General features: G+C 41.9%; 1 protein-coding gene and 1 gene segment (V, D, J or C); one reads left to right on the forward strand and one right to left on the reverse strand.

Annotated features, from left to right (window-relative positions):
• Positions 1 to 284: 284 nt before the first annotated feature.
• On the reverse strand, positions 285 to 42,005 carry LOC118233067 (microtubule-associated protein 4-like). Of its 12 annotated transcripts, none has more exons than XM_035428397.1 (17): positions 41,893 to 42,005; positions 29,770 to 29,954; positions 24,627 to 24,734; positions 23,810 to 23,902; positions 22,810 to 23,022; positions 20,453 to 21,667; positions 13,953 to 14,587; positions 13,027 to 13,254; positions 11,922 to 12,081; positions 10,973 to 11,035; positions 10,262 to 10,494; positions 9,167 to 9,238; positions 7,787 to 7,879; positions 5,639 to 5,720; positions 5,269 to 5,375; positions 4,326 to 4,464; positions 285 to 3,883 (listed from the first exon to the last, which is right to left on the reverse strand). In XM_035428397.1, the coding sequence occupies exons 2-17, from the start codon at positions 29,948 to 29,950 to the stop codon at positions 3,879 to 3,881; spliced, it is 3,627 nt and encodes a 1,208-aa protein (XP_035284288.1). In that variant the 5' UTR covers positions 29,951 to 29,954; positions 41,893 to 42,005; the 3' UTR covers positions 285 to 3,878. The 12 variants fall into 12 exon arrangements, with proteins under 12 accessions (XP_035284288.1, XP_035284289.1, XP_035284286.1 ...); XM_035428398.1 differs by lacking the exon at positions 41,893 to 42,005 and adding an exon at positions 41,416 to 41,854; XM_035428395.1 differs by lacking the exon at positions 41,893 to 42,005 and adding an exon at positions 36,240 to 36,454 and having other exon boundaries at positions 20,453 to 21,664.
• Positions 42,006 to 62,034: 20,029 nt separating this feature from the next.
• The window catches only part of LOC118234387, a 15,157-nt gene continuing 5,102 nt past the window's right edge, over positions 62,035 to 72,089 (forward strand). Inside the window, 2 exon segments of the C gene segment in view lie at positions 62,035 to 62,138; positions 62,271 to 62,584. Of these exon segments, the coding sequence occupies positions 62,090 to 62,138; positions 62,271 to 62,584 (363 nt within the window).

The following is a 72,089-nucleotide window of genomic DNA, read 5'->3' on the forward strand; positions in this document are numbered from 1 at the left end:
ATTTGTCACCTTGTCAGGATAGAGAGTAAATCACACCCTTACAGAAACGGAATAAACTGAAATAGAATATACTGTTAATATGAGAACATGCATTTAAAAAATATTACAATATCTGAGGGCAGCAATAACTTCTATATTTGTCTATATTGTGAAGTGTTCCAATATCTTGATAATTTTATTTAAATATAACTAACTGTATAGGTATCTTATTGTGCTATATTTGTTTATTTGACTCAAAATAAGCTTAACAGAACTTACGGTTAATGTAAAGAACTACACAAACACACTTTTCCCCTTTTATTACATGAGTAATAGCACATCACTAGTTAACAATTAACTATAACGAACATCTCTTTCAAGCCAGACAATAAAGGTTCCACATCAAAAGAAAAAGAACCTGCATGACAGAATATACCTTACAAATCCATTGTCTTCTACATGCTCTTCTTATTTGTTCTATAAGTGTGTGTACGCACTGTCGTGCTGTAGTACCAACAGTATGAAAGGGATTCTCCTTACTGCTTTTTCAGGAACACATTGTATAACAGGAGATCCTCTATATAAACACTGGCAAACTGACAGAGGTTGTGAAAGGGCGTTCGTCTCAGACACATGAGAGCTACTGTGCATGTGTGTGTGTGTGCGTGGGGGAGGGGGGGTAAAATAACAAATACATCAAATCTAACCCCTGACCCATCTGGCCACATAATGTCCAAGGGGTCCTCAACTCTCACATGGCACACTGATATTATGAACTAATATCTATGTAAATTTAATTTAAAATGGGGTGTGAGGGGAACAGACTGTGGTGTGTTGCCAAAGCAGAGAGACAGAACACTCTGTCTGTTAGCCTCTACAATGAAACCTCACTCACATGTCCACCCTGTAGTGGCTGGGGAAAAAAATACATTACACATATATACTGTAGTGTATATCTACCTTGTTTCTCTAATACATTTTATTTTAAAAACATTCTTTTACTTCAGCCCTTTTTCAAAAAGGCAAACACTGATTTTCACTACACTCTCAAGAGTACAGAAGTAGTTAAAAATGAATGTTACAGCTGTACTTAACATACATATGGCCCAAAAAAGGTTTCTTTTTCCATTGTGATATAGTGTATAAATAAGACATACATTTATATACAACTGTGTGAAGTCAGTAAGAAGTGTGTAAGTCATTAGTAAAAATCAGGGAAGATAAATGAGAATGAAAATGGCCTGGGACAAGCATAAAGACAGACTTAGCACCAGGAGAACAAAGCTAAGTAACTGCTGCAGTGAGCACACCCACCACAAGGGAGAGCTACACCATACATTCAGCAACTACTCATGTTGTACTTGACATACTGCAGATATCTAAAAGCCTTCCCTGTCAAAGTATATATGAAAACATATAGTTTAAATAGGTTTTTAAATGTCCCTAATGTACTTTGTGCAGGCATGAATGAATACTTTACTACTCTGAAACAGTTTGGATTCTATTTTGTCGGTCACAAATGATCACCTTTACTGTATGTTGCTTTACAGACAAAAATGCATAACATTAAAACCTAAACAAAATTGAGATTTGTGTTGCAACAATTTTTCAGCATGTCCACCAGCTTTTGTTTCACTGACATGGTGACAAGGGGCCCACTACTATTATACCACTCTGTGTAAACAGGGATACACATTCTCCCAACAAAAGGAAAGCTCTTCATCATAACATACTATATGTCATATATTAGGTGCTTCTTTGTGATGATTTCAGGCACTAGCTCTGCATTATAAGCACTACTCTGTATAATGGTGATAATGGGGTCAACTGCTGATCTGGAGTGATTAAGGTGGGTTAAGTATGCAAACAATAGAGTATGCTGAAGTGTATTTTAAGGTTACTCTTTTACACTTTACTACACTTAAATATTACAAATTAAAGTGTATATAGCGATATACTTAGAGCATGCTGGCATATACTGTCATTTACTTTAGTATACTTAAATATGATTAAAGTGCACATCGTTATACTTAGAGCAAGCTAAAGTATGCCATATGGTCTCAGCAGCTACAGTAGCAGTCAGAATCAGTGGGAACAGGAGAGAGCAGGAGTCACGCATGCTCACGTGTACATGCACAGGCACGCACACACACACACACACACACACACCCGCATGTTTAATCAGACAGTCCTGGGCTCCACCCCTTCCTCAGCCACTCCACCTTGTTTCAGCTTCACAGCCGGATATACTCTCTGTTGCTAGGTAGGCCAGTTTCTTTCTTGCTCTCGCTCTACTGTTCCTCAGTCTCTCTCAGTAGTTTTCCACAGCCTCTTTCCCCCTCTCCTCCTGTCTGTATTCCCCTGCCTGCTCATTTTTACTTCCCCCAGTTAGGCCCACATCCTCCCTCCCTCTCTCTGCCCCCAGCCAACCAAAGCACCCTCCCTCTCTCTCTCTCTCTCTCTCTCTCTCCCCCTCCCTCTCTTTCTCTCTCTCTCTCCCCCCCTCGAGGCAGCCAAGGTGGTGTATGCAAAAAAATGTTTTTTTAATATTAATACATGTGAATTTCAGATGAGAAAGTTCTTGCATACAGTCCATAATTAGTGTTCATTTACACACTGTGGCACATTTAGGTTATACAAAGGTGTCCCACCCTACTCCTTCCACAGTTGCAGGGTTACATCAATGACTAGAGGTTTCACCACTTTGCTACAGATATTCAAAGAGTACATAGGTCTGACTACTGGAACAAGACATGTGCAGGATACTGTAGATGAGGCAGCCCCCTTCAGCGTTATGGAAGTTATGTACCCATTGCTGCTCCCCACACACATACATCATTTTGCCTATTTTTCCCATAAGTTGATTCATTCAAAGAAAGGCTGAGCCCTAAAGCTTGGGCAAGAGAACCAATGCAATAGGTTAATACAGTTAATTCATTTAAATATTAAGCCTCAAAGGGTTATGAGTCTGCTAGGCCACTAAACGATAATATTGGCCTTCTGTCTGTTTGTCTTTTTAAGGACAGTCCCTTTATCTGTACAAGGAGGCCACACAGATCCCTTCATTTCTGCATTGGCATGGGACCAGTTCACTTTTTTCATTCAGTTACAAATATACATCACAAGCAGAATTAATCACTTTCTCAGAATTCTCATTCCCCCCCCCCCACCCCCCCCATTCACATCCCTCTCCATCCTGCTTCGAAGCTCGCAGTGGAGGTAAGTCAGTCTGTGTAACTACACCACGGTGTCTGAGGCAGTGATGGGGAAAAGGCCATCCCTCCCGCTTTCTACTTACAATAAGGTCTTGGGAAAAGTCGGAGACATTTGACCGATGAGCTTACGCCAGGTCAGGTGGCCGTTTTCCCAGCATTCCTTCATGACACCGCAGTGTGTGTATGACTTTGTGTGCCCTCACGGCAAGGACTGATTTCCTTCATTAAAAAATAGAAGCAAAGTGCAAAAAAAAAGAGGTAAAGATATTAGAACACGGTTCATCTGTTACATTAATTATGCGAACATGGTCACCAAGCACACCAGATTTATGTGAGTCATACAGTCTACTGCTCAGATAATATAAACCTTTATATTATACGTCTGTGTATGCGCGTGTTCGTATGTATGCGTGTGTCAGTGTGTGTATGTGCATGTTTGTGTGTTGTCTGCATTTAGGTATGTGTATATCTTTGTGTGTGTGTGTGTGTGGGAGCCTGGGAAGACTGAGATTGATTCCTTGCTAGTGTGTTGTTGCACACCCCTGGCAGGTGCAGAGAAGGAGGCGATATGGGAATGGGATGGGGGGGTGAGGTGGGGTGGGGGTGGAGAAGCCGGTGGACCCAAGAGAATCATTGCAGGCGGGCGGGGCCAGGTTGTCTGAGCTAAAGCACAGCTTCTGTGCCTCAATCTACAGAGAGAAGACAGGGGCAGAAAACAGAGAGGGAAGAAAAGGAAAAAGAAGAAGAACACAGAGAAAAAAGGGGGAGAGAGACATGAATGGTAAGACTGATAACATGCAGATGCCTTTATCGTCTGAAAATGAAAAGCCAAAGCTTATCACTTAAGGAATTTGCAGTGGAACATTTGTAAAACCCATAGGAAATATTTTCAAGAGTATATAATTTACTCATTCAGGCTACAACCCTCTGCCACTCTTCTAATGATCAAACTTAGAGAAATTGTGGAAAGGAAAATACCAACGGCTCTCTCCCTACTCTATAAAAGTGTAATAGGTGTCCCTTATTGTTTACGCCCAGTGAAGACAGAGCTCTGAGGGTTGGTCCTTGCTTTCCAAAGGGGGCGGATTAAAATTGGGGAAGGAATCGGGGGGTGGGGCAAGGTTCACGTACTTGTCTCAGGAATGCGTGTGTCCAGGGCCTGGGGGTCCCAAAACCCATCACCCAGGTTGGCTGTCAGCTTCAGGCCGTTGTCCTGGGCTGTGCTTTCTGGTTCAGTGTCCAGGGCACCACTAGAGGGAGCTACATCTCCCTGTTAGTAAACAGAAGAACCGCAGAGTGTTTTACTGCTTTCACACACAAAACCCGGGCTTGACGCAAGATACTGAACAGGGGTTCAACCCGCGTTTCACCCATTCATACCACACTATGGTCTCAGGTAAGTACCGGGTCCTCACCGTTAACACAATACCCAGGTCGGCAAGTTTAGTCTTCTACACACGTTCGGTTTTTTTCCTGGCTGGAATTACACCGGACACGGAGAGGTCGCTTAGCGCAAGCGGTGCAGAGCTTGCTTCCTTTCGCCACCCACGCTAGTGGGTTACAGCTGTCACACAAGCCGTGGTCAAGCTCAGAGTGGGCGCTATATGTAGCATATCTGACAAACATGCTTGGCTTCCACCACACAAACTCTCTGCGTCTAGAGTAATTCTGGCCTATACAGCTTGGTAGCCTGCTGGCTAGCGGATACACCGTAATTTTACATTACTCTGGCTTAACCCAGTATATTAACTCCTGAAACAATAGCCCAATTATGTGCTCTGAAATAATGCTTTGCAAAAACAGTCACATGCTTGAATCACAACAGTACTCCTCAACTGTACAGCGCTACCTAAACAGTGGACTCTGTGTACATTGCGGTCCAGCTGTACAACTGTCTAACTGGACAGTGTAGCCCAACTAAACAGTGCTGTGAAGTGCACCCGACAGATGCATCCACAAGGAATGTTACACATCTCTGTTCCCTCTTTACTGGCCACTGCCCAATCTTGATGCTTTTATGCATCCAAGAACATGAACAGTATGTAACCCTGAGGACCTAACCCCATGACCTCACCTTCGCAAGGTTGTCCTTTGACTCATGGTTCATGTTATCCATTGACCCCACTTTGGATGAAACTTTGGAGTTGACCTTGTGGGACTGGATTTTCACATCACCACCTCCTACAGGAGACATTCGGTCATTACAACAGCAATAAAGCATCATACAGAAACACTAAAGGGCCTTTAATATATGTCTTTAAAACCTAACCACAGATTAATGTCATTCATATACAGTAAGAAGCCAGATCACCGATAGCCAGTAGCTTATTTTGTTGTTAGAAAAAACTGTGTGCAAGCCAATGTCATACTGTTCAGTGCAGTTACAACCCTTCACAGTTAGTCCTGAATGTCATGAGCTGCAAGTCAGTTCAAGAGAATTTCACCTGGTTTATGTTTGATATTGTCCTTGGAGCCACACTTGGAGGAAACTTTGCTCAGGTCAGCTTTCTTGTTGAGAATTTGGATCTGTGACACAAAAAAATTAATGAAATACTGCTGTGCTATAAAAGGTGCAGCGTATGTGAATAAATTAGCAAATAGAGAGTATCTGACAAATTGTTATGGTTGGTGTTAGATATGCATTCTGTGCATACTGATGAATAATGACCAAGAAGGCCGTTTCCGGCACCCTAATTTTAAACAGAATAGGAAGAAAACTTCTCTAAAATTTGAAAATGTGACGATTATCACAATTATATTATATAAAACTAATTTACGGCTGAGCTCCATAATGTTTGGGACAAAGACATACAACTTTTTTATTTGTAAAAAAAAAAAACAAGTTTGTGAGTTAATTCTGCAGTTCGCTGTACAGTTTATGAAGAAAAAGTCTCACCATAATGAAGAAAAACCCCCAAACAGCTGTCCAATAGATCAGAAACACTTCAGGAGGCAGGTGTAGATGTGTCAGTGATTACTGTCCACAGAAGACTTCACAAACAGAATTACAGAGGCTACACTACAAAGTGCAAACCACTAGTCTGCCACAAAAACAGGATGGCCAGGTTACAGTTTGCCACGAAGCACCTAAAAGAACCTGCAGATTACTGGAAAAAGGTCTTGTTGAGACAAATATTCACTTGTATCAGAGTGATGGCAAGAGCTAAGTGTGGAGGCCAATAGGAACTGCCCAAGATCCCAAACACCCCCAGCATCTGTGAAATGTGGTGGTGCGGGTGTTATGGTATGGACATGTACAGTATGGCTGCCACAGACTCTGGCACACATCTTCATTGATGATGTAACTACTGCTAGCAGCAGCAGAATGAGTTCTGAATTGTACAGAAGCATCATATCTGCTCAAACAAATTCTCTCAAGTTCAACCAAATGCATTGTATTCACTGTTGAGGTCTTGGCTCACTAGAACTGGCTTTCCTCTTAATGGTGTTCCAAACAGTTGATTTTGGTTGGCCTAAGGTTTGGCCTATGTTTTTTCTCAGCCTCATAATGGCTTCCTTGACTTTCACTGGTACTGTACAACTCAGGCCCTCATAGCGACAAACACCAATAACAGACTTCAAATGGCAATCAAAAGGCTAAAATCTAAAATAGATACCGGAAGCTGCACTAAGGAAGCAATTGAACACACCTGACAAATCACAAACACCTGTGATACCATTTGCCCCAAACATTATGATGCCCTGAAATGGGGGGACTATTTATAAAGTTGTAATTTCTACATGGTGAAACCAAAATGTATAAAAATTCTGTTAAATAAAAGCCGAGAATGAGCATTTTAACCACATGTGAATGGTTTGATTACAAAACTAAAATTGCACCAAATCAAGAAAAAATATGTCCCAAGTGTTACAGAGCTCAAATTTCAAATTTCCCTCCCTGACAGGTAAACAAAAGCTGTAAGTCATTTCAGGGGAAGGACCAACATGAAACGAGAAGACTAACTGTAAGTCATATAACAGTACTAGTTATATAATTATATTTTTGTATCATGCTTGTTTGCTTTTATATATTCTTGTTATTACAGCTTAATTGATCAGTTAATTGTCACTTAATTCTGTTAATAACTGTTATGCTTTGGCAATATAAACAATGTATATACATGCCAATAAACTGAACAATAACATTTACTAGCCAATAACTAACTGCGATTAAACTGCAATTATTTGTGCTGTTGTTATTGTTGCTGCTGTTGCGTTTTCATATTTTTATTATGACTGATTGCTGTTATCATGTTTTGGCAAAACGTATTTTGAAACATGTCATCCAAATAAAGCATTTCAGTTGAAAATTGAGAAAGGGAGAGGCTAAGAGAGAGGGAGAGAGCAGGGGAAAGGGAGAGAGACTGAGTGAGAGAAAGAAAGAAAGAGGGAGAGAGACCGAGGGAGAGGGCAAAATGAAAGCATTGGACAGAGGGACAAAAGTCTGATCTCTGCTGCATTGCAGATTACAGTACACTGTAATTTCTCTATGGGATTGATCTCTGTTGTGTTACAGATTACCGTATAATGGGATTTAGTATATGTGTTTAGTATATCAGTGAGAGGAGTACCACAGTCTGCCATGTACTTACATTCCCCCCCCCAGGAACATGCTTGATATTGTCCTTGGAGCCACAGCGTGAGGTGATATGGCTGAAGTCCACCTTTTTGTTGACTATCTGAACCTATAACACAGCATAGCAGGGGAGAGGGCAGGATCACCAGGGGACCCCGGGTTAGAGGGGAGGGGTGGATGGGTGCTGGGACAGGTTAGCAGAAGCTTCTATGACATGCACCGTTATACATGCACTCGCAAAATCCCAATCACACACTCCTCCCTGTGAGCTGAGATCAATCCCAATCACACACCCCTCCCTGTGAGCTGAGATCAATCCCAATCACACACTCCTCCCTGTGAGCTGAGATCAATCCCAATCACACACTCTTCCCTGTGAGCTGAGATCAATCCCAATCACACACCCCTCCCTGTGAGCTGAGATCAATCCCAATCACACACTCCTCCCTGTGAGCTGAGATCAATCCCAATCACACACTCCTCCCTGTGAGCTGAGATCAATCCCAATCACACACTCCTCCCTGTGAGCTGAGATCAATCCCAATCACACACTCCTCCCTGTGAGCTGAGATCAATGCCAATCACACACTCCTCCCTGTGAGCTGAGATCAATCCCAATCACACACTCCTCCCTGTGAGCTGAGATCAATCCCAATCACACACTCCTCCCTGTGACCTGAGATCAATCCCAATCACATACTCCTCACTGTGATCCCAGATCAAACCCAAACACACACTTCTCCCTGTGACCCCAGATGAATCCCACTCACACACTCTTCACTGGGACCTGACAGCAATCCCTATTTACAGTTGGCTCCTGACTTAAAGTCACACGTACAGCCATCAACATGTGAGTTAACCCAATAAATATACTGATAACATCAACATATGAGATAACTTAATACACTCACAGCATCAACATACAAGATAACTCAATAAATGCACTCACAACATCACCATATAAAATAAATCAATAAGATCAACATACAAGATAAATCAATAAATCCACTCCTAAAAAATATAATAATAATGATAAAGGCTATTTCAGTCAGGATGACTACTGAACTGAGGTTAAACACACTTCAGTCAGGAATTCCCACCATAACACAGGATTATGCGATTTGAGATTTCATGTTTGGTCACAGAACTGATTTCTGCTATTTATTTCTTGGAGGTGCTTGTAAAATACAGGGCAGATGTTTTGTAGCAGATGTCTGTTGGCAGAGAGGGAGCAGAGAAAGACGGACAGGCTGTGGAAGCAGAGGAGAGGAAGGGTGGAAAGTGAGAGGGAGGCAAAGAGCGAGGACGGACTGATAGGAGTCTACAGAAGGAGAGAAAACAACTGAATAAAATAAAGAGAGGGAGGGAGATAGAACGAGAGATGGAATGGACTCACTTTGCCCTGGCTGGTCTCTTTGGAGAGGGAGGATTGTGCCAGGGCGTCAGTCCTGCCCTGTGCTGATGAACCCTGGGGAGACAACCACCCCCAGTCAATACCACACAGGAGAGGGGAGCGCTTTGGGGGCCGAGAGAGGGGGGGAGGCAGGGGTGAAGGGGGAGGCAAGAAGGAGCAGGCGGGGGAACGCAGATAGGAAGAGTAGAGAGAGAAAGAGACCGAAGAAGAGGAGAGAGAGAGGCACTGAGGAAAAGTGGAGAAAGAGAGAGACAATAAGGAAGAGTAGAAAAAGAGACTGAGGAGTGAAGTGGGTGAAGTGAAGCGTTGTTAATGCTTAATGTGGTGGAGAAATCCATCAAAATACACACACTTAACACTTCAGTTCTGTAACATTCCTATTGTATTCAAAGACAATATTGTATTTCGAACATGGAGAACCCAGTGTAACAGCTGCAGAAAGCATTGGCCTTTACATAGAGGAGTCTGGCTGACAGTTTAGACATTGGACATTAAGACAACAAGATGAGCCAAAGCCACTGCCAGTCTAAAGAGAAGTAGAGACAGAGAAAGCAGAGAGGGAGCTAGCGAATGAGTAACAGCAAGAAGTAAAGGCCTGATGAATGTGAGTAAGACAGGGTCCAGCTGAAGAGTACGGGTAAACCATGTGGTGTTCAGGTGGGCAAGACCTGGGTCAGGGGAGAGTGAGTTACTCAGGTCATCCGTTATCACAGCTACAGCTACAGCAAAGAAGAGGAAAATATAGAAGGCATGGCTATAATATGGAGCCAACATGGTGACAGCATGCAGCCAACATGGCTACAGCATGAAGCCAAAATGGCTACAGCACAGAGCCAAAACAGGATGAAGCCAAAATGGTTACAGTATGGATCCAACATGGCTACAGCATGGAGCCAACATGGCCACAGTACAGACATAAATAAGTAATGTGCCAGCACTGCTCCTTCCCAATAGTGCTCATATTTCACACACGCATACACACACATGCACATGCACAAACACACACACACGCACACGCAGACGCACCCACACACACACCCACACACACACTCTCTGCCCTCATCCACCTTTCCCCACCTTGCCCCCACCAGGTTGGTGCTTCATATTGTCCGTGGAGCCGACCTTGGAGCGGATGTTCTTGATGTCGGGCGACGGGGCGGTGCTGGGGCGGGCTGAGGACCGCGGGGCCCGCGGGACGAGGGGCTTCCGATCGGGCGCGGCGGAGGTGGGCGTGGGGGGTTTAGTGGGGCGGGTGCGTGCCGTGCTGCTGACCCCAGTGCCAGGGCTGGTCCTGGGACGATTACTGTCTGCTGTGGGGAGGAGACCAGAGAGGGGGAGGGAGAGAGAGAGCGAGAGAGGGCGGGAGACATTGATATTAGTTAAGGGGTAGCACACAGTAACCAGTCAATCTGCAATACAACTGTCACACAGCAAAAGTTTAAAAGTGAAATCTACACTATGATACACAGTATTTGTAAATTTTAAGCACTCTTCATCCCCTTTGCACATTTTTACACTCATACTGTTAATGATATGTATGCTATGCATCAATACTTTATGATTATTTCTTCAGTAGATTGATTTCTTCAATCTTCAGTAGATTTAACAGCAGGATCACAGAGAAGTTAGCAGAAGAGGAAACCAGCATCAGGCAAGAGGAATCAGAGTAGAGGCAGACAGACAGACAGATAGATAGATAGGCAGACAGAAAAACAGAGGAAGGGATAGAGAGACAGACAGGCAGACAGACAGACAGACAGAGAGCTGAGGAAGGGATAAGGGCTCTACCTGTTGTGCTCTTTAGAGTGCTGAGCTTCTTGGTCTCACTTGCTTTGTTCTCTGTCTTGGGGACTATGAAGCAGAGCACATTTGAGGGGGGGGGGGGGTGCATAATATGTCATTTCAATGACCCCACTGAGAATAATAATAATATTAGTAATAATAATTATAATAATCCTTATTTCACTGTACAAAAAGCAGCCCAAAGTGCTTTACACAAACATTGAAACATCAAACCTCTCCCATCTCCAACTCATCTCTTCAGAATATACCTGGACGAACTACCACCACTCCGTATATTTCACTTTAACCCCCCCCCCCCCCCCCCCCCCCCCTTTCATGACACTTGTTACATGTACCCCCGTTCCAGTACTTCTTGGTAATTTGTATTTTTCCTAATATTGTAGCTTGTTCTTCTGCCTAGTTGGCTTGGCAGAGGTTAGGTCAGAATATTGTTCACTGTGTGAACTAAACTGTGTTCTTGGCTAGAAATAGCTGTACAAAATAAGTATTATATCTTATTGAACATGTGTTTAGTAGTTGTCTATGACCATGAAATTCACTTTTGTACGTCACTTTGGATAAAAGCGTCTTCCAAAGAAATGTAATGTAATGAAAAGAACAAGTAAAAACTTACAATTTTAAATAAAACCTTTTAGAAATAAAATATAAGTAGTGGTCAGCAGCATGAAATGCCACTGTTCCCACATCTAATGAGAGCACTGATCACTAAATAGACTAAACTGTGCTGGTCACCCTGAGCCCAAACCCTGGGCCAGTGCGTTGAGTTGTTCTTGCCACGTTCACCTCTCGTGAGGTTTGCGTTTGTGAGGGCTCTAGGCTGGGGTATACCGTGAATGTGCTTCATAAACGCATGTTGATCCGATGACTTTCTCACACACAATCCGGCGAGTACACCGTGGGCAGCACAGGGGGCCGGAGGGGGCAGGAGACTCACGGGTGGAGCGCCGCAGAGAGGGGGCGCTGCCGGACGTGCGATTGGACAGGGGCACGCGGGGGGCGCCAGGTGCTTTGGAGGCGGTGGTGCTGGAGGACCCGTTCTTAGGGGCTGAGGATTTCGCCGTGTTGGCCTTCGGCGCAGGGGGGAGTCTTTCAGTCTGTAAAAAAAAAAAAGCAAAGTCAGAAAGAGGTGGAGGAAGGAATGCAGAGGGAAAGATGAGAGGTCATTGGGAAATGAGACAGTTAACGAGAGACAAAGAAGATGATGACTCAGCCTTTCACACTAGGGCTTGCCTACCCTGTCTGAAGCCATGTGCAGCAATGCCAACGAACATGAAAACTACCTGTTGTTACAAACGTTCACCACCAGAGAGAGCCACAGCTTTATCTATCCAGTACCACTGATTCCATGCAATGTGCCTGAACATGAACAGATCAATGAGGTGGATTGCAGCACTTACTACAACATTAATACAAGTGAAACACAATTTAAGCTCATCATGTTTTCCTAGCATGCATCTAGGAGGTCGTCGTTCTCTCTGCAGAACTAACCACGCCATGTTTTTTGCATCTTGAACTGTTCAAATATTCAGTAACCGGAACATGTTAGCACTGACACAAATCTAGGGGGGGGACCTATTTTTAAAGGTCTGCATTCACAGCAGGGTTTCATGAGAAATGTCACACGTCACCCCCCTGAGAGAATCTCCTCTGCGCCTCCCGCACGTGCACAAGCCCCACCTCCACCCTACACCTCCCCACATGCAGCCTCCATGTCTTCAGCTCCTCTCAGCAGCAACGGTTCCTTTCCTATGGTTGCCCGTGGTTACAGTTATAACACCATCATGTGCGTTAGTTTTTATTGTCAGAAAGGCCCCTTAAAGGTGAGATCCCTGGGTGCGCAGGACTGGCTCAGAAGGTCTTAATGGGGTGTTAAGCAGGGATTAATCGGGGGGGGTGTCAGAAACAGGACAGGGGCCACGACAAAAGAAAGGGCCCAAGGACCACAGCAGGGGGGCAGGGTGCTATCAGAGTGAGGAAGTGAAAACAGAGAGTGAACTCCTGCACCCCAGCACTGACTGTGGGGGTGTGGCAGGACTCACCTTGGGCTTGGCTTCACGGGCGGAGGCAGTTGGGTGGCTGGCAACAGGCAAGGGCCGCTTGGTAACAGCGGTGGGGGTGGTGGCCTTGGTGGGGGCGGGGATTTTTTTGCTGGGGGCTGAGAGGGAGTTGGTGGAGGTAGGGGGTGGGCGTTTGGACGCGGGGGCCCCGGAGGGCAGCGAGGCTGGCCGCGTTTTGGCGGAGCTCGCCTTGGCCGGCGCAACAGAGGGCTGAGGCACGGACACCGTCGCCAAAAACAACAAACAATCAAACAAACAAACGGAGAAACAAAACAGAGTAAAAATGGAAAACAAAATGCAAACACAGGTGATAATGGCAGCAACACAAGGCAGTAAAGCGGCTTGAGTCACAATCAGAGCACTGAGCAGCCAAATAAGAAAGCGCAATCACAGATTCACTTCAAAGCAGCACTTACACGCACATACACTCTCAAAGCTTCTGTGCTAGCAGAAGGAAATCCAGTTGCAATTTTTCAAAACAGATAACAGTATCCTTTTTCAATTTATTTTTAAAATTAATTTGGCATGTCCAATTCCCTCCCTAATTTGAAATGTCCAATTAACTATTTACAGTTGCATCCATGCTGCAATACCCCAGGCTGGGGGTGGGCAATCTGTGACTGTGGGGCTAATCCATGTACAGGTGCCTTAACTGGATGAGCACCACAGCAGACCCTCAGTGTCTTTTTAAAAAACATGTAGCACTGACGTTGGATTGCTTATATTTTTCAGGATCAAAGAGGTCTATGGTCATATCTGCAGCAAACACACACGTGTCTCACAGAAATCCACACGCACGCACACACACACACACACGCACACGCACGCACGCACGCACACAGAGCAAAGCGCACAGCACAGCACTGAATGGTAAGGCCCTCATTCTCCGCCTCCTTTCTCTGGCTCACCTTTGTCTTCTTATCAGAGCTGGGCAGGTCCTTGCCTGGCGCTGCTCTGGTCCCAGCAGCTGCTGCAGGTTTTCCAGCTGCTTTTGCAGTCACCTTCTCTGGTGCTTTGGAAGTCTTCAGGCCATTCTCCTTCTTAAGGGGCTTCTCAGTCGCTTTGCCCATCTTCTGCTGATCCACTTTCTCAGGCTTGTCTTTCTTGGGCTCACCTTTCTCAGTCTTGCCTTTCTCAGTCTTTTCTTTCTCAGTCTTGTCTTTCTCCGTCTTTTCGTTCTCAGTCTTGTCTTTCTCAGTTTTTTCTTTCTCAGCCTTGTCTTTCTCAATATTCTCTTTCTCAGGCTCATCTTTCTCAGTCTTGTCTTTCTCAGTCTTGTCTTTCTCTGCCTTTTCTTTCTCCCACTTCCCTTCCTTATCTTCCTTTTGAAACTCACGCGCTTTATCCACCTTTTCCCACTCGCCTCTCTTCTCAAACACATCGACCTTCTCGATCATGGGGGAGCTGTTCATCTTTTCTGCCTTTTCGGGCGTGTCCATCTTCTCCGGCTCGTCTGTCTTCTCAGGCATGTCCAGCTTCTCCGTCTTCGGGAAGCTGTCCATCTTTTCCACATTTTCTGGCTTGTCGGCCTTCTCGGTTTTCACTGCGGGATGAAGCAAAACCATAAACGGACTCCCTACATGTGATATTCCATGAGAGCAAAACCACGGCTGAGAAAGCCAAACTATGAACAACCCTTTCATGTATACAGCGCAGGATCCAAAATATGAAGCAAATGGCGACCCATGTGAGCGACTAATTCAGTGAATGTGTGACTGAGCAAGTAAGCAAGCCACTGAGAGCAAGCAGGTGGGTGAGTGACCAAGAGACTGACCGACTGACAGAGTGAATGAGTGCCTGAACAAGCGCCCGAATGAGTAACTGACTGACTGAGCATGCGATAACCTGACTGAGCATGAGTGAGGGAGGGAGTGACTGGCGGTAGCAGAGTCCAGGCCCACGGTCAGACGTGAAGTGAAAATGGAGGCTGCAGCATATCACATGAGACAGGAGGGCCGCTTGTTCCACACAGAACTGCTGGACCAATCAGAGGGCCGCCACATGCGCGCACAGCCATGAGCTGCACAGCGTGGGAATCACAGGCTAGTAATGAATGAATGCTGAAGAACTGGCCCAATCCCCTGGCCACAAGGCAAGCCCCGCCCACAAGCAGCGCTATTGGTATGTCCCCATAGTACAGCTGCCCCCGCCTCCTGACAACACAGCTGTATCCTGCCACCTGGAGCACTCTCTCCATCCTGACGCTGCATGGACTATAGAGGGCTCTCCGGTGTCCACAGCTGAGCTGCATGCCACATCTTTGACTTGACCTTCTATAACTTTCCCAGAATTCCCTTCCTGTATCCTGTACCATGCTTATTGTGACACAGCCAAATGTAAATTAGATGTAAATACAAGACTCAAAAACAGCCAATGGCAATGCTTCAAGGGAAAAAACAAAATCAATTCAAAAAAGATAATGAGGAGATGTGACTATTGGAAGATCATGCTCTGATTGAGCACTGCAATTCAGTGACTGTCTGATTGAGCACTGTCATTCGGTGACTCTCCAATTCAGTGCGTGATTCAATAACTCTCTGATTCAGCTGTGACTCTGTGACTCTCTGATTCAACGCTGTGATTGAGTGACTCTCTGGTTGGGGGTGTGGTGCATCCTTCCCTGGAGCCAAGGTATGTGGACACTGGGCACAAGCACAGCTGCCATTCAGACATGAGAGGGAGGGAGAGGGAAAGAGGGGGAGCAAGAGTGAGTGAGAGAGAGAGAGAAAGAGAGAGAGATAGGTGAAAGATAAAGAGAAAATTGAGAGAGAGACAGAGATGGAGAGAGAGGAGGATGAGAGAGAGTGAGCAAGAGAAAGGAAGAGAGAGATAGGAAGAAGATATTTAAAAATAAAGGGAGAAAAATGAGATAGAGAGAGGGAGGGAGAGGAGGGTGAGAGAGAGAGAGAGAGAGAAAGAGAGAGAGATAAATCCAGACTGCTTCCACACAAAGTCTCTGTTGATGCCTGTCATTTCTGCTCTTGTCAGGGTGACAACTGCTGCGCATGCATGAGCGGGCAGTAATCCTGAGCTCACAGAAACACAGACACAGGCACACACATTCATAAGGAGCAGTCTCGCCGCAGGAACACAACTAGCTGAACTCCATTCGCTCTGAAGGAGGAGCAGAAGCCGCATTCTGCAGACCTAAGAGGGCGGGGCAACAATCTAGTTCCATTATGACATCACCTCAGAGCCACTGTCAGTCAGCTCATAAGACACCCCATCTAGACCACCAGCGAAAGGTGAACTCGACCCTGAGGCCAATGGCAAACACCAGACTGACTCCAGCCATTCAGTTCCTTAATGAATAAAGTAAAATATTCCAAATATATTTTAAAAAAAGGGCAATATTCCAGTTTCCAGAAAAACACACTGATTGGAAAGGCAAAAACCAAACTAGTCATAAGACAAAAAACAAAGCAGTGATAAGCCCCTAATGGCTAAGCCACTATTTTTCATCCAGAAAGTAAGTGCCGTGTTAAATCCTGCATTAAGATTTACAGTTTAGTGCTCCATGTTCAGCCACATACACCGAGAAGCAGGCAGGCTTGTTGCCATAGAAACAACACAGAACATGGCAGAAAGGAGAGAACACGTGCATTTCAATCAGGGGAAGATTATCTTGCTTCATTTCAGGAAAACTGCTGTTATCATTACTGCATGCACTGTACACACAATGTGACTTGTATTACAGCATATTCTGTCACAGCATTTATAATGCAAGATTTCCCAATGAGGTATTGTAAGAGAATGACAGGTTTTGAATCAACAACCTCAGGTCCACAATAAATTGAAAATATACAGCAGTTTCGATCCATCGGATGAATGGTGATGGACTAAACATTAACCAGTTACATGTGGAATAATTAAAAACACTGTAGAAAAAGAGGAATTCAACCTGTGCAAATACAGATAAAGAGTTACAACAGATGCTTTGGTTAAAAAAAAGAACCTAAGACTGGCTGTTAAAAACAGAACCCACACACTGTTTCATCTGAGGTATTCAACTCCAAAAAAATCAATGAAGCTTACTTGAAGAATATTATCATAACAAAAAGTAGTCCACTTCAAAGGATCGGTTCATCTCTGTCTCTGAAACCACAGTACAGTCGGTACTGTAACCCAACACATTCCGTACTGTAGCTGGCGAACTCCATACTTAACGCAGAACTACTGAACCAAACATTTTATCTGCGGGAGTTCAATAGTTTGAATAGAGACTGAAACTGGTGCTGAACCAGTTGAAGCCCAATGGAAATGTGTTTCAAACTGGGGACACTGCAGAGGCTCTAGTGACCAGCTGAGTGTGTTTGGATCCGTCTCCGTGTGTGTGTGTGTGTGTGTGTGTGTAGCAGCGCACATGTACCTGTATGTGTGTATGTAAGAACGTGTGACGGTGTGAGAATACATGTCTATATTCTGCAGCTCACATGTCTTGCCTTCCCCTTGCCATTTCATGCTTGCTGCTCCACAAAACTATTTCAAATTTTTTTATTGGGCATCTCCAGTCCCACCCGAATTTGGAATGTCCAATTTGCAAACTATGTACAGGCAGGCTCATTCACAGCCCCTGCTGCTGGCTCTGGAGAGTGAAGGCAATCCGCGATTCTCTTCCAAAACACAAGCCTGCCAGCCAGCTGCTTCATTTCACACAGCAGCCGCAAGCCGCGCACACAGAGTGAGCTAGCCAGCAGCCCTGATCTACGAAACTTTAACGAGCACACATTAGACAACTGGTCAGCCAGTGGGCAGGGCAAGGAGTCTGTAACTTTAAAAAATCACTGAGCACAGCAAGGGCCTGGAAATGACAAATACTTTTGTATATTTGCATCTGCTTCATTCTGGTCAAAGATGCTCCTACTTTTCACAGAAAACAATTAATGACACAATGAAAAACAGGTGTGATAAATTTTACTGTCCCAGAATCAGCTACCAATTGTTTCTCTGCTCAGAAACCCCATACCTGCCATCAACTAAAAGAGTATTGCTTTATTTAATATAATCCCTCTGCAATTATAAATTAAATAATTAAATAAATGATCTTGCGTGCATGCATGTGTTTGTGCGTGCCAGTATCAGTGTTGTGCATGTGTTTGTGCGTGTGAGTGTTTGTGTGCATATGTATGTGCGTGTGTGCTTGCGTATAGCAGGTATGTTTACACGTACGCGTGTATGACAAAGGCTAGACGCAGAGGGCAAAAATGCTGAGACACCACCAGCCAATCGGATTGGGTCACAGGGACAGACACAGCACATTCTCTGGCTTACAGTGCTGCCTCTTTTCCACTGTGAACAGAAAATAGAGCCGTTTCTCCCAAGTTACTGTGACATCACCGCAAAACCCTTCTCAATGGGCCTTATTACATAAGAGCGGTGGACAACAGATTCCCCTGTTTTACGCCAGACAATGCACACATTCTGACTGAATAAAGCATGAGCTTACAGTACAACTGAGAAGTTATATTAAGAGATTAATTAAACAAACCATGTCACTCATGTATTACTTTTTATTGTGACTGAGCCTTTGAAATGGACTGGTTCCAGTCACACACATGGACGGATCCTTTATGAGTGAGAGTGCAAAACCAGTGCAATTATAGAAAGTTCTCACTTGGCTGTGAACCAATATTCCCTGGCAAACCTAAACATAATCCTCAGCAGTCCATCTGCTATCTTGATGGGTAAATCCTCGTTCGGGGGACTTAAAGCACCATAATAACAACACCGAAAAAAAAAAAACTTATCATAATTTAACAACTAGAGAATAACTGTTCTGATTTCTCATCATTCTTACAGGTAGACTCTTCATTGTAGACAGGCCTAGTGGCCGATGTAAATGGTGCAAATACAGTAAAATTAGTTTTACTGAAGGAATGAATGTGACAACTTTGCCTTAGTAGTGCAATTCTAATTACAATGTGCTTCCTCTTCAGCTTTGAGGATTGAGGAAGCATTTAAGGGGTTCTTTTATTTTTATTTTTGGGCAGGGTTTACAGCTTTATGTAGGCAGTCCCTGACATAAAACACACATATAAATTAAGTATGTGTTGCTTTCATAAGCCAAAACAAATCACACGCCCAGCTTAACTGTGTTAGTCAAAGTGAAGAATAAAGGACCCTGGATAATGATAGATCAATGTTATGGTTGATCGGTGTTGAGAGATCTACTGAGATAGTGAAGCTGGGGCACAGAGCAGATTCATGGATGGAGAGTCTGTCATTGCATTTGAATTCTAATCTCCCCCAATGTCACATCCCGTTGTTTTCCTGGCAGCCCCTAGTCCTTATATATCCACAGCAACCCCCTCCCATTTCTGGAGCAACAGGATGGCTATGACAGGGGCTGCATCACTGGAACAACAGGCACAAACTGAGGAAATGGAAGGAGAGAGATGAGAGGGAGGGCTGGACAGAAAAGAAAAGGGGATCTGACAGCATGAAGGGAGCAGGAGGGCGGAGAAGGAGGAGCCAGGGCAGAAGCTCCGTGTTCCACACACCACAGCTACAACAACGAGCCAAAGCCATCAAGCTGCTGATCAATATGAGACTGCAGTCAGGCTCTACCAAGTGCTAAGAGCCTGAATTCTCCAGGTCCAACCTATCCCACAATCCTCTATGTGTGTGTGCGTGCGTGTGTGTTTGTGTGTACACATGCAAAGAAAAAAAAAAAAAATTTTAAGAAGAGCTTACCTGTTTCCAAGAATCACCAGACGTTCAGTTACCATGACAGGCAGCAAAGAAAGAAGAAATGATCATGTCATCAATTCAGCATTATATTGGGTGACATAAATACAACAATTTGGATTAGCATTTGCTGTGTGCACTGGTGGCTTTGACGTTTAAGTAGTAAACATTTACCTGCAAGAAAAACAAGAATTATCAAAAAAAATTATCATTAAATGATAATGTGTGAATGAATTGCTGATGAGAAACAGACAATCTGCAGCTAGCCCATGTAGAAAGAATGTTAAAAAAGAGAAGAATGTTAGCAAATGGTTAACAGGAATAAAGAGGAACATGTAATGACAAAAGACAGCACAGGTCCAGACAGAGGGACCTAACAATGGCCCCATAGACACAAAGCTTGGATTAGTAAGTCTCTTTCGCCCACACATGCTTAATTACAGACCAGCAGGTCCCTTTAGCCTAAACATGCTTAATTACAGACCAGCAGATCACATGAGGCCATCATACTGCACTAACCAGAAATGCATTCTGGGATGGGAAGTGGGAGCAAGAGAGAGAGAAATCCCACCCAAAGCCTTCCCAGACCCAGAGACTCAGCCAGCCAGAGATGCAGTGTGGCCCGAGAGTCCAGCACCACCCTCTTTTAAACTGCCATGCAGTGTGCAGTCACTGCCCCCTGCCCTGACCGCCCCAGGACCCCGTATCAACTCTCACCAACCTTCAGTCACTGAGGGGTCTGCCGGCCCCTCATCCTCCCTCCAGCCCTCCAGCTGGGGCTCCTGGTACTCTGACTGGCTGGGAAAAAAGGGTGGGGCTGCAGGGTTCAGGGCGGAGCTCACCATGGGGAAGGAACCAGAAGGTGCGCAGGAAGAGCTGGTAATGGGAGGGGTCTGGGAATAGGGGGGTGGAGTATGGGAGGGGCTTACAGGAACAGGCTCGTTGTGATTAGCGGACGCAACAAGATCACCTTTGGGAACTGGAGCCTCTGCAGTGGTTGAGGGAGGGGAATATCCAACCAGTGCTTCCAAATGGGGGCTGTCCTTGCAGGGTGTTGGAGATGGGGGTGGGATAGGGGCAGGGACTGGTGTTTCAGCAGGTGAGGGAACCTGGAAAGGATTAGGTGACTGGGAGAGGGGAGGGGCAGAGGGCACAGGGGCATCCTTTGTGGAAGACTTTTGCAGAGAGCTGGAATTGGAGGGGTCCTCCACAGACACAGCTTTCTCAACAAGCCCCTTCTCCTGCAGGGAATCTGGGGGGACGGCGAGGTCCGAGGGGAGGGGGGCGATCTCCGTCTCCATGCTGGGGTCACAGGAATCTGCCCCTGCAGCCAGGTAACTGTCCAGACTGGCGAGTACAGAGGGGGGGGCTTCAGAGCTCAGGGTGGAGGGGGTGGTGGGCGATTCCTCGGCCCCTGCAGGCGTGGGGCTGTTCAGCGGGCTGAGGGCTTCATGTGTAGAGCTCTCCTGGGACTGGGTGCTCATGGACCAGGGGTCCCCGGCAGGTCCCTGGGGCGGGGCTGTCAGGGGCGGCTCCTGGAGGGCACTCCACTCCTCTGGGATTCTCTTTCGGCTCTTGCCCTTCTTGCCCCTGGCCCCAATTCTGCCCCCATCATCGAACTCCCATTCCATGCCTGGGTAGACTCCGGTGGGGCTGTGGTTTTCACCCTGGGGTCCCTGAGACTCCAGGACGTCATACATCTCCTCCCTCTGCCTTCTCTTCTTCTTCTTTTTCTGCCTCCTGCCTCCTCCTCCCTCGCTCCCCCTCTCCTCCTCAACCCCGCCGCTCTGCTGGTGGCACTCGTCTGCACCCGGGGGTTCAGGGGAGCAATCTGCCATCTCATCGGCATGGTAACTGATCGCCGCAGAGTCACTGGGTGTGAAGGAAAGGTCCGTCTGTAGCCCACCCTCGCCCGCCCAGGGGCCACCCGGGACTCCTCGAGCACAGAGGGAGAGAGAGAGTCACGCTCTGTGCAGGCTTGCACCTCCTAAAGCCAACACTTGGCCCCTGCAACACTACAAATCCCACAATGCACTATCCAAAAAGAGCCCCAATATAAAAACTAAATACACCAATAGCATATTGCACATCTTACATCCAAAATATGAAAAGCACATATTTAAATAGGAAATTAAACAGTCATGGCATAGATTATTCCCACTTTAATATTCTGTATACGATTTTATGAGCATATTATTGATGATATTTTAAAATGTATTATTTCAATATATTAACCAACTCAGGCATACATGTAATGTTGACACAATGTTTTAAAACAATATTGACGCTGCACCCCAGAATACTTCCGAGCTTTGGTTGACACTTTGGGCAGACATACACAGATGGCTGTTGCTGTTGAATTTTTTGAATGTAAATTTTTTGGTGCTTTGAGCGACACAAATGTTGGCATTGTTGAAGTCCACTGTGCCAGGGTGAGCTGCAGTGGATATCTAGAAAACTCATCAAATCTCAGCGAAACTATCTGGATGGATAGATAGCACTCTGGATAAGTGTAAATACAGCTTTATTAGATTTTTGGGAGAACTGCCCCTTTAAAGGATCTACCCCCAACAGAAAGGGCGACTCCCCCTGGTGGATGAAACCCTATGAAATCATAGTTCACTATGGAGGTTGGGAGGTTTTCCTATTGGGAGTGTCCAGCTGTAATCCCCAATCCTCTGTGAAAGCTGGAAAGGAGGGGCGGGAATGTTATGACATCATGTTGTGACATCATGTTTAACTACAGACAGGGCGGCCTGGTCCTGCTCACAGCTCTCAGGGGAGGTGCCTGCTTGCAGACTCAAGACCACTGGCTTTTGCCATGCAGTTTACCAAAGCAGTTTACACACATGAAATCATTGCAGAGGTCATCCTGGTGAAGAGAGCAACTGATCATTTCAGGCACTGTGAACGTTTAACCCCTGATGTTAAATCAAAATTAAATAAAACTCTCACAGTCACCCAAAATACAGTGCACAAGAATATATGCTGATTGGTCAAAATGTGACTACGGGGGGTAGGCTAGTTTTGACTCAACCAGCTCTGAAGACCAAGAAGCCTGCCCAGTTCCCCCCTTACCTGCAGTGTTGTCGGGGGCACTGAGGATGTCCAACGGGCTCTCAAAGGGATTCAGATCATTGGGCTTGTTGGGCATCTGGGCCAGTTTTGGGGGTACAGAGGCAATGAGAGGCGATGGCTGCTGGGGCTCTGCCATGCTGGGGGGCCTCGCAGTGGAAAGGGGGGCCATGCCCACATCCATATTCATTATGTCCATCCCCTGCTGGGTGAATCCTGTGAGCACACGGACACTGTTACTGTGGAGGTACTTAAAGACACTCAACACTGACACAAACTTATGACCACTTATCACTGCCTCAAACTTACAGACACTCAACACCGACTCAAACTTACAGCCACTCAACACTGCCTCAAACTTACAGCCACTTAACACTGCCACAAACTTATAACCACTTATCACTGCCTCAAACTTATAGCCACTCAAAACTGACTTAAGCTGCATCATCACCGATTCCAGCGAGGATGCATTGGGACGCAACGGACCCCCAAACTTGGCAGAATGCAAACAAATGACATAGCCCACCATGGAACACTGCCAGCACCTGATTGGACAGACAAACCCTGTTCTCCAAACCGGAACAATATGGCAGATCATTTACAAACTTTCTCTTACTCCACCTAAACAGTCCACTAAAATATGTTTCTGAAAATGCTTGAGGTGGGAAATAGGAAATACAGTTGCCGAATCTTGTTATGCGATACCGGATTGATTTGCATAGAATAAGGTACATCCAATGTAAACACAGGCCGATACATAGAAAATGAACAGAATGCGCAGAGTGCCTGAATTGTTGAGAATGCCCCATCACAGGGCTATACTGCAGCAGTCAGGTAACTCACACTCATAATTATGACAGATAGAATTTCAGTTAAACACTGTGCAGCAGTGTACAGCAGGAACATGTGATATTCTGGCTTCAAGGTCAGTTAACAATAAAGTATCCATATGCTGGGCAGACACTGCCTTGTCCTGGAGTGAAGGAGGCTAACAGAGGCAGACCTGTGAAGGGGTCTGTGAGGCTGCTGGCCTTCACCTCAGGGACCATGGGCTGGGTACCCCACTGGCCTGGGAATCCACCCATGGAGACTGGGCCTGCAGAAAGAGAGAGAGAGGTGCATTACATTACATTTATTTAGCAGATGCTTTTATCCAAAGCGACATACAAAAGTGCATATCAAGGTTATTGGAGCAACTACAAATCACAGGTTTGATAAGGTACAGTACTCATTTTGCACAGTTATTCATAGCCAAGAACAGAGGAGAGAGAGAGACACATGAGTGAATGAGAGTGAGAGAGAGAGAATCAGAAAGAGAGAGGAGAGAGACAGGTGAGTGAGAGAGAGAGGCACGTGATAGAGAAAGAAAGAGAGAGAGAGAGAGAGAGAGAGAGAGAGTGAGGGATCAAATCTCTGATAATCCCTGCAACTGTGCCTATGAACAAGGTGTTTAATCAGATTGGGTTTAACACAAATAATCTGCAAATAATTTGTGTCAACACCAATAAAGTGTGTTTTTAAACTCATAAACAAGAAAAAGTTGTTGTTTGAGGTGAGAATGGATTTGGCTACCTGTGAACTGTTCCATACAGTGGAGGGAATTAGGGAGCATAGTTTGTATTACACATAGGCATTTAGTAGATGCTGTTATCGAGAGAGATTTACACACTTTATGATGGCAGTGCCCCACCTGAGATTAGAACCTGCAACCTCAGAGCTACAAGTCTATTTTCCTCACTGTTTTAACACTACACTGTCACCCCCATTAGAGGGGTATCAAGCCCAGCACAGCATAGGGGTATGACCCCAAGCGAGCTCACCTGACAGGAAGTCTGCGTTCATGACCTGCTGTTCGGTCTGGAAGGACCACATGTCCCCCTGCATATCCTGGTTCTGTGGTGTCTGTCCCGATGGCATCATCCCAGAGCCTGCCAGGCAGGGAAACACACCGTGTCATATAAGGATATCCCATCATCCCCCTCTCTCGCTCAGACCAACCACTGCCCAAAGGGCCCACAAGTTGACAGGATATCAACGTAAGCGCAATGGACACACACCTTTCCAGTAGAGCTGGGTAATATATCGATATTATATCGATATCGTGATATGAGACTACATATCGTCTGGGATTTTGTATATCGTGATATGGCATAAGTGTTGTCTTTTCCTGGTTTTAAAGGCAGAATTACAGTAAAGTGATGTAATTTTCTGAACTTACCTGACTGTTCTAGCTGTTCTATTATTTGCCTTTACCCACTTAGTTATTACATAGGCATTACTGACGATTATTTATCAAAAATCTCATTGTGTAATTTTGAAAGTACCAATAGTTATCCCCAAAATATCATCACAATATCGATATCGAGGTTTTTGGTCAAAAATATCCTGATATTTGATTTTGTCCATATCGCCCAGCCATACTTTCCAGTGCAACTTTAGAGCCTCTGACATTGTCTGAGTCAGTGGACTGTGACAGGTTCCCTTTTCTCCCGTCTGTTCCAGCCTGTGATTGGCAGGAGGTTTGTGAACCAAATAAAATGATTCACTCCCTGACTGCTGGTGATAACTTGTGACAGCTTTCTCTTCAGAATAACTGATGGATGTGCAAGATCCAGGCCTCTGCTTGATCTAATGAGGTAGGGGGGTATGTAAATCACACACCCTCAGTCACACTGTCAGACACACACCCTCACACAAACGGTCACTCTCAACCTCAGTCACATGGTCAGAGTGACAGTGAATCTCACACTGTTTCTCTATGGCTTGAGCCATGAACTCCCTGACCTACTTACTTCCTCTGCTGGCTCTGTTCTCCTGTCAAATGCTCACTGCACTGAGGATGAATGGATTCAATTCATATGTGCACACATGCACACACCTTCACACACTTACACACGCTCTCGCACTTACAGACAGCCCTCAGCAGCTCCTCCATCACAGTGAAAATGAAGCTAAATTTGACAGCAGACACACTGGCACCCTCTGAAGCATGCGTTACACCTGCCATCATCAGGGGCATCCGACAAGTCTCAGGTGGAGATGTGTTACGCAAGTATAGACTCCCCATTGTTCAGTGATATTTTATTTTGTATATAAAAACGCTAAAGTAAAAGTTTCCCTAGAACAGCACTCAGTGTTATTCACACTGCTATGTGAAGCCATTCAGCCCTGGTGAAAGTTCTGCCTTTATTTTATTCCCATAACCGATGATTATTTATGCAGAGCTACGTCGATTTCTCTTTTTCTAGAAGAGTAAATCTGTACGAGCGGCCTGCAGGGACCTCGCCTCATCACTGCAGAAGCTGCAGCCTGGTCTGAGTGAGAGATTGCAGGGCTCCACCCACTTTTAGCATGCTGTCAAATCAGCAGGCAGAGAGGAATTCTGCTGACATCAGCGTGTACACCCACACACAGAGAAACACGGTTATGCGGCACGCGGAGAAGCACGCACTTGCATAAAAACACGCACACGTGCGCGCGCAAGCACACACACACACACATGCATACTGCAGATGTTTCCCCATGACATCACAACCTCTTTCTCACCAGCCTGTTATGGGGGAACCAACATTCAGCAGTCACCCCGTAATGCAGAGCTCCCATCATGCACTGCAGATGAGTACGGCTGCCTCCGTACACAGCGCTGTGCTATTATGAAAGGAACAGCTCTCAGCCATAGGGCACAGAGCTGCACTGTGTACTTCAGCAACAGCGACGCTGAACTCCTCCCATCAAACCCACGTCTGCGGATGCAGGCTCAGGAGACATCTTACACAGCCAGGCACAGGCACACAGCACTGTTCGGTGTAAGGGTTATGGTTTGGTTTAAAAATAATATCATTTTAATTTATGATAAATTTAAACCTTTAAATTGACCCTTTTTTATTACTAATTCAGAGTCTGCACTGAAGCTTTGAGTTTGGAGTGCACACAGCACTGAGATCACTTAGATACAGTATGTGTAAAACAGAATAAAAGTAAATTCATCAAATATCAAGCTCTTTGTGTTCCGTCTTATGATTTTTTGACGTAGTACAGCCTAAGAAAGATACCATTGTAAGTTTTTGCTTCATATGCATTTACTGTATGACAGCTAGACAGCCTATTCCAATTCACATTAGTTGAGCAGTGTGCTCACAGGGGAAACCTGTTTTCCTTCAGTCACTTGGCCCAAATCTGTTTGTTTGGGCACAGAGACGTGACACCATGCAACAGCTGTGTAATGTGGTTTTAAACGGCTCGTTAGAAAATTCAAGGACATTTACTTGAGCAGTACAGTACTGTGCAAAAGTCTTAGGCAACCGTAAAAAAAAATGCTGTACAGCTAAGATGCTTTCAAAAATTATAAAATGAAAGGTTATAAATATCGAAAAAATAATATAAAGAGCAGTAAATAGTTAAAAACTAAATAAAATCAATGTTTGGTGTGACCACCCTTCGCCTTTAAAACTACATCAATTCTCTTAGGTACACTGTCCTGCAGTTTTATACGAAAATCGGCTGGTCGGTTGTCCCAAGCATTTTGGAGTTCTTCTGCAGATTTTGGCTGTTTCGCTTGCTTCTGGCTCTCCAGGTAATCCCAGAGACCCTTGATCAAGTTTTTATCCGAAAAGTAGTCTATTACTTAAAATATTACTTTATTTAACAAAATACAAAAATGTATCTGTAAAATTTCATTTTTTGGAAAATTCATGTTTAGAAATTTCAAATTTGAGCTTTTCTACTGACACACTAATACAGAAAACAAAAAATAAATAAACATCTAAGGCCAAATATATACTATATATCATATTTAAAAATCTAGGGTGCCTAAGACTTTTGCACAGTACTGTACTTGAGACGGACAAGGAAGGACAAGCCGTGTGTGCTGACTGTGTCCGATTAGCAATGGGAGAATGAGGATCCCTTAATCTGAGAACAGATGAAGCTACCATGTGTTGTCAGTAGCAGACATTTTGTTTTTTTTTATTGATAGCACAGCCTCACCCATTATGAGGTCATAAGGCTTCATACCCAATTACTACTTGTCTTAACAAAAAATGCTCTATCCACTGAAATTTCATTGGCACTTTCATTGGCTAGTTCATTAGCTCACAGCTAATGCTCACCGACTACTGATAACTGACAGAGTTTTGAATATTATCACATATTATTGGTGTTTTTTGCTCTGCTAACATTTATTTCACACTCAGAACAATGAAAAGATAATTATTTTTTGCCATTATCAATGTACAAGATCAGTATTGCTGCCATGTACTGTTAAAGCTTACATACAAAAACGCAAATAAACCTCTTTGAAGATAAACCCGTTAGTCATTAATCAGCCTCAGGAGTGTAGCTCCTAACTTTGACACTCAGGTTATTGTTACTATTGGCATTAGTAATCTAGCGTTAGGAGAACCAGACTAAGACCCACATTCAGACAAACATACAGCTGCTAAACTGCTACTGGACTGGGTGACCATACCACACTAACACTCTTTAGACTTCCCCCTCCACCTCTACCTCACATTCTTACCTGGCAGAACCTCACTCAGGTCAGATAAAGTTGAACGCTCCTACCGGCCCACTACACTGCTGTTCTCCTTACAGCACAAACAGGTGGGGATTAACTGCCAGCCAGATGCACACATCCTCTTAAGAAAGCCATCAGAAACCCGATACAGGCGGCTCAGTTCACTTGAATGCATCTGAGAAGCTCGCTCACAGAGCAGAGAAAGGGTTGGGTGTCACACTCACGCCCAGCGAATGGTGGATAGTGAAAGTGGAGATTTAGTTAACTCTCGCACTGCACAGGCCCTAAATGAAATTCCTGGACCTGTAAGGTGTAATCTTGTCTAAGCGGTTAGAGGTGAGCAAAACTCATCAAACCACTCACAGTGATTGCGGCCACAGTCTGCATTCCCTCTTTCTACTCTTCAACATATTTCACCATTCTTCATTCACAGTATCATTGACAGAGACTAAGTCACCTAAGTCATTACCTGCTCTGGGATCACCCAGGGAGTGAGGGTTTTGACTTGGTGCTGTTTTTCTACATCCTTCACACACCAGCAACTCCTCCAGGCAACCAGGCAGCAGCAGTATCCCAACACACTGTCTGCGCAGCTGAACTGGTACTAGCAGTCTGCGAACACACTGTCTGTGCAGCTGAACTGGTACTAGCAGTCTGCGAACACACTGTCTGTGCAGCTGAACCGACACCAGCAGTCTGCTGACACACTGTCTGCGCAGCTGAACTGGTACTAGCAGTCTGCGAACACACTGTCTGCGCAGCTGAACCGACACCAGCAGTCTGCTGACACACTGTCTGCGCAGCTGAACTGGTACTAGCAGTCTGCGAACACACTGTCTGCGCAGCTGAACCGGAACCAGCAGTCTGCTGACACACTGTCTGCGCAGCTGAACTGGCACCAGCAGTCTGCGAACACACTGTCTGCGCAGCTGAACCGGAACCAGCAGTCTGCTGACACACTGTCTGTGCAGCTGAACCGGCACCAGCAGTCTGCTGACACACTGTCTGCGCAGCTGAACTGGCACCAGCAGTCTGCTGACACACTGTCTGCGCAGCTGAACTGGCACCAGCAGTCTGCTGACACACTGTCTGCGCAGCTGAACTGGCACCAGCAGTCTGCTGACACACTGTCTGCGCAGCTGAACTGGCACCAGCAGTCTGCTGACAGGCTTTCGGGGTGATGGGAAATAGTGGGGGGCCGGGTCAGGGTTATCGGCACTAAAAGCACAAGTGTCAGACAGAATGGACAAGAGCATGAGCTCATCTCTGTTCTCCAAGAATGAATTAGAGACGGGAACAGAGTAACCGACTTACAAATACAAATGGGACATCGAAAAATAGGAGAAAAGAGAAAAATTGCTCAAAAGCTGCCCAAAACACAACCTTTCCAACTCCCAGAATCCTGTCCTGCCTCCCGTGTGCATGCCCCCTATAACCCACCAGCTTACCTTCCTTTTTCCCATCATTGTCCAGCAGGGGGTGGTACTCTGTCTTCCCAATGGTCTCCCCCACTTTGTCATCGTAGCTCTCTGCCTCTAGAGCTGCAACAAAGTCCCTCTGCAGCAGGTTCTCTGAGCCAGTCTGGGGCACGACGCCATCGGTCAGAGCATCGGTCAAACTCAGATCCATTGTCCTGCAGAGAGAGGGAGGGGGACGGGGGAGAGGTGGATAGGTACATTAAAGGTGAAGAGAGGGAGAGGTAGAGAGGAGGAGAGGTGGATCAGTAAAGGTAGAGAGGTGGAGAGGAGCAAAAGTGGAGAGGGAAGAGTTAAGATCTCCAAGGCAAGCCCAGTTACTGTAAGCTGATAGACATCGGACCGAACACGCTGAGGCCTGGGCGGGCCTTTAACATCACGTTTCATGTTCAGGATCTTTGGACGTTCAAGACGAAACCAGCCTCCTTCAGACTGCTGGGGAAGTCAATAAATATTTTCAGGGTATTTTTTGTCGTATCTCAACCGAAGTGGAAAAAACAGTCCACAGAATTCCGTGGAAGCTGTCCAGCTTGGTGAGGCCCAGGAGTGGCTGGAGGAAAGCCAGAGGCACTGCCTGTCTCAGATTTTGGGGACAGAGCCAAGGCGCGTGTCTACAGGTCTTGGGGTGGGTCCCGATGGGGACGGGGACAGGGCGCACCTCCGGAGCTCGGTCTGGGTCTCGATGGGAACGGGGACAGTGACAGGGGGCGTGGAGGAGGAGGACGAGGGGGTGCGAAGGGTTAAGCGGCACCTCGGGTTGCCAGGAGTAGGTGTCTGGTTGGATGGAGCACCATCGCTAATTACTATCCACTGAACAGCCAGCTCAAGCACAATGTCAGACCACAGCCCCGCCCCTCCATCCTGTTTATTTAAACATCCAGGCCTATTCTTATGCAGTCATGTAGGGTGGGGTTCCAACCGTATCCTGGAGCTGGTCCATTAGGAGAATGAAACCACAGGGCTATACAATAAGTGCCATAATGTATGCCCTCTCATGCCAGCCAAGTGATGTGGTTTAGGGAAATGGACGTACAGCTAGAAGGTTGAAGGAATCCTTGATGTACTTAACTCAAATGGCTTTAGTAAGCATCTCCCTTCATAAATGTAACAAACTATACACAATTCTCAGCAAAAGGGTTTTTTTTATGACTGTACAAGTAATCTAGTAACTGCACCTTAAAGGGCTAGTGATCATATGCTGTAAAGCTAGAACATGAAGTAATGCATACAGGTGTGTGCGCGCATGTGTGTTTGGGTGAGGGAGGAAGGCAGGGAGGGAAAGAGAGACAGAAACTACGATAAGGGGATGTGTTAGGGCAGAGGACAGACGTCACATGTTTAGGTAAGTGACGATCATAAACAGCATTTCTGTCTCTCACGCACACACACACACACACACACACACACACACATCGCTGCACTCAAAATGTACTGGGCTGAGAGCAAAAGCCACTGATACAACACATGAATACACCCACTGAAACATTCCCAAACATCTGCCCCTGCAAAACATACACTCCAACAAGTGCATCTCTGTGTGAGGAGCTGTTGGGTGTGGGGCAGAGAAGACTTGGGGACAGGCACGGTCAAACCACCCCCCCCCCCCCCACACTCTCCCCATGTGTTAAAGTTCACCATATAATGAATCACCACGCTAAGAGCAGCCATCTTACATCATTTACGTTCCATTAATTAAGCTTTCCAAAGTTTCAAATCAAAGAACACGCTGTACAGATCATTACAAATCGAAAGAAAACTCCACACACAATGAATCAATGAATGAATCATAAAATGAAAGAGGTTAAAAACCAGTAAGCATGGATATTTGAGAAAGAACACTGCTCATTATGGAAGAATCCAGACTGCAAACCTACCACAGGTCATTACGTTTATAATTAGTAACAGCATGCACAAAAGAACCAAAGGTCAGGGAGCGGTGCAGTGAATGGGTAGCGAGAAACCCATTTACACAGCCGGATATTTACTGAAGCAATTCAGGACAGGTGCTTTGCACAAGGGCACAACGGCAGTGCCCCACCAGGGACTCGAGCCTAAAACCTCAGAGCTACAAGCTCAGTACGCTAACCATTAGCTATACTGTCCTCCAGAAAACAAAACAAGGCTGAACGTTCAGTCAAGTTCACACCAAGCAAAATGTCACTATTTGCAGAGATTTTACCATACAGAGGAACCCGGTGCTGTTAATCAGAAACATGGATTCTGAAAGAGGAGGGGAGTGAGTGTAATGTAATGAAATGGCCAGATGAAGCTGAGTAAGGATTCTATAAGAGGTCATGTTTTTACTCTTATCCTCTGAACATACTCATTCCTATGCAGCTGTGTTGTAGATGTAGAGAGCAATTAGTACAAAATGCCAACCTATGAAGTGAGAGGAAATGTGGCAGCAGTTACGCAATTAAAGCAACAGGTTGAAGTATCAGACTGCTAACAAGGCCACACAGGAACAAACAGACTGTACTTCAGTGAATATCTAAAGAGATGAGGGTGCGTCAGGATCTCTGTACACATTCACAGTCTCAAGAGAAGAAAACACAGGTATGGCTAGAAAACTCTAAGCGTGTGCTGCGAGGTAAGGGGAGAGGCCAGCTAAGGGGAGAGGCCGACCCAGCAAAAGTTGTTACTGTCAATGGCAGTATATAAATGAACGACGGGACGTTGCTGTTTTCAACAGACGAGATTGGAGGCCAATCATATCACATGATCAGTTTCTCGTGCAATGGATACTGGGAACACACAAGATTGTGCAGTCACCAAGTCTCTGGTTTGTAATACAAAAGATGTAGTCCTTGTAGTGGCTGCTCTGTAAAATTAGATTAGAGCATTGACGTTAGAGCACAAAGTCATCCCGATTTACAAATCATCCTAGACATTTTGATGCATGAAATTATTCCTCATATTCTCTAAATAACTCGCTATAATATGGTAGTAGTAGTAGTGTGGATGATAGTTTCCCACTTTCCACACAGCAAGCCTCCATTGCAGTTTCAGGATTTTTATAGAGCTTCTTCAAACAATACAGCACAGTCCTTTGAGGTTGCAGGTTTATGATGTCATTATTTGTACTGAGAAGCTAGGAGACAAATCCAGGCCCCCTGGCTACTGCTGGGTTGCAGGTGGGAATACGGCAATAGATGAGGTTATTTCTCACACTCACAAATTCTAAACCATCTGACCACAGTAACCTATCTGTGCTTCTGAATTCTCATCAGAATTTTCTGGAAACAAAACGCGCACACATATAAGAAAAGATACTGTCAGGGCACAGGAATTTGAAATGTTTAGCAGAGGGTTCAGTGTCCTGCGACACTGCGAGCGACACAGGCCTCCTCAGCAGTTTTGATTGGTGGCGTCACAGTGGCCTCTTGTGAAATACCTTTCAGATGAGCACACTCCAGCTAATGGAATGCTGACAAAGCTCGAACTGTCTTGTCCAATGAATCACAAGCTCGCATTGTAAAGCCACACAAGCATACATGTCACAGAAATCACTGATTGACATTTTTGTGCAAAGCCGCTGGTCCAAAACAAACCGATTTCTTCAGAGCTCCTTCATTTTGAAAAGATGTACAATTTAAAAGAGCTAAGCAAGAGAAAAAGAAAATCCATCATGATATACGGATACAGAGAAAACAAGAAACAGATTTTCTATCTCACAGTGTTGTTCCAGCCTGGTTATAGTCACTTGAAAGTCCCCCTGGAAAAGTGTATACCTAAATGTAAATGAAAAGTGAGCTGATCTATGAACGTCTTCAGAGGAAACTACTGCCAGCAATCCTTTTTGGGTTGTTGGCAAATACACGAACAAGGTCCCTCATCAAATCTGTTCATTTGCCAACAAGCTTACGTCAGACAGAGAAGTGCTGAAGCTTGTGCTTTGGTTCTTCCCATTTTGGCCAGGCCACAAGAGAAAGATTAGAATGAAGCACGTTGATTATGTACGGGAACAGAGTGCAACACGAGGGCGAAAATATGTTTTATAAATGATGACATCTTCCAGCAGCCATGCGCAAACTCAGGCAGGAGCTGGGGGTTCCCAGCCCCAAAGCGAGGCTGATGTGTAAAGCATAAAGACGCATTCCGACCGCCACGTTCGACACGTGACAAACAGGCCTCTCTGCGGACAACGTCCCAGCCGGGAACTCCCAGAATTCAACAGGGGGGTGGGAGGGGGTGGGCAGGGCTGGCTGCTTATAGGTCACAAAGGAACTGGAGGCTGAAAAACCGCCGGTCATTCTGGAGGGGCAGCAGCTACAGGCTAACGTGCTGTTGAATGGCTGCTACTCGTTAAGCCAGCTGGGGAGAGGACATTTCAAGCAGGCCTGGTGCACCTACAGTGACTCACCCAGGGGGAGGTCACTGAAGCACAAAAAAATAAACCTTGTCATAAGATCTGGAACAACAGCATACTGATCATAAAAGCTGGTTATAAAGTGTTGTGAACTGAGATTTATGACTTGTCAATCATGTGACAACTGAAAGATAACACAACAAGATTACAGTAGTGTTGAAATTAATACTTAAACCGTCAGTACAGCCAGTTGAACTCGTACACACAAGTGAAAGTAAAACAGAGGCCATGCTGTAGAGTATTTTCACACAGCAGGTGATACAAATAATGAACAGGTTTCTTAGACCAGCACTGGAAAGTGCCAACTTCAGTTGACTGAAAGCACTGGCAATACACAAAGAAAGGGTAGAAACAGGAAGTCTGGTGTTTTTTTTTGGTGTTAGCCATCTCTGGGATCGACCAGCCGTGAAGCCATGCACTGCACAGTAGCACAGTACACCAGGAGTAAGGGGCTCTGTAGTGTTTTGAGATGTGGTCGAGGTAGAGGTTCATGATTGATGACTGAAGTCTTCGGCACTCTCAGATTTCAGCACGGTAAGTGGCAGGGGACAATGGAGCCGCCTGCACACCTGCGGATAACAGAGCTCTCCCTCAGGGCTCTCCCTCACTCACCTCCAGGAGCAGCAGCTGAAGCCGCTTTGGACTCTTTAGCATAGCCGCTGCTGCAGGGTACAGCAGGGTGCTACTGGTTTGTTATTCACAACAATCGCTCTTCTCTGATTGGCCTAAGATCCTGAGGGACAGGTCATAAACAGGTGTGCACTGTGTGTAAGTTCCACCCCCGACCCTCAAATATATTCCTCCTCATTCGGCATTTCATTAGCTTAGTTGGTCACCTTACCGAGGAGTGGTTCCAGTTACATTTCAGTCCCCCCAGAGAGATGCTCACCCCATTGTGAAGCAAGTTCCAAACAAGTAGTGCCTGATACTGGCTGATCTCCATCTGTTACTGTTGTTATTGCAAGAGCAGTGACATTCCACACAGTCTTGACCTTGAAGGAGTGGCCCTGCCCAGACATATGATCTCATCTCCTGTGTAGGTGGATGATTACACAAGCCAATGAGACTGATGCACTGCAGAGGTGATGTCCAATGGGGGTGCCAGTATTACACAGAGTACTGTTTTATGCGTCTGCATTGTGCGTGGAGGGAAACAGATACATGCAGTGAAAGTAATAAGTGTTAGCGTGTTTAAGTGTGCCTTTGTGTACTTCAGTTTGTGACGATTTGTGTGTGTTTATGTGTATACACTTGCATATCTCGCCTTTTGCACATTTGCTTACCATGTGAAATACACTTTTATAAGTCACTTCAGCTAAAAGTGTCTGCTGACTGAACAGTAAAACGTAAGTGCATGTGTATGTACCGGTTAATGTGAACGAGCGTGCGGGCATGTGGTTGTGTGTGTGTACGTGTGTATGCGTGTATGTATGTGTTTGTGTTGGGAGTGTATGTTCTGCAGCCAGTCAGCCCACATTCCCTTACCGCACTGCTCACGACAGCCTCTCCTCACGTTCACTCCCGCCCCCCCCCCCCACCTTCTCTGTACCTCTGTCAGAACCACTCTGCGGTTAGTGGATAAAACAGGAGGGCGTGGCCAAAGTAGTGTGTATCATAATATGCAGCTAGATGCATAAATGTTCGATGCCAAACGCAGGCAACACATACAAATGCAAGCTCGTGCACACACAAACACACACACACACACACACACACAATCACAAACACACACACACAGAAGGGGAAAATAAATCTAGGCTCAGCTTTTATTTTTATCTGATCTCCACCATAAATCCCATCATAGCATAAGGTTATGTAATAGCATTCCGAGAAGCGCTTATGCCACTGTCTGTAACTCCTCCAGGTCTCTCTTTCTCTCTACACCTCTCCCTCGCTCTTGCTTTTGTCCCTTTCTCTTATGCATGCCCAAGGATACAAGCACTCAAAGCAGTTGTTTTATAATGACCGAAGTTAGACTATTCAGCTTATGCAAGGCATTACGGACATTTCAAAAAACAAGATGGCATAAGAAGCAGACTGAAAAAAATTAATTAAGGTCATTTTTTAAAAATACCTCATCTTTCTCTCTTTCTCCCCAGTCTCCTTCTAGTCAGAGATCTCCTTTCCATTTCAATCTTGAATGATTCTTCATACCCTCCTTCAACTATCTTCCCTTCCCATCCTGCACTCCTCTCTCACACACTCCACCTTCCTCTCATTTTTTCCTCTCCCTCCATCTCACTTTCTCCAATATTATTTACATGTGACTCCACTCTGTCTCTTGCTCTCCCTCCTGCCGCCTCTCTCTCCTCTCTTGTCTCTCCTCCCCCTCATTCCCTCTCCACCCCTCTCTCATAGTGCAGATATTGTGATACTGGATGCTTACGAGTCAATGTATAACTCTAATGTGGCCTGGTTGTCAGTAATGCCCTGCAATCCATATGATATTGTTGGCGATTACAGAGCCAACTCTTCCTTTTCCCCAGAGCCTGGTCACTCCCTCCCATCAGGCAACTGCAACACTAAAAACAGCCACCGTGACCTTGGCCAACGGTTCGCCAAGGTCATGATCACATAGTGCCACTTTGCCAGCATTACATGGGTCCAGTTCTCTTCCACACAAATCCACCCCCCCCCCCCAAATTTCAAACTTTTTTTAAAAAAAGTGCACAGTCCTCATCTGCCCACAGCTGCCTTTTTAATCCATTTGTTTCTCCAGGTGGTTTTGCCATTACCCATAATTCCATGCAGAGGAGGAACAGAGGCCCGTATTCACAAAGCATCTAGCAGCAGGGTCTAGGATCAGCTGAGCCTTTTGGCTCAAAATGGATAAGGGTCGGATGTGGATAAGGGAAGCCTGACTCCAGATCAGCGGTCCGACCCAGAGGCGCTTTGTGAATACAGGCCTGGGTTCCATAAACGCGCATCCAAATGTCTGCCAATGGTCTGACAGAACAGGGCCAGGTAATTCCAGTCCAGGAAGCATCTTAGCAGGTTTCAGAGTTACTGAATTCAGGTAACGGGACAGGGGACAGAGTGAGTGCATGCCGCAGGCGGTATGCTAGATCTGGAATATTTGGATCAATGCATACTGGCACAAAACAACACCACATTATGAGTTATGACCACTGCAGTAACAATACCAACAGGCATAGCAGTGTACCATCTGAAACCACCATTTAACTATTGCAGGCTGGAGGTGTGTGTGTGTGTGTCTGTGTGTGTGTGTGTGTGTGTCTGTTTGTGTGTGTCTGTTTGTCTGTATGTGTGCATGTGTGTGTGTGTGTGTGCCAGCTAAGAGGAGACTGAATGCAGAATATCAGAAATATGTATAAATAGAGGGGACTGCCATGGGAGATACTGGTCCCTTAAATTTAGTGACATAAAAGAAAACAGAGATGACAAATCCCATCAGTCCATCTGCCGACAGATATTGCACTGGATGGTCCTGCATTTCAGCTTCCCAAGACCTTCCAGACATATTTGTCTTTTCTGACTATCAAGCTGAGAACAAAATTGTCCCCCCTTCAAAGCTGACATTTAAGGTGACTTCAAAGGACTTTTATAGGTTTCTCAGTAAAAAGCACTAGTGTGTGTGGCCTGTAACACGCCCTCCAATGGTGGAAGACTCCACCATTACGCTGCTCTGATTCCACGCGTTATGACACAATGTTCTCCCCACTATCGCTGTAACACTGACAGGACAACAACTTAAAAATCACCATTTTCAGTTACAGATCGTTTTCATATCAAATCTTTAAATTTGCAGTCTGTCTGACAACGTCTTCGAGACCAAACTCTGTTGGATGCTTTTGTAGAGTTTTGTAAGGCTTCATTAAAGAGTTGCAGTCACTGGTTGAGAGGAACTTTTGTTGAACAACTGTTTCAAGGCAAGTTCATTGCCATGTCATCATTTGGTCATTCTTATTTTTATTACTTTTATATTAATTTCTGGTATTTTAAGCCTGTTGGTCAACTGTGGTTGTTGTAAATGAGCTATATAAATAAACTTGTGACTTGACTTGCCATGTGACTACTGCATGTAGGCTAACTCCATTCTAATTTATTCCAGCTTGAGACAGTTTAACTGAGCAGGTTACACATCAGTCCTACTGGAAGTCAACCTCAGCTCCACACATCTCATGCTTTGAACACAAGGAATTGATGCTACTCTTTTGTTGCTCTTAGGGTTAATATGCCTTATTAAAAATTCAGAAACACAGAAAGCAAAATGGGATAAAATAAAATAAAGCATCATCTAAAATGTGTGGATCAGTTAGTTTACAACTGGTGTTCTGTGTAATTATTAAATCTCTTTGACTGTGTATTTTAGGCCTACTTCCTGTACAGTAAGTATGGTACTTACGCAGGACAATATGGTTATTACAGTACTATTTTTTCAATGATGCTTTGCTTTGATAGTTTGAGTCAACATGTGTGCGTACTTTTATTCCTCTGACCTTTCTGCACTGCGCTTTAAGTGGCTCTGCTAAACAGTGTTATGAGTAAGCTGGGCTGGCAGGTGGTTAGCACTGACATTACCTATTATTACTCCTACTGATGACTGGCAGTGCAGTGAATGGGGTCAGTATTTCAGGGCGCCATATGTATTCGCACGAGTACACAAACAATAGCCACAAAGGAACAATGAAGCCCAAAGCCACAACCCACACACTCCTGGTCTTAACAGGACCGTCAGTCTGCCTGTCTGGAGAAGCACCCTGGCCTTGGTTACGGTGAAAAGGCAGGGGAGAGGACAAGCGAGAGGACGGAGGGAGAGAGGAAATGGGGCAAGGCGAGAGAACGTCTCCGCTGATCAGAATCCGCTCGCGTCTCTGGCGGCAGTGCAGATTGTGTGATACGGGCTAGACGTGAACTCCATACCCAGACGACACAGAGGATTAACATGGCGCACGCTAAATCTCTGCCGATTTACACCTGGATTCCAGGGTCTCTGCAAAGGACTCCTCGTCTACACCTGCTCACCACAAACAGCTCTCCATTTCATAAAGAGTGGTCACTGCCCATAAACTGACCAAAGAAGACATATATTACGATAAAAGCAGATTTTTCCACTTGTGACAGAAATGGTGGAGAAAAAATGTTTTCACCACACTTAAACTCCGTCCCTGATGTCTTTACATGCACCAACGCAGACATGGACACACACACACACACACACACACACACACAAAACTAATATTCAGTCAGAAAATAAATATTTGTAGCCTTTTTTTATTGGCAAGACAAGCACATGAGAATGGTAAATAAATACAAAACATTCCACAACTGCTGCTTCTGTTTTATCCGAGCAGCATGGCTATGAATGGCATCTCCCAGGCCTTGGAGGGACACACAGTGCCCCCTACCTCAGGGCATCCTCAGAGGTGGATGGGTTAGTTTAAGCTGCTAGCCTGCAGATGTGCTTCCCAGGGTCGCTCACACAGGGCAGAACACATGGAGCTACGCTAGAGGCTCTGCATCGTTTGGCACAACATCCGTAATACTAATTAAGTATTAGTAATTAGTAATTCTTTAAAACCCACAATTTTGTTTCTCAAAGGGGAACATTAATACATGTTCAGGAAACCAAAGCTAACCATTTGTTACTTATAAGAACTACATTTCTTTGCTTTTTTCCAAAGTAACTTGATGCTTAATTTCTTTCCATTTTGAAGAGGTCTGAAGGTGACTGAATTCAGCACAGCCATAGCTGGAACATTTCACATAAAATCTGCGCTTGTTCAATGCTTCGAAATACTCTGCGCACCTGGAGTTAAGCAGCCTTGCAAATAGGCAGACAAGTGTTCCTGTTGTCCCCTAGTTTAGACAAGGTAACAGGACAGTATCATTTGAAATGGACCCCAGGGAGTGATCCCGCTAAGGATGCCTGGCCCAGGCCCGCTGTAGATGCTGGACAGGGTACTAGCAAGCAGACGGTAGGAGGACAGTGCTCCCAGCTTCCTTACTCTCACATCACATGACAAGGATTTCACATAAATGGAAAAGAATGAAAAAGACACAGAGTGAGAGACAGTTGTACATTAAAATAATCCTTGTTCAGCAACTCCAGTTACTCTCATCATCATACGTTTATATTCATAAATGCCATTAACCAGGTGTGTAAAGATTCACCGCTTCGAACAGATGCATTGATTTAAGTGCTGAACTTGCATAAATGCCACACAAGTACAAATTAAGAGAGAAACTGGTCAAAAACTTTTGCCAAAATAACATGAATCAAAGTTTCTTTAGTGTGACACTGTGTGTGCACAGCATTGTGTAATTCTCTCGTTTATAATGAGTAACGTCATTAGACTACCCCGATAGGAAAAAGAGAGAAAGAGAGTAAGCAAGCACATCTTTCAGCTAGCGGAAGCTATTTGCACCAGCTACTACCAAAAAACGAACAAACATTTTTTTTTATGTTAACTGCATTTTTATTAAATTGAACATAATATTCTGGCTTTTGTTTTTTTTTTTGTTTAGGCTTACGTTTTGTTTCATTCCAACATTTTACTAGAAGTTGCCTCACCTCCATTACGTGCACTCCCACAGAACAAAAAAAAACAAAAACAAAACATCTTGGCTGTCAGAAATATTCAATGCTCCCACCAACTTTGATTCTATGGTTTGGAAAAACTGGCTTTTACAATGCTTTTTAAAAGTGACTTAACTGATTAACATTTTGACCTTTATTTCATCATCTAGAATAAATAATTTCAACTGATAGCAAAGGCAACACAAGTGAATTTAAACTGAATTGCATCACATCTAATTTAACAGGAGCTAAAATGAACTGACTCAGAGCTGAATCAAATCAAATCAAATCAAATAAAATCATTGCATTTGTAAATGTAGGCGTTTAGCAGACATCAAGATGTGTATCAAATATCCTGAGAGGGAAAGATTCACACTCCCAGTACCTTGCTTTAAAGTGGCTAAAAAGTTGTTGTAATGTTGTACTGTGATACGATTTGTGGCATCTCGTCATTTCATCACTGATTAACCAAACATGGGAGTAAACTAGAAAGCCATTGGATTCTGTTAACAACACTGCGGAGATCTAGTGTGGCAGAGAGCAATTATGATTATGAAAGCAGACTGAATAAGTGGACAGAGTGCACTGAAAACCGAACGTAGACTGAACGGCTCACAGACTAGTGTTCACATTACAGCATGACTGCGTACAGTAAAATAACAAAGCAAGCGCACTGCTTAGAGTACCAACAGAAAGGAGAATTACTCACTGCGTTTAGACTGCGTATTGGGCGTATATCAGAGGCTCCAACTCTTTGCCATAATGGCAGTTGTACATTGTGTCCACAGCCAGACGTGTAGCCGACCAGTGATAATTTGACAACCTTATCAATAGCATAAATAATCGTCTAAATCTGTCAGTCACACGCGTTGCTGCGGCCCCGAAACTAAATCTCAGATACGCGACTGGGACAATAATTCGCCAGTTAGCTCTACAAATACGACAAAATCACAGCAGGACACTGAAATTATTAGCAGCAGACACAACACGTAGGCTACTGCTGTACCATCGTGTCGACTTCGCCCTGGAGTTATCGTTTCCACACGCGCACAATGAACGTAATGTAAAATGCAGGTCACTTCATTGTCTGGTAAACCTCTGGGCCGCTACTATCAAGAGTGATTATAAGTCCTTGATACCCTCTCCACGTGTCCATAATAAACAGCAGAATTCCAGTTACACTTACCTTTCTCTGTCTATTTATTTGACAGTTTTCAAGGGAGTCGGGAGCGTCGCTGACTTTGCTATGATCCGCCCTCCCGTGCGTACTACACACACTGACCGCATCTCACCCCCGCCCCCCGAAAATTTCCACCACTCACAGATCAAACAGGCCATCTGACTGTTGCTTTATCCAATGGTTTTGTAGAAGCAATAGTCATGCACAACCATATTCCAATCATTACACAGAATTTGGTCCTGAGAAACGCCTTTTCCTTCTTGTCCACACGGACCGTACAGTCCCAATAATTGACGGACAGACACAGTGCACTATAACAGGTTGCGCTCCTTCAACGGGACAGGGTATACGCCCAATGGGTGTGAGGCAGTTGGCAGTCTGGAAACTACGACAATGAACCAATGATGAATGACAGTTCTATCTTGAAATGTATAAATAAATAAATAAATAAATAAATAACATTTCACCTCACAAGAAGTGGAAAACGCCCCGGGGCTGACCCTAAGGCTTTGGGCGATCACTGTGGCGTCCGTGCATCAAAATGCTCGAAGAACATTACATTACGTTAAGTTGCAATCAATACGCAGACGGTCTTATCCAGAAGCGGAGAACTCCAGGGTAACTGTCTGGAATACAAAAAATGCGATATCACCATAACGATTAGATCCGTTTTACAAATTTAATTTGACAGGATAACACTAATCGGATTGGATTAAATCTGAAAATTGGGCTTTCCAAAACGAATAAATGACATTTGATCTCTCAGATTAGGATGTGATCCAATCCTACCTGTAATTGATCTTAATTGTTCTTTTTGGGTTTTTTAAAGCTCAAAGGCAAAATTAAGATTTCATGCCAAAAATTTGGATAATCTTGATCCAAATTGATTCAGGTTTGATTTAGAGAAATTATGGCCCTCATTGTTCAAGAAACTGTGTTCTAACTGGTAATACTTTGGGGGAAATACAGCTAATGTGCCTTAAAAATGATAAAGAGCGAAAATCCACAAAAATCGAAACCTTAAAGACCAAAAAATATCCTTTTTTATAAGCAAAGTATACTTTACTGTACATCAAATAATGATTCAGTATGATTTGATTATCCTCAGAAAGGTTTCTATTTGAACCTTTATTTTCAATGTTTCTTGAATAAGACTAAGCAGCGTGATCGGGAATGCTGTTTGGATTTATTTTCCAGACTCTGATTTGTATTTTTAAAATTCAATGGATTGTATACTTGTGCAAATAAATAAATGATAAAAGTAACACATTTTAATGTGGTTCTTTTATTTTTCCTTCAACAAGCATGCTATTAAACCTTGAACAAGCTGTTTTTCTGTGTCATTTGGTCCCAGGGCCCTAAGATGAACATTGGAGCGTTTATGCCACGGGCCAGCCCTGTTTGGTCCAACAGAAGGCAACAGGTTTTTCAGTGTTTAACCACTGCTAGCTGTTCGGAGGCACCTTGTGTGTTTTTAAGTTATGGTCTTGGTTCTCTCAGCAGTAACTTACTCTGTTGAGACTTAGGGAGAGATAGTGAGATAGTTACAGAGTTAAAAAAAAAACCTGTATGAGGGTTACAGGATGATTACACTTCTGAAAAGAGTTCATCTGGCACTGTTGCCGGCTTGTTGAGCACCTCCAGAGCAAGATCCTTGATCTCGAGGGCCAGCTTGCTGGACTTCACAGGTCAGAACTGATAGAGTTCCAGGACCTAAGTAGTACATCCTTTAAAGAGCTGGTGTGCACACCACAGCTGGTAAGGGGGGACACTCCAGAGCACACAGGGAGAGAGAACTGGGTGACAGTAAGGCGCAAGTACAGAAAAAGGCATGCATACCACACAGGGGCGGCATCTCCAGAGGTTGTGCTGTCCAAGTGATTCCTGCTGGAATTGGATCTTGCCCCTCACCCTGAGATTGGGAGGACTGATGAGTCTCAGGGTGATCTCCTAGAGTGTGCGGACAAGCTCCTGGCCAAAGCAGGCAAGGATCCAGTGGTCATGGTTCATGTAGGAGCCAATGACATTGGTAAGACTAGGTTTGAGGTTCTGCAGGACAAATCTGTGGAGTTAGCAGAAATGATTAGGAGCAGAACCTCCACAGTAGTCTTCTCTGGAATTCTACGGGTACCACATGCAAGCAGAGGGATGCAAAGCTTTATTACACATGGCTACAAACCTAGTGTGGAAAAGAGGGGTATATGGAGCACTGGGGCTCCTTTTGGTACAGGGGTGACCTGTACAAGCATGACAGGCTGCACCTGAACCAGAGGGGTACTCCTACACTGGGCCAGCATATGCTTAGTGTAGCACAGGATTATTTAATAATGCACCCTTTCTCCCTCAAATTTAAATAAAGCCTTATAATTTTGAGGCAACACACCCCAGAGACAATTATGTTACCGACCGTCAGCTTCAGACTGTAGTATGTTCTTTGGAAATATAAAATAAGCTCATCAAGAAGGTTAGACTATTATTATGGGTTACATTAATTACCCCACTATTAATTGGGAATTGATGACAGGACAAGGAAAAAGTAAGGAAGAATTTTTAAATGTTATAAATGACCATTTTTGGCACAGTAAATTGGTCAGTCTACAAGAAGCAAATTGATTCTGGATCTCGCGCTATGTAATGATCCTAACAGAATTTGCAGCATCAAGGTAGTGGAGCCACTTGGGACAAGTGATCCTTCCTCACTTAGTTTTGATATATTTTGGCAAATGAAGGTAGCCACCACTAAGTCCAGAAGTTTTACACATGCCAACCTTAACGAGATGCAAGCAAATTTGAGTAATATAGACTGGGTACAGCTTCTTGATTGCAAGACTGTGAATGAAAAGTGGTGGTCTAAAAGCTGGAAAGGTCCAGTAGGATTAGAACGCAATAGCTGAGTGCTCCTCAAAAGTAAAATCATGGTTAGGAGAATGCTCATCAGATGAGTACTTAAAATGTAAAATATGCTTGCCAAAATTAAATGTGAATGCAGGACTGAGAACTTGGGCTTCATGTATGAATGTGGCAATGGGACCAAAACTTCCTAGGTAGATGTTTATTTTTTATGAGAAAGTGCTCTTTGCCTGGTAGATGTTTAACTCGAAAATGAATGGATTTTCTAGTCTGTGAAATACCTAGAATTCCACAGATTTTTATTCCACATACCAATGATCCTCCATTCCAAGTTTCAACCAATGTGCAGCATTTACAACGAAATCAAAATGTGTTTCAGATACCTAAACATTGACTGCATGAACAAAAGGATTAAAAAATATGGACTATTCTTTGAGAACACATAACATGTGCTTCTACTGCTAGCATAACTTTAGCATGGGAAGGTAGCTTAGGAGCTTTTCAAAGAGGTGGAAGGATATAATACGTTACTATGCATGTCATAAATGTCATATATTGTCAACTATGCAAATCATACATGGTATATATTATCTTCCCAGGATTTTAAAGTCAACTAATGCTTTAATTTAATGAGCTGTATGGAAAAGGGTTCCTAACGGTACAAATATTTTATTCTTTATTAGAATATAAGGAAAAGTGACAAGTTCCTTCCTTACTTCTCTCTAAACTGGCCAATGGAATCTTGTACCATGGTCCTATTAGGGTATGGATTGGGTCTCATGAACAATACGTACATTGCATTTATCTAAGTCTAGGTAGATTGCCTTCAACATGTATGGAATGATAATGTGTGCTAGATGTGTGGAAATGCCTGCTGTACATCACTGTGTCGGGTGTTGCCTCCTGTGTTGAATGGTAGCAGAAGTGCTCTGAATCCGGGTACTTCCCGTCTTTCTTCTGTGGGTGTGTCTCACTTCCCAGTACAGTGCTGCTCACGCAGCAGTGGCTGTGGCTAGTAAACATTTTCCTCTATTTTCTTCCAGACACCTGTACCAATAAATCAGTCATTTCAACAAATGCATGGATATATAACATCCACCCAACCACACACATCATGTATATGCATACACGTTACACAACCACACACACGTATGCTAATGGATACACAAATCATGCACTCAAATGCATGCATGTACTCGATATAGGCCTGATGCCTTCGCCCAGCTAAAAAGACTTCCTTTAAGTCGTTAGCCTCCTGAAGATTCCACTGTGGATTTGTTAACGGTGATGGGTGACGCAGGATTTATTTCAGATTTGTATTACTTGGCAGCTTGTAAATGGAACAGGCTCTCCATTGTAATGGGACAGCTGGTCAGCTCCTGATAGCCAACACAGCAAGACATATACTCTCTCCGCTGCCAGAGCCACTTTGGATGTTTTACTTTTTTCAGCACAGAACAGTAAATTCAGAAAATAAGATCAAAATGATCTCTTTCCTACTGATATTTATAAGCATTATCTAACTGAACAGAAAATAATATTTACATTTTTAAAAAATGTAGTTTTAGTTTACACAATTGCTTAACTGTACTGTATGTATGGGAAAGAGGAGAGAACAGCCTATCTGCTGAGAGGATTCTGCTATTAGGTAACCAGAACATGCTGAATGATGCTCCCTTCTGCCTATGGCTCCAGTTGCTGAAGAGTACAACCTCCTCAGTAAACTGGCGCCACCTGCTGGACACACAGAGAGATTCCACATGGGAGCCCAGAGAAAATAAAGGAAGTACTTTATTTGAGACTTGATGTGAGAAATATTATGAATGAGGTTGGACTGCAGACTGGGAGAAGCACAGACCGACAAGTAACGCAGACGCCATGAACCATGCACAAACCAGGGGCTGCAGGTGGATGTGTGATAACTAGCTGTTAAGCTACTAAGAAACTATGAATAAAGTAGAAAAAATATTTGTTTGACATTTCATAAACATCTCTGTGTTGTATTGCCATTTATTGTGTTGGAAAGTTCAATATGACCAAAAAAGCTACATCATCCTACATCAGAATGATAAGCCATATGTAATGTAATCTAAAGACGAATTCCATAAACCTATCAGCCTGTGATAATATATTAGCCCAAATAATGAAGAATGCGCAGAAATGACGTCAGCTACAGGCCTACACCAGCACTTGTCAAAATGTGAATCCAAGTCTGCTATGCACCAGATTGGGTAATACTTTTGCCTAACATGAGATCCAAGCACAGCTTAGCAATGATAAACTACAAGTGTGATTACTCCAATTAACATTTTGGTGATAAACCCTATCTGGATGGAATTAGTTTTACTGGGGAATGGGTAGTAAATGTAGTCTTTAATGGATCAAATGAGTAATTTCTGTTCCAATTTCACAGACTGCACACACCATATTCCAGAGTGATTTACCACTAATCATTAAGAGCCTAATATATATTGACCCCAGTTGATTTTCAGTCCACATTGGAATCCTGGTTATGAGCATATTCTCCACTGTCACATCAGAAATGGATTGTAGATTGTCTCGATGTGATCTTTCTTTTGTAGTGGTTCTACATGAACGTAAACTGCAAACTTTATACGATGGTTTTGGTTGCATTTTCCATTTAGCCTACAACCATTATCACGGTGGTCTACATACAAGACAATGGCTGGCTCTTAGCCTAAAACATGATCAAGTGTGTTCATTAGCTGTAATTATGTATTTAAAATGCTGATATTTTTGCACCAGCAAAAACTGCCAAGTGCACAGTGGCCTATGACAGTTCCCCTCATCTTCATCTTCTCTTGGTGTTTTTTAATGGTTTGCGAAAAACTGATGTTACAAAACTTAAAATCTTAACAAACTTCTGACTTTCGCAGCATATTCTGTGTCTCGCCTAAGGTTTTTAAGCAGTTTGGCTGCCAGTCCACTAGAGGGCAGGCGGGTCACACAAACTCTGCAGTGACATTATCACCATATTAGTGATTTGCCCATAAATTCGCTCTACTGAGCTGCGCATGAGTCTTCCAACAATCAAGAATAGGAAATATCACTTTAGAAAAGGTAAAATTATTTACTTTGTAAAAATGGATTATGTGAGAATGCTGTCAAGGGGAAGCTGCAGACTGCTCACAGAAAACATAGACAAACTTAATGTATATTATACAAGCTATAGGTGCAGCAGCTGTAGCTATAGCCTGTATAACCATATGAGAGAAAAGCATCCAATCATAACCAATACAGAAATGGTGCTCAACAGTCATCACTGACCTCATTTGTACAGAGGAGACAGGGTCCATTCCACAGTGTTCTGAGCTAATTACAGACAGGGTCGGCAGTATGACTGCCAAATATACAGGGCCGTGAAGAGGTATTTCCTGATATCCCCTATTACTGCATATTTGTTACACTGAATGGTTTCAGATCTTTAGACAAAATGTAATATCAAACAAAGGGAAACTGAATAAACACAAAACATATTTTTTTAAACGATTTAATTTATTAATGAAAAAAGTTATCAAACACCCATATCACCCACATGAAAATGCAACTGTCCCCTTAATTACTCAACCAATTAACCAAATTTAATTGATAATTAGATTCTGATGATTGAACACAGCCAGGCTTGATTGCAGCCAGCCCTATTGAATCTGAACCTTACTCATATTGACCTTTTCAATCAGTAAAGTAGTTACCACAAAGTTTCTTCAAGCACATTTTGTCATGATCAAAGGAAATTTCAGAAGAGATTTTAAAAAAGTTGTTGAAATATATAATCCTGAAAAGAGTTACAAAGACATTTCTAAGGCTTGGTGACTCCACCAAACCACAGTGAGAGCCATTATCTCCAAATGGAGAACACTTGGAACTGCGGTGAAACTTTCCAGTTCAGCCTGTAAAAAAATGATCCAAGGGCAGAGTAACAACTCACCTAGGAAGTCACAAAAGATCCCGGATGAACATCCAAAGAACCACAGGCCTCTCTAGCCTCAACTAAGGTCCAAGTTCATGACTTCACCATAAGAAAGAGACTGGGTAAAAATAGAATTCTTGGGAGAGTAGCAAGACAGAGACCATTGCTAACCAAGAGAAACATCAATGCTCTTCGCACATTTGAAAAAAAGTACGTAGGTGATCCTTAGGCATTTTAGGATACTGTTCAAAGGACAGATGAGTCAAAAGTAGAACTTTTTAGATGACACAGGTCCCACTATGTCTAGTGTAAAGCACATACAGCATTTCACAGTAAAAATATCATACCAACAGTCAAACGTGGTGGTGGTGATGTAATGGTGTGAGGATGCTTTGCTGCCTAGCATAGCATCATCATGTAAATATAATTTAACATTAAATGTAGACCCTGTGAGATGTGCGTAGAAGCAAAACCAGCAGGGTGATGCCAGAAATAGTTAAAAACTGAGGGTGTATTGACAGGAAACCCTGCCGAGAACGCAGCAGGTTGCATTTTGCCATAGATTTTCATTTGCTGCAGAATCTTTCTTACGTTTTCTGTTGTGCTCATTGCCTGCAAGACAAATTCCCTCTGGAGCAATAAGTTTAGTTCACTCATTAGCTAGTTATTAGCATTGTTAATTGAGTAAATTAAGCTATAGCTTCCTGGCTAGCTGGTCCAAAGTAGAACTGAAAAAGATGTTAACTATAGCTAGCTAGCTAGATACAAAACTATTTTTATATACTGATGTATACGTTTTACCATAAAAGAAACTAATTACTTATTTAGTTTACTTATGACAACATTGTGCTGATGCCTCTGTGAATAACATCTGTATTTTCTTCCACAAGATACTACGATATACATAAAACAAGTGAAATTTTATTTTGTTTCCTCAGCGCAGAAGTTTGCTATAACCTGCTTCACAGCTCAGTTCATCACTACACAATCCTTTGAACAACTTTGAACAAGTAGGAATGAGTGCAGAAGTGGGTTCTGCAGTAGTATTAGTGGGAATTGCAGCCATTACAGAAATAACGGGCAATATGGGGCAGCAGGGGAATTAGTGGGAATTGCAACCATTCTAAAAAGAAGAGGCAATGGGCCAGCGGAATTTAGGGTTATGGTTATTTCTGCATAATGTGTCTGGCACCGTGTTAGTCTAATCACTAGCACAAATACAAAACATCCTGTTTATGACTGATACATGCCTACCTTTTTGCACCCATGTATCATAATTTCGTGACGCTTCTATTATGTTCTGCATGATTATGGTAAGCTAAAATGTAGGCTATTTGTAACCGCTTCAAATCATTAGACAACATCTGTCTACATAAGGGATCACCAAATTCACGATTGGTTTCACAACTCCATATAACACTAAACCGATAACACTAAACCAGAAGGAGCCGACCCAAAACTCGCCTACTACCATATTGACTGTATGATTTCGGGGAAAGTATCTTTGGGGAACTTCACTTAGCCAGATAATGACCTGTTACGCGGATAATGACGGCTTTTCTGGTCGGAAATGTTCGGTGTTATTTACAAATGAGGGTAGGCCTATTTTGCGCTTAGAGACAAAAACTGTCAACAGGTGGACTGGTGTCTAAAGAAGTAGAAGAAAAAGAAAACAACGAAACAACAAAGTCTCATATCTTAAGTGGGCCTGGTAATAATTGCACCATTTATTTCCGCCAACCACATAACCGTCAGGAGATCCGGACTCCGCCTTTTAAAATGCAGCGTACTAGAATTGTCAGACATTGAGTGAGTTGAAACGACGCTTGCTGCAGGCATGTTCAACGACGCAGCGGTTCACGTATGCGTGTTGTACCTTGTGCTCGGTGAGGTTATATTTATATACCTTTATACAATAATAATAACAAAAAGAATACGTTTGTTTACAATATTTAAAGTTTATGAGACATGGATATTTCACCAAAAATGCAAACAATTCGCCTTTTCTTCCATTTTAGGTTGTACATTGGCGCAGATTACACACCCTAAATCGTGGCTGATGGCTAAAACAACAAGGAGTGCACGAATTGAATGTGTAGTGGGTCAAAATGTTAAATTGACAGATACACCTATCCACTGGTACCAACATAAGGGAGACGCTTTTCGGCGTGTTTTGTATATAGCTGGGTTAGCGGCTGGGAAGCCTGACGACGGCTTTCAAGGCAAGTTTATAGGAGCTTTGAATTCAAAGGACAGAAAAAGTACTCTCACCATAAGAAACGTGAATACGAATGACGCTGCATCATACTACTGCGCTTACTACGACGGCCACTGTGATGATCTTAAGCGGAAATTAATACCAAAACTTCCATTACACATAGCCTACATATCAGTATCGGGCACGTAAAATATGATAAATAAACTACAGATGTTCTCAGTATGAATTAAATTTAGCCTGCGAGGAAATAAAGTTTTGGCTACTAAAGTTAACGTTTCTGTCTTTGCTGCAGATTTCCAAGTTACCAAGCGTCGGTCACTGTAAAAAAAAAAAAAGAAAAAAAAAGAAGAAATGATTGAATACAGTGTTTTTCGTGATGATGCTGTATGATATACATGCTGGTTTTGTAAAGTTTTACTGTACTTCTACATTTTTAATAGGCTGCACTCTTCACCAAGAAGAAACATGGGACCAACTCTCTGATCTCATGTTACAGAACTGCCTCGCTGTTCATCGATGGGAACCTCGAATGCGAAATCAACGCCCGAATTCATGAAATAAATAAAGATACCAGCCATTTCAAGATATTACTCAGTTAAGAATAAAACTAATTAGTTTATAGTTGTAGCTACAGCCACCATTATTTAATATGTGTCTCTTGGAAACAGGCTGGTGCTTGAGACACCCTGAGACATGCATGGCTGTGCTGCATTGCCAAGTACAGTGGAAGTTTGTCACTCTGAGAAGCACAGGTACCCCCAGAACAGAAGAAAAATGAGCGTTACATTTGTATCAGTGCATCCAAAGTACTGTTCAAAAGACAATTACAATCCCAGAATTTTAACAAGCTGTTATTTTTTCTTAATGAGGTTTCATATTTAGAGGGATTATTTACCCTCTTAAGCTACATTATGTCAGAAATAGCTATGCATACTATGAAAAATAAAAGTCCCATATTCACATTGTGCTATATTGCAAATTATTACATAAAGATAATTTTGATCAGTTAAAAAAATGTTTTAACTGGTCAAATTAAAGACTGAAGCGAATCAGCAGTCTCTAGACAATCATCACAGCTCTTTTATGAAGACTATACTCCCTAACAGAAAGATGGGCAAACCTGTTACTGTAATGGACACTTCATACACTGCAAAATGAGCTATAGTGCTATGTATAACTCTCAATATATACCAGCAATAGAGCTCTGAGGTACAAAGGAAAGTTTTTTGAGTCCTTCAGGAGTCACTGATTCATAACACGATGCAGTGTGTTGTTAGGGGTTCCTGTAGCCTGCGTCCCTGCTCTGTGTTTCAGTACATACTTGCTGGCTCACATTCCCCTTATAAAATCTGATCTCTCTTTGGAACATAATTTTCTGACATAAGCTACAGAGACTGAGAAATCCAGTTTCTCTGACCTCAAATGTATCCTCACTGTAAGCAGACCCCTTGGCATCCTGCTGCTGGTTTGTAAGTTTGTTATGCACCCAGCTGTCAGAGGGAAACTCCAGAGGTTTTTTTTTTTATCCCTCTGGTTCAAGGTAAACCTGATATTCTTATTGGAGTTGGCAACACCATTTCCTCTGGAATAAAATGCATCTCTGTGTTAACCGAGATTGCATTCTGTAATAAATGAAAAACTCCTACACATTAAAATGTCTACCGTTAATTCAACAGATAACATTTGGTCCCACTTGGTCCCACATTTTAAATATTTGAATATTGATTCCAACTTTTAAAAAAATCTATTTTTAAAAAAGCAAGTAAAAATGGTCTACAATAATGTGAAACTCAATTTGAATACCTTTAAGTTATTTTTTACATTCTATGATTTTCTCATATTTGTCATACTGCATAACCAGTTAGTCCCAGGCAGTCACTCAAAGCACTGTATAACCTTTATAATAAAACACTGAAAATTGCTATTTTATCTTTCTGTTGTATTACATTGTTGTTTTGTATTGTACTTGATTGTACTTTCTGCCCAGGGGCTGCACATGTAAGTTAGCTTGAAGCAATCTCTGGAATTTTATTTTATTTTATTTTATTTTATTTGATTTGATTTATGCAAGGTCTCAACTAAATAATAAACTAAATTGTACTAAACTAGCAAGTGCTTAAATCATAATATATCATTACATTTTATTATTATATCCATGAATTAAGATCTTACTGGAGCATTGGTTTTAATTTCTCCCAGTTTTCCTTTAGATATTGTTCAATTTGTTTTGCTTGAAATTTCTATGTTGAAAAAACTGAATAAAAACCTAAAGATATTTGCAATTTCCTCAGCATTTATATAGTATTCATAGTCTTCACCCAGCAGACACTGTGGTTTCACAGTCCAAAATCAGTTTCATAAATATTTTCTTTTTAGTAGTGTAAATTCTCATCTTGAGCCAGGAAGGAACATTCAGTCCAAGCATAGCCAAGGATCTCTATATTTGGCCTGTAAAACTTTTTGAAATACATCTTAATTGTCCAGTATTCAGAGGGCGCAAATGGCTTTTTTGTTTCTTTCTTGTGCTGGTTTCCCGGTCCATAATTGCGGATGTCCAGTGTTAAAACAACTCTGGACTCATATGTACTTTTGTTAGACTTGAATTATCACTGGACATTGTCCTGTGTACCTGTTCTAAAGACCAATCACTCTGGCACCTACTATTGCGCCTGCTGGGTTTTCCACAGTAACAATGATGCCACAAATTTTCAACAAATAAACTGAGAAAGCAACTTTTTTATGAAGGGTTTTATCAAAACCATTGAGAAACCTTTACATGTGTGTCCCAGTAAACTGCAGTACCAAGCAGTATAAAATAAGTTACTGACCACACGTGAGGTGAGGTGACAGGAAAGGAAAAAAAATTCAACGCCTCATAATGTTCATGGCAACATGAATTGTTACAGAGGACTGCAGTACTGGGGGAGACGTGTGTTGCTAGCCATAGGGCAGCCAACTGTCTTTTCAATCAGTAAAGTAGTTACCACAAAGTTTCTTCAAGCACATTTTGTCATGATCAAAGGAAATTTCAGAAGAGATTTAAAAAAAGGTGTTGAAATATATAATCCTGAAAAGGGTTACAAAGACATTTCTAAGGTTTGGTGACTCCACCAAACCACAGTGAGAGCCATTATCTCCAAATGGAGAACACTTGGAACTGCGGTGAAACTTCCCAGTTCAGCCTGTAAAAAAATTCTCCAAGGGCACAGTAACTACTCACCTAGGAAGTCACAAAAGATCCCGGATGAACATCCAAAGAACCACAGGCCTCTCTAGCCTCAACTAAGGTCCAAGTTCATGACTTCACCATAAGAAAGAGACTGGGTAAAAATAGAATTCTTGGGAGAGTAGCAAGACAAGGACCACTGCTAACCAAGAGAAACATCAATGCTCTTCGCACATTTGAAAAAAAGTACGTAGGTGATCCTTAGGCATTTTAGGATACTGTTCAAAGGACAGATGAGTCAAAAGTAGAACTTTTTAGATGACACAGGTCCCACTATGTCTAGTGTAAAGCACATACAGCATTTCACAGTAAAAATATCATACCAACAGTCAAACGTGGTGGTGGTGATGTAATGGTGTGAGGATGCTTTGCTGCCTAGCATAGCATCATCATGTAAATATAATTAAACATTAAATGTAGACCCTGGGAGATGTGTGTAGAAGCAAAACCAGCAGGGCGATGCCAGAAATAGTTAAAAACTGAGGGTGCATTGACAGGAAACCCTGCCGAGAACGCAGCAGGTTGCATTTTGCCATAGATTTGCATTTGCTGCAGAATCTTTCTTACGTTTTCTGTTGTGCTCATTGCCTGCAAGACAAATTCCCTCTGGAGCAATAAGTTTTGTTCACTCATTAGCTAGTTATTAGCATTGTTAATTGAGTAAATTAAGCTATAGCTTCCTGGCTAGCTGGTCCAAAGTAGAACTGACAAAGATGTTAACTATAGCTAGCTAGCTAGATACAAAACTATTTTTATATACTGATGTATAAGTTTTACCAGAAAAGAAACTAATTACTTATTTAGTTTACTTATGACAACATTGTGCTGATGCCTCTGTGAATAACATCTGTATTTTCTTCCACAAGATACTACGATATACACAAAACAAGTGAAATTTTATTTTGTTTCTTCAGCGCAGAAGTTTGCTATAACCTGCAGCAAATCATTGCAGCAAAGGAAGGGAGTAAAGATTCACCCTTGAGTGGTGATGCTCTGTCAGACAGATGAAGGAGAGCTATGAAAATGGCGTAATTCTCATTCTCAGTTTATCACTACACAATCTTTTGAACAACTTTGAACAAGTAGGAATGAGTGCAGAAGTGGGTTCTGCAGTAGTATTAGTGGGAATTGCAGCCATTACAGAAATAACGGACAATATGGGGCAGGAGGGGAATTAGTGGGAATTGCAACCATTCTAAAAAGAAGAGGCAATGGGCCAGTGGAATTTAGGGTTATGGTTATTTCTGCATAATGTGTCTGGCACCGTGTTAGTCTAATCACTAGCACAAATACAAAACATTCTGTTTATGACTGACATATGCCTACCTTTTTGCACCTATGTATCATAATTTCGTGACGCTTCTATTATGTTGTGCATGATTATGGTAAGCTAAAATGTAGGCTATTCGTAACCGCTTCAAATCATTAGACAACATCTGTCTACATAAGGGATCACCAAATTCACGATTGGTTTCACAACTCCATATAACACTAAACCGGTAACACTAAACCAGAAGGAGCCGACCCAAAACTCGCCTACTACCATATTGACCATATGATTTCGGGGGAAGTATCCGTGGGGAAGTTAACTTAGCCAGATAATGACCTGTTACGCGGATAATGACGGCTTTTTGGTGGGAAATGTTGTGGTGTTATTTACAAATGAGGGTAGGCCTATTTTGCGCTTGGAGACAAAAACTGTCAACAAGTGGACTGGTGTCTAAAGAAGTAGAAGAAGAAAACAACGAAACCACAAAGTCTCATATCTTAAGTGGGCCTGGTAATAATTGCACCATTTATTTCTGCCAACCACATAACCGTCAGGAGATCCGGACTCCGACTTTAAAATGCAGCGTACTAGAATTGTCAGACATTGAGTGAGTTGAAAGGACGCTTGCTGCAGGCATGTTTAAGGACGCAGCGGTTCACGTATGCGTGTTGTACCATGTGCTCGGTGAGATTATATTTATATACCTTTATACAATAATAATAACAAAAAGAATACGTTTGTTTACAATATTTAAAGTGTATGAGACATGGATATTTCACCAAAAATGCAAACAATTCGCCTTTTCTTCCATTTTAGGTTGTACATTGGCGCAGATTACACACCCTAAATCGTGGCTGATGGCTAAAACAGCAAGGAGTGCACGAATTGAATGTGTAGTGGATAAAAATGTTAATTTGGCAAGTACACATATCCACTGGTACCAACATAGAGAGGGAGACGCTTTTCGCCGTGTTTTGTATATACCAGCTGGGTCAGCGACTGGGAAGAATGACGACGGCTTTTCAGGGTTTATAGGATCTTTGATTTCAAAAGACAGAAAAAGTATTCTCACCATATCAAACGTGAATACGAATGACGCTGCATCATACCACTGCGCTTACTACAACGGCCACTGTGATGATCTTAAGCGGAAATGTATACCAAAACTTCCATTACACTTACATATCAGTATCGGGCACGTAAAATATGATAAATAAACTACAGATGTTCTCATTATGAATTAAATTTAGTCTAGATTGAAGCCTGCGAGGAAATAAAGTTTACTAAAGTTAACGTTTCTGTCTTTGTAGCAGATTTCCAAGTTACCAAGTGTCAATCACTGTAAAAAAAAAAAAAAAAGTTGGCAGTTTTTTATTTTAGCTTTCAAAAAGGATTTAAAAAAAAACTTTTATGTTCTATATGAATAATGGCAGTCGTTTAAAATACACTCTAACCACTAAAGCACAGTCTAACTAACAACAACAATGCGAGTTCCCTCATTGCATACAGTAGCACAAATTCAGGTTTTGTTGTGTATAAAGAGGATTAGCTGTTTAATCCATAAAAAATGGAACTACGAAACAGGCACCATGATCAACATTCAGTAGACACAATAGTTTTTTCTGCTGTAGATTATTATTATTTTTTACAATGTTCAAATATTGTACTGTTGTTGTTCTACAGTTTAAACGAACAAAAATAGTCGAATACATTCACTGACAAACAGAATATTTAGTTGTGAAAACACTACTGTGTGCCAGCACTCACCATGGAAAATTCAAGAGTAAACACAATGATGTGTACCTGTACACCAAAGGGTTCATTACCTTTAGACTTCAAAAATATTTAAATCTGTTAAAAACTGCTATATATTTTGTTGTGCAAAACTCCTTGCTCCATCTTTTGCAGAAAAAGCAAAAAATAAAAATCAACATTTATAATTACTGCCTTGCTGCTCTTTTTTTTTGTTAACCCTACCAGCTGTTCCTGTTTTACTGTTTCACAAAAAATATTTTGGTTATACATATCAGCAGGTACTTGAATTTAGTATTTTAACTCATTCCAGGTTAGTGAAGGTTAATACATCTCTGAATTAATCAAAATTTTTCTTGAATACAGTGTTTTTCATGATGTTGCTGCATGGTATACATGCTGGTTTTCTAAAGTTTTAATGTACTTCCACATTTTTAATAGGCTGGACTCTTCACCAAGAAAAAACATGGGACCAACTCTCTGATCTCATATTACAGAACTGCCTTGCTGTTCATCGATGGGAACCTCTCTAAATCAAGGCCCGAATTCATGAAATAAATAAATATACCAGCCATTTCAATGTGACTCTTGGAAACAGACTGGTGCTTGAGACACCCTGAGACATGCATGGCTGTGCTGCATTACCAAGTACAGTGGAAGTTTGTCACTCTGAGAAGCACAGGTACCTCCAGAACAGAAGAAAGATGAGCATTACATCTGTATCAGTGCATCCAAAGTACTGTTCAAAAGACAATTACAATCCCAGAATTTTAACAAGCTGTTATTTTTTCTTAATGAGGTTTCATATTTAGAGGGATTATTTACCCTCTTAAGCTACATTATGTCAGAAATAGCTATGCATACTATGAAAAATAAAAGTCCCATATTCACATTGTGCTATATTGCAAATTATTACATAAAGATAATTTTTGATCAGTTAAAAAAATGTTTTAACTGGTCAAATTAAAGACTGAAGCGAATCAGCAGGCTCTAGACAATCATCACAGCTCTTTTATGAAGACTGTACTCCCTAACAGAAAGATGGGCAAACCTGTTACTGTAATGAACACTTCATACACTACAAAATGAGCTATCGTGCTATGTATAACTCTCAATATATACCAGCAATAGAGCTCTGAGGTACAAAGGAAAGTTTTTTGAGTCCTTCAGGAGTCACTGATTCATAACACGATGCAGTGTGTTGATAGGGGTTCCTGTAGCCTGCGTCCCTGCTCTGTGTTTCAGTACATACTTGCTGGTTCGCATTCCCCTTATAAAATCTGATCTCTCTTTGGAACATATTTTTCTGACATAAGCTACAGAGACTGAGAAATCCAGTTTATCTGACCTCAAATTTATCCTCACTGTAAGCAGACCCCTTGGCATCCTGCTGCTGGTTTGTAAGTTTGTTATGCACCCAGCTGTCAGAGGGAAACTCCAGAGGTTTTTTTTTTTAATCCCTCTGGTTCAAGGTAAACCTGATATTCTTATTGGAGTTGGCAACACCATTTCCTCTGGAATAAAATGCATCTCTGTGTTAACCGAGATTGCATTCTGTAATAAATGAAAAACTCCTACACAGTAAAATGTCCACCGTTAATTCAACAGATAACATTTGGTCCCACTTGGTCCCACATTTTAAATATGTGAATACTGATTCCAACTTTTAAAAAAATCTATTTTTAAAAAAGCAAGTAAAAATGGTCTACAATAATGTGAAACTCAATTTGAATACCTTTAAGTTATTTTTTACATTCTATGATTTTCTCATATTTGTCATATTGCATAACCAGTTAGTCCCAGGGAGTCACTCAAAGCACTGTATAACCTTTATAATAAAACACTGAAAATTGCTATTTTATCTTTGTGTTGTATTACATTGTTGTTTTGTATTGTACTTGATTGTACTTTCTGCCCAGGGGCTGCACATGTAAGTTAGCTTGAAGCAATCTCTGGAATTTTATTTTATTTTATTAAATTTTATTTGATTTATGCAAGGTCTCAACTAAATAATAAACTAAATTATACTAAACTAGCAAGTGCTTAAATCATAATATATCATTACATTTTATTATTATATCCATGAATTAAGATCTTACTGGAGCATTGGTTTTAATTTCTCCCAGTTTTCCTTTAGATATTGTTCAATTTGTTTTGCTTGAAATTTCTATGTTGAAAAAACTGAATAAAAACCTAAAGGTATTTGCAATTTCCTCAGCATTTATATAGTATTCATAGTCTTCACCCAGCAGACACTGTGGTTTCACAGTCCAAAATCAGTTTCATAAATATTTTCTTTTTAGTAGTGTAAATTCTCATCTTGAGCCAGGAAGGAACATTCAGTCCAAGCATAGCCAAGGATCTCTATATTTGGCCTGTAAAACTTTTTGAAAGACATCTTAATTGTCCAGTATTCAGAGGGCGCAAATGGCTTTTTTGTTTCTTTCTTGTGCTGGTTTCCCGGTCCATAATTGCGATGTCCAGTGTTAAAACAACTCTGGACTCATATGTACTTTTGTTAGACTTGAATTATCACTGGACATTATACTGTGTACCTGTTCTAAAGATCAATCACTCTGGCACCTACTATTGCACCTGCTGGGTTTTCCACAGTAACAATGATGCCACAAATTTTCAACAAAAAAACTGAGAAAGCAACTTTTTTATGAAGGGTTTTATCAAAACCATTGAGAAACCTTTACATGTGTGTCCCAGTAAACTGCAGTACCAAGCAGTGTAAAATAAGTTACTGACCACACGTGAGGTGAGGTGACAGGAAAAGAAAAAAATTTAAACGCCTCATAATGTTCATGGCAACATGAATTGTTACAGAGGACTGCAGTACTGGGGGAGACGTGTGTTGCTAGCCATAGGGCAGCCAGCTGTCTTTTCAATCAGTAAAGTAGTTACCACAAAGTTTCTTCAAGCACATTTTGTCATGATCAAAGGAAATTTCAGAAGAGATTTTAAAAAAAGTTGTTGAAATATATAATCCTGAAAAGGGTTACAAAGACATTTCTAAGGCTTGGTGACTCCACCAAACCACAGTGAGAGCCATTATCTCCAAATGGAGAACACTTGGAACTGCGGTGAAACTTCCCAGTTCAGCCTGTAAAAAAATTCTCCAAGGGCACAGTAACAACTCACCTAGGAAGTCACAAAAGATCCCGGATGAACATCCAAAGAACCATAGGCCTCTCTAGCCTCAACTAAGGTCCAAGTTCATGACTTCACCATAAGAAAGAGACTGGGTAAAAATAGAATTCTTGGGAGAGTAGCAAGACAAGGACCACTGCTAACCAAGAGAAACATCAATGCTCTTCGCACATTTGAAAAAAAGTACGTAGGTGATCCTTAGGCATTTTAGGATACTGTTCAAAGGGCAGATGAGTCAAAAGTAGAACTTTTTAGATGACACAGGTCCCACTATGTCTAGTGTAAAGCACATACAGCATTTCACAGTAAAAATATCATACCAACAGTCAAACGTGGTGGTGGTGATGTAATGGTGTGAGGATGCTTTGCTGCCTAGCATAGCATCATCATGTAAATATAATTAAACATTAAATGTAGACCCTGGGAGATGTGCGTAGAAGCAAAACCAGCAGGGTGATGCCGGAAATAGTTAAAAACTGAGGGTGCATTGACAGGAAACCCTGCCGAGAACGCAGCAGGTTGCATTTTGCCATAGATTTGCATTTCCTGCAGAATCTTTCTTACGTTTTCTGTTGTGCTCATTGCCTGCAAGACAAATTCCCTCTGGAGCAATAAGTTTCGTTCACTCATTAGCTAGTTATTAGCATTGTTAATTGAGTAAATTAAGCTATAGCTTCCTGGCTAGCTGGTCCAAAGTAGAACTGAAAAAGATGTTAACTATAGCTAGCTAGCTAGATACAAAACTATTTTTATATACTGATGTATACGTTTTACCATAAACAAATTACTTATTTAGTTTACTTATGACAATATTGTGCTGATGCCTCTGTGAATAACATCTGTATTTTCTTCCACAAGATACTACGATATACATAAAACAAGTGAAATTTTATTTTGTTTCCTCAGCGCAGAAGTTTGCTATAACCTGCTTCACAGCTCAGTTCATCACTACACAATCCTTTGAACAACTTTGAACAAGTAGGACTGAGTGCAGAAGTGGGTTCTGCAGTAGTATAAGTGGGAATTGCAGCCATTACAGAAATAATGGGCAATATGGGGCAGGAGGGGAATTAGTGGGAATTGCAACCATTCTAAAAAGAAGAGGCAATGGGCCAGTGGAATTTAGGGTTATGGTTATTTCTGCATAATGTGTCTGACACCGTATTAGTCTAATCACTAGCACAAATACAAAACATCCTGTTTATGCCTGACATATGCCTACCTTTTTGCACCTATGTATCATAATTTCGTGACGCTTCTATTATGTTTTGCATGATTATGGTAAGCTAAAATGTAGGGTATTCGTAACCGCTTCAAATCATTAGACAACATCTGTCTACATAAGGGATTACCAAATTCACGATTGGTTTCACAACTCCATATAACACTAAACCGATAACACTAAACCAGAAGGAGCCGACCCAAAACTCGCCTACTACCATATTGACCATATAATTTCGGGGGAAGTATCAGTGGGGAACTTCACTTAGCCAGATAATGACCTGTTACGCGGATAATGACGGCTTTTTGGTGGGAAATGTTCGGTGTTATTTACAAATGAGGTTAGGCCTATTTTGCGCTTGGAGACAAAAACTGTCAACAGGTGGACTGGTGTCTAAAGAAGTAGAAGAAGAAAACAACGAAACCACAAAGCCTCATATCTTAAGTGGGCCTGGTAATAATTGCACCATTTATTTCTGCCAACCACATAACCGTCAGGAGATCCGGACTCCGCCTTTAAAATGCAGCGTACTAGAATTGTCAGACATTGAGTGAGTTGAAAGGACGCTTGCTGCAGGCATGTTTAAGGACGCAGCGGTTCACGTATGCGTGTTGTACCATGTGCTCGGTGAGATTATATTTATATACCTTTATACAATAATAATAACAAAAAGAATACGTTTGTTTACAATATTTAAAGTTTATGAGACATGGATATTTCACCAAAAATGCAAACAATTCGCCCTTTCTTCCATTTTAGGTTGTACATTGGCGCAGATTACACACCCTAAATCGTGGCTGATGGCTAAAAAAGCAAGGAGTGCACGAATTGAATGTGTAGTGGATAAAAATGTTAATTTGGCAACTACACCTATCCACTGGTACCAACATAGAGAGGGAGACGCTTTTCGGCGTGTTTTGTATATACCAGCTGGGTTAGCGAATGGGAAGAATGACGACGGCTTTCCAAGGTTTATAGGATCTTTGATTTCAAAAGACAGAAAAAGTATTCTCACCATATCAAACGTGAATACGAATGACGCTGCATCATACTACTGCGCTTACTACGACGGCCACTGTGATGATTTTAAGCGGAAATGTATACCAAAACTTCCATTACACATACATATCAGTATCGGGCACGTAAAATATGATAAATAAACTACAGATGTTCTCATTATGAATTAAATTTAGCCTAGATTGAAGCCTGCGAGGAAATAAAGTTTACTAAAGTTAACGTTTCTGTCTTTGTAGCAGATTTCCAAGTTACCAAGTGTCAATCACTGTAAAAAAAAAAAAAAAAGTTGGCAGTTTTTTATTTTAGCTTTCAAAAAGGATTAAAAAAAACTTTGTTCTCTATGAATAATGGCAGTCGTTTAAAATACACTCTAACCACTAAAGCACAGTCTAACTAACAACAACAATGTGAGTTCCCTCATTGCATACAGTAGCACAAATTCAGGTTTTGTTGTGTATAAAGAGGATTAGCTGTTTAATCCATAAAAAACGAATGGAACTACGAAACAGGCACCATGATCAACATTCAGTAGACACAATAGTTTTTTCTGCTGTAGATTATTATTATTTGTTTTACAATGTTCAAATATTGTACTGTTGTTGTTCTACAGTTTAAACTAACAAAAATAGTCGAATACATTCACTGACAAACAGAATATTTAGTTGTGAAAACACTACTGTGTGCCAGCACTCACCATGGAAAATTCAAGAGTAAACACAATGATGTGTACCTGTACACCAAAGGGTTCATTGCCTTTAGACTTCAAAAATATTTAAATCTGTTAAAAACTGCTATATATTTTGTTGTGCAAAACTCCTTGCTCCATCTTTTGCAGAAAAAGCAAAAAATAAAAATAAACATTTATAATTACTGCCATAACACTGCAATCTCTGTGTTAACCGAGATTGCATTCTGTAATAAATGAAAAACTCCTACACAGTAAAATGTCTACCGTTAATTCAACAGATAACATTTGGTCCCACTTGGTCCCACATTTTAAATATTTGAATATTGATTCCAACTTTTTTTTAAATCTATTTTTAAAAAAGCAAGTAAAAATGGTCTACAATAATGTGAAACTCAATTTGAATACCTTTAAGTTATTTTTACATTCTATGATTTTCTCATATTTGTCATATTGCATAACCAGTTAGTCCCAGGCAGTCACTCAAAGCACTGTATAACCTTTATAATAAAACACTGAAAATTGCTATTTTATCTTTGTGTTGTATTACATTGTTGTTTTGTATTGTACTTGATTGTACTTTCTGCCCAGGGGCTGCACATGTAAGTTAGCTTGAAGCAATCTCTGGAATTTGATTTGATTTTATTAAATTTTATTTGATTTATGCAAGGTCTCAACTAAATAATAAAATAAATTATACTAAACTAGCAAGTGCTTAAATCATAATATCATATCATTACATTTTATTATTATATACATTAATTACGATCTTACAAAAAAACTGAATAAAAACCTAAAGGTATTTTCAATTTCCTCAGCATTTAATATAGTATTCATAGTCTTCACCCAGCAGACACTGTGGTTTCACAGTCCACAATCAGTTTCATAAATAGTTTCTTTTTAGTACTGTAAATTCTTATCTTGAACCAGTCCAAGCATAGCCAAGGATCTCTAAATTTGGCCTGTAAAACTTTTTGAAAGACATCTTAATTGTCCAGTATTCAGAGGGCGCAAATGGCTTTTTTGTTTCTTTATTGTGCTGGTTTCCCGGTCCATAATTGCGGATGTCCAGTGCTAAAACAACTCTGGACTCATATGTACTTTTGTTAGACTTGAATTATCACTGGAGATTTTACTGTGTACCTGTCCTAAAGACCAGTCACCCTGGCACCTACTATTGTGCCTGCTGGGTTTTCCACAGTAACGATGATGCCACAAATTTTCAACAAAAAAACAGAGATAGAAACTTTTTTATGAAGGGTTTTATCAAAACCATTGAGAAACTTTTACATTTGTGTCCCAGGAAACTGCAGTACCAAGCAGTGTAAAATAAGTTACTGACCACATGTGAGGTGAGGTGACAGGAAAAGAAAAAAATTTAAATGCCTCATAATGTTCATGGCAACATGAATTGTTACAGAGGACTGCAGTCCTGGGGGAGACATGCGTTGCTAGCCATAGGGCAGCCAACTGTCTACCTATACATGAATCCCCCAATGCAGCAGTTTCTCTGCTGTGGCACTTTCTGCACTGTGACTGCAGCTCTATTTTTAACCCCCTCTGTTTCCCACTGTCTGAGTAAAGTGCAAAAGGCATAAAAATGGCAGGGTGTCCGCTCGTCTTTCAAAAAAAGTGCTTCCAACTTGGAATTAATTATTTAAGCATGCCACAATCTGTATGTGACAATCTGAGTTCAGCATATGATTTACCAGACTGTTGCCACTATCATTTTGTTAGTCTCCAACATTAATTCAGACTATTCCTACATGATCTTTCAACCACAAAATAAATACAGCAAATTGTAGTGAAAACGCTTTCTCTCTCCTTGAGGTGCATGTGTGTATGTGTGTGTGTGTGTGTGTGTGTGTGTGTGTGTGTACGCGTGTATTCTGACATCTGTAATTAAGTCAGGGTAGCATGCAGTATGCCAGAAGCTCTGTGATTGGTTAACTGATCACAGGCACTTCCACTTTACGCTCTGGCAAATCATCCTAACAGACACCCTCTACCCTGAGGGGACAGAGTGCACAAAACTATCAACTGGAGAAAAGATGTTCTTGGGCTCTGGGATCATTCTTCTTTCCATTTTTGTAGGTAAGTGCCAATGTGTTTCATGGATGTGTGGGTGCGTAAATGTAAAATAGCAGATGAGCAGAAATATGGATGTGTTTTTCTCATTTCTTCTTGACTTCAGTGGCTGACGCACAGAGGAGATTGCTACAGAAGACTATATCTGTGACAGCAACTGTGCGCGATACTGCTGTCCTTACCTGCGAAGCCTCTGGGCTGAGATCGGGTGACTATGTCCATTGGTACCAGAAGAAAGAAGGGGGACCTTTCGAAAGAGTGCTCTACATTAGCTATGGTGGCAATAGTAAAGTACGTGATTCCACTCATGCAGAAAAAGATTCTTTCTCTACTGAAAAATCTAACCCTCCTTATGATCTGAAGATTGACTCTGTAAAAATGGCCCATGCCGCCACCTACTACTGTGCCTGCTGGGACAGCCACAGTGATAATGATGCCACTAACTGATGTGCACAAACTTCAGCCCCACCTGCATCACATATTTTCAGAGAATCAAAAACAGAATCTAGAAAGCTGCTTTTTTCCTGTATCATACCATGGCTCAGCTCAGAATTTAAATGTACATTTACCAAAACAAAACAACTGGTTCTTTTATTTTTTGAATATCACATACACAATCACATTGATCCCGTTGAGCACCCTCCATGATACAGAATCTCCAGATGCAATTTTATTATAGATTATTCATTTAGTTTTTTTATATTGAAATATGACTTTTCAGTTGGCCAAATTAGAGTTCAACATCTTGTAGTAATTTCAGTTTCATCAATTATTTTATTAATTAAGCATATGGTTTCTGAACATGAATCACAGTGTAAAAATACATGAAAATAAAAACACATTCCCACAATTGCAATAGAATTACCTGAGTTCTTTTCAGTTTCTTCTTGTATCAGAATATCAGTCATGCCTTTTTAAAAGTCTTTTAAGAATTCCAGATGGGAAACAGTTGGTTAAAAGAAATGTTGATAGATCTAGCCAAGCAAGAAAGACATAGTGCACTCATGGCACTGATCTTACTAGTGCTATGGATGTATTTCTTCATTCCCTATTGCCGATGCTTTTTACTATAAAATTATACCATGATATTGATCAAAACACATGGTCAGCTCAATATCATGTACATTGTAAGTTCTACACCTGACTGTTCATGTAAGTGAAGCTACTGCATAGCTCAAACACATAACTTCCTGGTGCCAATTTGAATCTCAGATAAAAAAGAGCACAAAGTGCCTATGCTTGTCATATCTGTTTGATATCTCATACTGCGAATACCACAGTCTACCTGCATCATAATTTGTATTTAGCGGCATCCTTAATGCATTATCGAGTCTAGAGCATGCATGTGATGCAGTTATGTCTGTTCAATTGCAGTTGGTCATTCACTGATTTTGACGAAGCATGAAATTCATGAATAAACTCATGTTAAAACAAATATTTTCTTTATAAACTGTAACTTAGGGGCAATTGGCTAATAGCACTCACTCACTCAGAAATATAAATTAAAGGCAATATTAACACAGCATGAAAGCTGAAATATGATGTAATTATTATACTGTGTTGTATGGTATTGTATGCTGTGTGGTGCAACCCTCTTGCCAGGGCTCCCTTAAAAAAGATGATTATTATCTCATTGGAAGTCATCTGGATAAATAAAGGATCAATACAAATAAAACATCAGATGTCAGTTAGCTTGAAGTTAACTCTGGAATTTTATTTTATTAAATTTTATTTGAATTATGGAAGCTCTCTCCCAAATAATAAACAAAATTAAACAAAAAGTGCTTACATCTTAATTAGTGGTTATCATAATAATAATAATAATAATAATAATAATAATTTATTATTATATCCATGAATTAAGATCTTACCGGAGCATTTGTTTTAATTTCTTCCAGTTTTCCCATATTGTAAAATATATATATATTTTGCTTGAAATTTCTACGTTGAAAATATTTTATAAAAACACGAAGGTATTTAAAATTTCATCAACATTTACATAGATTATTCATAGTCTTCACCCTGCAGGCACTGTGGTTTTAGAGTCCATCTGGAGCCACAATCAATTTCATGAATATTTTCTTTTTAGTAAATTCTCATCTTCAGCCAGGAAGATACTTTCAGTCCAAGCGTAGCCAAGTATCTCCGTGATTGGCTTGTAAAAAAATTTCAAAGACGTTTTAATTGTCCAGTATTCAGAGGGCGCGAACAGCTTGTTCGTTGCTTTCTTATGCTGGTTCCCAGTCCGTAATTGCGGATGTTCAGTATTAAAACAACTCTGGACTCATATGTACTTTTGTTAGACTTGAATTATCACTGGACATTTTACTGTGTACCTGTCCTAAAGACCAGTCACTCTGGCACCTACTATTGTGCCTGCTGGGTTTTCCACAGTAACGATGATGCCACAAATTTTCAACAAAAAAACCGAGAAAGCAACTTTTTTTATGAAGGGTTTTATCAAAACCATTGAGAAACCTTTACATTTGCGTCCCAGGAAACTGCAGTACCAAGCAGTGTAAAATAAGTTACTGACCACATGTGAGGTGAGGTGACAGGAAAAGAAAAAAATTTAAATGCCTCATAATGTTCATGGCAACATGAATTGTTACAGAGGACTGCAGTCCTGGGGGAGACATGCATTGCTAGCCATAGGGCAGCCAACTGTCTACCTATACATGAATCCCCCAATGCAGCAGTTTCTCTGCTGTGGCACTTTCTGCACTGTGACTGCAGCTCTATTTTTAACCCCCTCTGCTTTCCCACTGTCTGAGTAAAGTGCAAAAGGCATAAAAATGGCAGGGTGTCCGCTCGTCTTTCAAAAAAAGTGCTTCCAACTTGGAATTAATTATTTAAGCATGCCACAATCTGTATGTGACAATCTGAGTTCAGCATATGACTTACCAGACTGTTGCCACTATCATTTTGTTAGTCTCCAACATTAATTCAGACTATTCCTACATGATCTTTCAACCACAAAATAAATACAGCAAATTGTAGTGAAAACGCTTTCTCTCTCCTTGAGGTGCATGTGTGTATGTGTGTGTGTGTGTGTGTATGTGTGTGTGTTCACGTGTGTATTCTGACATCTGTAATTAAGTCAGGGTAGCATGCAGTATGCCAGCAGCTCTGTGATTGGTTAACTGATCACAGGCACTTCCACTTTCAGCTCTGCCAAATCATCCTAACAGACACCCTCTACCCTAAGGGGACAGAGTGCACAGAACTATCAACTGGAGAAAAGATGTTCTTGGGCTCTGGGATCATTCTTTTCTCAGTTGTTATAGGTAAGTGCCAACGTGTTTCATGGATGTGTGTGTGCTTAAATGTAAAATTGCAGGTGAGCAGAACTGTAAATGTTTATTTCTTATTTCTTCTTGACTTTAGTGGCTGATGCACTAAGTTTGGTACAGAAGACTATATCTGTGACAGCAACTGTGGACGATACTGCTGTCCTTACCTGCGAAGCCACTGGGCTGAGCTCGGGTGACTATGTCCATTGGTACCAGAAGAAAGAAGGGGAACCTTTCAAAAGAGTGCTCTACATTGACTTTGGTGGTCGTAAAGTACATGATTCCACTCTTGCACAAAAAAATTCTTTCTCTGTTGAAAAATCTAACCCTCCTTATGATCTGAGAATTGACTCTGTAGAAATGGCCCATGCCGCCACCTACTACTGTGCCAGCTGGGACAGCCACAGTGATAATGATGCCACTAACTGATGTGCACAAACTTCAGCCCCACCTGCATCACATATTTTCAGAGAATCAAAAACTGAATCTAGAAAGCTGCTTTTTTCCTGTATCATACCATGGCTCAGCTCAGAATTTAAATGTACATTTACCAAAACAAAACAACTGGTTCTTTTATTTTCTGAATATCACATACACCATCACATTGATCCCGTTGAGCACCCTCCATGATACAGAATCTCCAGATGTAATTTTATTATAGATTATTCATTTAGTTTTTTTATACTGAAATACGACTTTTCAGTTGGCCAAATTAGAGTTTAGCATCTTGTAATAATTTCAGTTTCATCAATTATTTTATTAATTAAGCACATGGTTTCTGAACATGAATCACAGTGTAAAAATACATGAAAATAAAAACACATTCCCACAATTGCAATAGAATTACCTGAGTTCTTTTCAGTTTCTTCTTGTATCAGAAAGTCAATCATGCCCTTTTAAAAGTATTTTTAGAATTGCAGATGGGAAACAGTTGGTTAAAAGAAATTGTTGATAGATTTAGCCAAGCAAGAAAGACATGGTGCACTCATGGCACTGATCTTACTAGTGCTATGAATATATTTCTGCATTCTGCATTGCTATTGCGTTTTACTGTAATATAATACCATGATATTTATCAAAACACACGGTCAGCTCAATATCATTTACATTGTAAGTTCTACACCTGACTGTTCATGTAGGTAAAGCTACTGCATAGCTTAAACCTATAACTTCCTAGTGCCAATTTGAATCTCAGATTTAAAAAAAAGAGTACAAACTGCCTGTGCTTGTCATATCTGTTTGATATCTCTTACTCTGAATACCACAGTCTACCTGCATCACAATTTGTATTTAGCTGCATCCTTAATGCATTCTCGAGTCTAGAGCATGCATATGATGCAGTTATGTCTGTTCAGTTGCAGTTGGTCATTCACTGATTTTGATGAAGCATGAAATTCATGAATAAACTCATGTTAAAACAAATATTTTCTTCATGAACTGTAACTTACGGGCAATTGGCTAATAGCACTCACTCACTCAGCAATACAAATTAAAGGCAATATTAACAAAACATGAAAGCTGAAATATGATATCATAATTGTACTGTGTTGTATGGTATTGTATGCTGTGCGGTGTAACCCTCTTTCCAGGGCTCCCTTGAAAAAAAAAATTATTATCTCATTGGAAGTCATCTAGATAAATAAAGGATCAATACAAATAAAATTGGGGAATTGGGGGATTGATCAAAAATGGAGAATACAAGAAGGATATTATATAAATTGGGTTCCCCCTGTAAAATTATTTACCCAGTCAATGACCCCACTATTTTAAGCCCTGTGTACTGATTACTTATTAGGACCTGTGACACTGTTAGCCTGGCTCAAATACCCAGGCCATTATTCAGATTTTAAAGCAATACAGAAATAAATTTTTTGCTAAAAATGCTCAGTATTCATCATCTTTATCTCAATTCTCAAGATATAAACAATATACAGGTACTGTGCACTGTGCAAGTCTTAGGCACCCTAGATTTTAAAATATAATATATAGTATATATTTGGTCTTAGATGCTTATTTTTGTTTTCTGCATTAGTGTGTCAGTAGAAAAGAGCAAATTTGAGATATCCAAACATGAATTTTCCAAAAAATGAAATTTTACAGATACATTTTGTATTTTGTTAAATAAAGTAATATTTTAAGTAATAGACTACTTTTCAGATAAAAAAAACTTGATCAAGGGTCTCTGGGATTACCTGGAGAGCCAGAAGCAAGCAAAACAGCCGAAATCTGCAGAATCTGTGACAAGTTCTCCGAAATGCTTGGAACAACCTACCAGCCGATTTTCTTATATAACTGCCAGACAGTGTACCTAAGAGAATTGATGTAGTTTTAAAGGCGAAGGGTGGTCACACCAAACATTGATTTTATTTTGTTTTTAACTATTTACTGCTCTTTATATTATTTTTTCAATATTTATAACCTTTCATTTCATTATTTTTGAAAGCATCTTAGCTGTACAGCGTTTTTTTACAGGTGCCTAAGACTTTTGCACAATACTGTACATTTAACAATGAATATGTAATTTATTTTTTCCGAAAAAGATGTGATTTATATAAACCCATTATAATACAGATTTTTAATTCATCATTCAATTCTTATTTTTTCTAGTGGCTGAAAGGCAGGTGACACTCCTCCAGGACGAGGCATCATTAACAAAAACGTGACAAGAAAAGTATTTTGCAATGATTAGAACAACTGTCCTTCCTGTCTTATATTTTGAGTGTATGTTTTCAACACAGTGGGATATGGCAAATTCTTGGGATCGGGGACGAAACTCACATCATATGTAAGCATAGAACAGGTAAGTGTCACGGTACGGGTGCTGGGACCCAGGCGCAGAGTGGGGGAAAAAAAAAAAAACACGAAACTCAAAAAGGGAAAATTAACAAAGACTTTACTAACGAAAGGTGAACAAACAGGGAACAGACAAGGCCACAATGGGCTAAAACACAAACTCAAAAAATAATCTAATGAAACAGAAAACAGGAACTCAAAAACACAGACAGGGCAGAACACGGGAAGGCAGAGCACAAGGGAAGGTCAAAAACACAAGTCAGGAACAAAATACAGGCAGGTGAAACACAAACTCAAAAAATAATCTAATGAAACAGAAAACAACAGGAACTCAAAAACACAGGCGGGGCAGAACACGGGAAGGCAGAGCACAAGGGAAGGTCAAACGAAGCACAAGTCAGGAACAAAATACAGGCAGGTACAAACGGTTTGTAACAAATAGAATTCGGGAACAAACACAAGCAGGGCAGAACACGGGAAGGCAGAGCACAAGGGAAGGTCAAACAAAACACAGTCAGGCACAAAATACAAGCAGGTACATACAGTTTGCAACATCGGAAACAAACACAAGGAACCAGCACCCGAGTGAAGGGAACAGAGAACTTAAATAGACAGGGGTAACAAGACACAGGTGAACTCAAAAAACAATCAAACCAGAAGGAGGGGATAAGACACAGGTGGGAACAATGATGGGATAACGAG

Source organism: Anguilla anguilla, chromosome 8 (assembly GCF_013347855.1).
Source record: "Anguilla anguilla isolate fAngAng1 chromosome 8, fAngAng1.pri, whole genome shotgun sequence".
NCBI lineage: Eukaryota > Metazoa > Chordata > Actinopteri > Anguilliformes > Anguillidae > Anguilla > Anguilla anguilla.

Bases quoted from the DNA above. Each gene is read 5' to 3' on its own strand.
- LOC118233067 (XM_035428394.1), bottom strand. The intron at 21,668-22,809 runs GTAAGGGGGGAA...TCTGTGCTCGAG, and splicing joins TGCCCCCGACAACACTGCAG to GAGTCCCGGGTGGCCCCTGG. The intron at 5,721-7,786 runs GTAAGTACATGG...TTTGTGTCACAG, and splicing joins ATGTTCCTGGGGGGGGGAAT to ATCCAAATTCTCAACAAGAA.